Consider the following 72,089-nt stretch of genomic DNA (forward strand, 5'->3'; position numbering starts at 1 on the left):
CATATCTTTTTTTAAATCCATTTTGATTTTTTAATATCACTTAACATTTTCCAAAAGACAAGTGTAGGTTTTTGGAAAAATGTGTTCATAGTGCTGAATGAAAAGTCTGATGTGTATAGTGAATTACCCCTGGGAAGGCATTTGATGGCGATGGTAGAAGAATGTCCATTTTCCCTTTTAAATCTCTTATCACTCTACTGAGATGGCTGTTTCATCTGAGGAACACTGTGAAGATGGAACTATAGTGTAAGCAGGCCCTACAGTGTCTGGAGCCCCAAGCAGCTTCTCCCAGCCAAGCAGGGTCTTATGCAGTTGGTGTGGTGCATTATGGAACCTTTCACCACTATCACTTGGAGGGTGGGGTGAGGCCTGCCCTAGCTCAGATGCTGATTCCACACCAGAGCATGCTTATTCTGTATGGGGGACCACAGAACCACCCTAAAACCCCTCGGACCTCATGTGGCAGTGAGGCTCAGTGTGGTAGCAAGTGTGGACAGCTACAGTTGCCATACCAGATCCTGAATCATGGGGTAGTTTACTATAGGGACCACAGGGTATATAGGATGCAGGGCATTAAAGCTGCTGGGGTATTCGTGTCCTAGGATCAAAAGGCAGAGGGCTCTGTCAGGGGTCCGCAGGGTCTGCTGCTCTGCTCTCCTGTTCTGTACATTGCTGTCAGGTGACAGGGGGCCCTTTTGAAACCTTCCTTTTTCTTTTTACCTTCAGGATAATCATTGGAACTGGCTTTCATTCGCAATGCTTGGGAAACAGGAGAAGCGAGGTCTGAAGGCACTGAGGGAGGAGCATGGATCTGTGTTCTGTGGGAGGCCCAGGCCCACTCTGCCCTGGAGCAGGGGGACCCTTTGTGCTATCATCAAAAGAGCGCTGCCAGACACAAAGCAGGTGTGGGGAGAGGTGAACCTATCTCTCAGCTCCTAGCAGGAGGCCTCCCTGTGGCAGAGGATGAGAAAGGGCTCGGGGAAGACCAGCTCCTGTCTTCATTGGTCACTTTGTGTCCTTGGAAACAGGATTGGAAGAGACTTCATTCATTCATACACATGACTTTATCTTTGGTGTATTTTAAGAACATTCCCAAGCTTTTCTTTCTGGGTATATATACAGATATATTTTAAATTTTATTAAAAATTTTAAATTATATTTTAGTTAACATAGTGTTATATCAGTTGCAGGTGTACAGTATAATGATTCAACAGTGCTGTGCCTTACTCAGTGCTCATCGTGGCAACTGTACTCTTTAGTTACCATACGCTGTTTCATCCATTCTCCTGCTCCCACGCCCCAACCCCACCTGCATCTCCTCTGGTGACTGTCAGTCTGGGCATATTCTTTTATCTTGGTTCCTGGTTTAATAATGCTGCTTCAAATGAGACAAACATTCCTCAAGGGAAATGATCAGGTCAGTTACAGTACAGATCCGAGGGGACCCTCCCTTGTGGAAATGTAGCCCAGAAAAATCAGGGCAGTCTGGTCATAACATTTTAATTTCAAGCTTCTGATAGGTATCACAAAGTGATTAAAAGGAATTTAAAAAAATAATGAAAACTTCCTTGAGGGTCTGTCCTGGAATTGAAAACCCAAATTGAGAATTACATTGATGATTTAAGGTAAATTAGAATATGGAATGCATGACCCTACAGAGCAATGACTCTGGTGGTGGATGGAGGATGAGGGATAGACTCATCCTGTTCTGTTGACATGCCTGTTGGTGAAGTTTTGGTTCTTGGCTGGATTTCCCTTCCATGTATCTTAATTCAGGCATTCACTATGCATTCAGTGCCTATTTGGGGTCATAATTGAGTTAGGCACTAGGAATCTAAAAAGAGAGGAGGACACAGGTCAGACTCCTTCTCCCATGCCCTGCATCCTGATGTGGACACATGATGAGCAGGGTAACCAGACAGTTGTACACATTCTCAGGAATCTAAGTTGAAGGAAGGATCAATTTCCATGGGAATGGGATTTTCTTTTCTTTTATATTTTTAAAAGATTTTATTTGAGAGAGAGAGAGAGAGAGAGCACGAGATGGGGGAGGGACACACGTCAGGGGAGAGGGATGAGTGTGGAGGAGGAGCATGAGGGGGGAAAGGGCAAAGGGAGAGAGAGAAGCAGAGTCTCAGTTGAGCAGGGAGCCTTATGTGAGGCTCGATTCCAGGACCCTAGGATCCTGACTGTAACCAAAGGCAGATGCTTAATCGACTGAGCCACCCAGGTGCCCTCAAGGGGATGGGATTTTAGAGAAGAGCATGTAGTGGACCCTTATAGGCCCTTACAAGGTGGAGATGGATATATCATTTATAGAGAGTTTGGATGCTTAGAAGAATATTTAGAAAGTGGTTTGCTTTCTGCTGTGGCTGAATCAAAGGTATGTAGGGGGAGGCATCCATGGCAGGTGAGGCATGGAAATGTAGAGATGGGCTATATTGCCAGTGGTTTGGGATTTCAGACCAGAAATGTGGACTCGGTACAGCAAGCCCTGTTACTGTAGAGCATCTGCTGACATCACCTACGGAGAAGGCATTTATCAGAATATTAGTGAGAAAGAATATGGCATTTTGGGATATATGTCTATCAACCTTATGACCCTATGAGAAATTCACTTGGGAGTAGATTTGACTTTTATAGCCTAAGTATACTCATACCTTACAACCTCCAGCCTCCAACATAGCCACATTCCTAACAGCCTGTATAAAAACCTTTGCAGAGACATCCACTCATTGAGCTTCTGGGTGAAGTCAAGGACACTCTCTATTAAATGAAGTTTATTTCTACCTCAAAGTTGAAGGGGAAAAGTATTTTAAGGATTTTTGCATTTCAGACAATTGACCAGAATTTTAAAGGTATTCTAATAAAAGTCTTCAAAACCAGCCCTTCAGAAACATAACAGACCAGCAGTGAATATCATACAGCATGTTGAGCCATGATAAAATACAGATCTATTACTCTGCTAGTGAGATATAATATGTAATCAAGATCATTTCAAGCTCTTTCTTAATTTAGCAGGACAGCAAGGTGGAAATGGCCTGGGCTTTGGAGTAGTTACTAACTCTGTCCAAATCTCAGGCACCTTAGCTATACAATGGGGTAACAATAGCGAGCATATAGAGTCACTTAAGAACTAGCTGTTCTTGTTTCATCCCATCTGTTATGCCTTAGAACAGAGATCACATACTCCATGAAGACCAATGCCATGCTCAATTTTGCTTACCTCATTGTCACAAAGGGCTGTCAGTAAGTAATCATTGCAGGGAGGAAGAGAAGGAAGGAAGAAAAGAAGGAGGGAATCTTAAAGATCATGTACTGAAGCAGTTCCCAGATGTTTCTTGCCACAACCATAAGGTCTAAGAGGAAAGTCAGTGAGCAGTAGCTATTTAAGAGAGAGACACACAGGCACAGGGGCAGGGGTTAAGGGGTTGGGGTGATGGGAAATGAATATATAATCTAGATTTTCCCAATCCATTCTGTCCTCAGTGATGCATGCCTGCATTTCTAGTAGGCTCACCCCTTGCTCTTCTGAGTTTCATAGGTTAGAATTTACCTATTTTGTGAAGAGAACACCTAGCAGGAAGGAGCCCCAGTGGATTCACATTCAGTTGCTGCTATTGGGAGAGATAGTCTATCAGCCACTAGGAGCATCTTTCCCAAAGACCTGGGTCTGGGGAGATCTGTGTGGGGAAGGTTTTTATTCAATTTTATTATATTATTCAGTTTCTTTAATAGACATGAAACTGTGTAGACTCTTAATTTCTTTTGTAAGTTTTGAGTCTTTGGTGGAATTTGCTTATTTCATCTATTTTGACAAATGTATTCATAAGACATTATTTGTATTATAGTTCCTTATTATCTGTATGATTCTGTAGGATCCTTAGTGGTGTCTCCTCTTTTGTTGTTGATCAGCCTATCTAGAGGTTTATCTTTTGAAAAAAGTTTGATTTCATTGATTTTTAAAATTATTTATTTATTTAATTTTTCTTGTTCTTTATTATATTTCCTTTCTACTTATTTTGTGTTTAATTAGCCCTTCCAGCTTCTTATGATAAAAGCTTAGATCATTGATTTCAGACAATTTTTTCTTTCTTGAATAAGGGTTTGAAGCTATAGATTTCCCTCTGAGCACTGCTTTGGCTGAATCTTACAAATTTTGAAGTTGGTGTCTTTATTTTCATTCAGTTCAGAATATTTTCTAATTTCTCTTATTTTCTGGCCATTTTTTAATTGGGTTGTTTTTTGTGTGTGCAGTAATCATTGAGTTTTAAAAGTGTTTGTATATTTTAGATACAGGTCCTTTATCAGATATGTGTTTTTCAAATATTTTCTCCTTGTCATTGCCTTTGCCTTGTCTTTTCATTCTGTTAATAGTGTCATTCACAGAGTAGAAATTGTTAACTTCAATGATGTCGTATTAACATTTTTTTTTCAATTTTGCATCAAACTTGTGGTATTTATCTAAAAGTCACCAAACCCAAGCTCACCTAGGTGTTCTCTTATGTTACCTCTTAGGAATATTATAATTTTTTATTTCACATACAGGTTTATGATCTATTTTGCATTCATTTTCTGAAAGATATGAATTTATGTCTAGATTAATTATTTTTGTGTGTGGATATCGAACTGTTCTAGCATCATTTGTTAAAGATTATTTTTTGTCTATTGAATTACCTTTGCTCCTTTGTTAACAATTAGTTAACTTTGAATCAATTTCTGGGCTCTCTCTCTTGTTCCATTGATAAATGTATCTATTCTTTAGCCAGTACCATGCAGTCTTGATTACGGTAGTTTTATATTAAGCATTGAAGTTGGGTTATGTCTCATCTCCAACTTTGTTCTTTTTCTGCATTATTGTGTTGGCTAATCTGGGTCTTTTGCCTTTGCATGGAGACTTTATTTTTTTAATTTTAATTTTATTTTTTTAAAGATTTTGTTTATTTATTCATGACACACACACACAGAGAGAGAGAGAGAGAGAGAGAGAGAGGCAGAGACACAGGCAGAGGGAGAAGCAGGCTCCATGCAGGGAGCCCGACGTGAGACTCGATCCGGGGTCTCCAGGATCAGGCCCTGGGCTGAAGGCAGCGCTGAACCGCTGAGCCACCCGGGCTGCCCTGCATGGAGACTTTAGAATCATTTTGTTGATTCACAAATATATTGCTGAGATTTTGATTGGAATTTTGTTTATAGGTCAAATGGGGGAATTACTGACATCTTAACAATATTGATTTTTCTAATCCATGCACACAGAATATCTCTTCCTTTATTTAGATTTCATTAATTGCTTTATTTGGAGTTAGGTAGTTTTCTTCATAGAGATTATGGACATATTATGTGAGATGTAAGTATTCACTTTTGGGTACTGTTGTAAATGAGATTGTTTTTAATTGCAAATTCCAATTGTTCATTGCTGGTGTAGAGGAATGCAATTGACTTTTGTGTTTTAATCCTGTCTCCTGAAATTTTACTGGAATCTCAGATTTTAGAAAATGGGTTTTAGTTAAATTCTGTCATGTAGGACAGCCCGGATGGCTCAGTGGTTTAGCGCCGCCTTCCGCCCAGGGTGTGATCCTGGAGTCCCGGGATCGAGTCCCATGTCAGGCTCCCTGCATGGAACCTGCTTCTCCCTCTGCCTGTGTCTCTGCTTCTCTCTCTCTCTGTGTCTCTCATGAATAAATAAAAATCTTAAAAAAAAATTCTGTCATGTAGGAGAACATACTCTGTAAAATTTCAATCCTTTTAAATTTATTGAGACATATTTTATAATCCAGAATATGATCAAACTTGGTAAATGCTCCAAGTGCACTTGAAAATGATATTATTTTGCATTTCTTGAGAAGATGATTCTGTAAATGTCACTTAGGTCCATTGGCTAATAGTATTTTTTTCTTAAGTCCTCTTTATTGTTCTGATTTGTATACTTTATCCCATCAATTGCTGAAAAAGGATTATGGAAACCTATAACAATAATTATTGAGAATTAGCTTGTGTTTACATAATTACATAATGTGCATTAAACCAATGTCTTAGATAATAAGAGTAGTAGAAGAACTTAAGTTGGAGAAACTTCCAGAATTTGTCAGTTCTCCTTTCATATACTTTAAATATAAATCAGGGATTTGAATATGTTACTTGCTTAAAATGTTTCTTAATACCTTTGTGGTATTAAATCTAAAACCTCTCAATATTCTTTGTCTTTATATCATATTCGGTATATCTTTACAGTTTTTGTTTTACAGTATTTGTGTGTGTGTGTGTGTGTGTGTGTGTGTGTGTGTGTGAGGTTCCAGGTTGAAAGGATATTTATTCTCATGGTTGTATCTCAGAAAAAACTGACAGGCTTGAATCAGTAGACATCCCTTAATTAAATGGGAAAAGCTGAATTTTAGAATGTGACCTATCCTATGTTGTCACTCCTCATATCTTTTCATGTATTTAGAGGAAAGGCAATTCCATAGATTTTTATGGTCAAAGATTAAATAAATGGTCTGTCTTGTAGCACTCTATACGTTGTTAGGTAAGGATTCAAGAAAATCTTGATAGTTTTACAGTGGTCCAGAAACCCTAAATGTGAGGAGAAAAAAATAGGATCTTTTGATTCTCTTAAGTTTCTTCTGTGGCACACCTACCTATCATAACAGTGAACTAAAATTTCCAGAAAAAGAAAGTACGTCAATATCTTTATAACCTAAAGAGAAATAGTTTTGTTGCTTTGCAGAGAATGGATATGGATCTTTATCTCAAATTGAGAGGTTGGATAAAACCTTCAGAAGTTTATGTGTCCTACAGGAAAGACTGCATGGTAATCATTCCTGTATATTTGGGACTCTTGATAAATTTCCTTGGTGAACAAAGTCTATAATTAATCACCTTCTATTTCAACCGTCTCTCAGAAGGAATTCTTCTCTCAGTTAGACCTGAACAAACTGTGATACTGTGGACTCCCAAGTCTTGAGATTTACTGAGAACCCAAAGCCCTATCACCAGAGTTGGGCACAGAGAAAAAAATCTAAAACCTCTCATAATATTCTTTGTCTTTATATCATATTCGGTATATCTTTATAGTTTTTGAATGAGATTAAACTGCATATTAAATCAAACAAGGAACATTTGAATAAAGTTCTATGGTTTGCAAAATAGTTTTTGCATTATTTTAATCCTCCTATGAGCATCCTGAGAGAGATACTGTAGAGATCTGTGATAACTATAGTTTTCTCTCCTTAGCACATATTCCTCATTGCCTTCCTTGGATACTGATGCGAACCTTCCAATTTTCCTGAGGGAAATCTCCACCCTGCTCACAGGGTTCTAGTAAGACTGAATCTCAGTCCCCTGGCTATGGAGTCTGGTTGGTCAGAATAACCAGTACCATTTCCTGTTTGCGGGAACTGGTTAAGAGATTGCATGTGATTCTCCTGGGCCTTGTAAGCACTCTCCTTGGCAATTTCCTGCTGAAATAGATAGAGAAGGAATAACCTCTTGCCTTTAGGATTGTGTTGCCAGATGGACATAGATCCATCTGGAGCTGCTTTGAAAATCTAGGTTGCTTAGAGTGGGCTAGAATGAGTTGAAGATGTTGAGGCAAGCCTAGATGGAATAAAAAGGTAGGAATTACTCAACAGGCTGCACACTGGGATCTAGCCACATTTGATCTGTGTTTCATGAGCTGATACATTCCTTTTCTCTTAAGGTGGTTTAAGACCGGGGATCTTAATTCGTTCACTAACAAGAGCACAATAGTACCTTGTTACAAAGTACCATAGGATGAATGGCTTCTGAACAACAAAATTATTTCTCATGGTTCTGGAGGCTGGAGGCTGGAGATCAGGATGCCACTATGGTCAGTTGCTGATGTCAACCCTCCTCCGGGCTACAGACTGCTGACTTTTCCTTATCCTCCTGTGTGGCAGTGAGCAGAGAGAGGCAGCCAATTCTGGTGACTCTGATAGGGCACTAATCCCATCCATGAGGACTCTACCCCCATGATGTCATTGAATCCTAAATGATCTCCTGGAGATCCCACCTCCTAGCACCATCTTGTTGGAGAGTAGTGTTTTAGCGTATGTGTTTTGGGGGTATAGAAACATGGAGTCTATAACAGGGGAAATTTTTTTTCCACTGGGAACCTAAAGAGTTGTCCCCATTACAGATATATTTGTTTCTTTTCACAGATGAAAAACTGAGCTTCTGTAAGATTAAGTAACCAATTTAGACCTATATATAGTAGGGAAGACTTGAATAAAGCCTGTTCTCTTTACACCTAACCATTCTGTCTGCCAGTTACCAGACTGCTCGAGGAGAAACATCTGGGGTGTTATTTTGGGTTGTTTTTGTTGTTTTTTCTTTTTGTGGCTGACTGAGACATGATTGTATAAGCTCTTCTACTCACACTCCAGTAGGTGGATGGCAGACATGTGGCTCCCTGGCTCTGTTGTGACACTGCCTATACTGCCTCTTAAGACCTTGATTCCCACACTTCACATCTTCCTCTCAGAATAGACTACCCATTGAACCACATCCAGCAGACCTGAGTCATTTGAAATCTGATTTAGGAGATGCTCAGGATGGACCCAGGCTGACCATTTTATCTTAAAAGGGGTCTCCAATATTTCAGAAGACACCTTTAGTGGGCAGGTGACAGAGGAAGAAAGGATTCTCCCTATTTGTTTCAACTCCTGTTGGCTTGTCTTCATGCCCCTAGATGGTCCCTGCCATCCTGAGAACCCATATAACAGTGAAGTGGATTGAGAATTATGAGTTGAGGAGGGGATACCACATGTGGTGAACAATAAGAAAAGAAAAGGAACAAGTAATGTGATTTTTTAAAAAAAGATTTTATTTTTAAGTAATCTCTATGTCCAGTCTTGGGGCTCGAACTCATGACCCTGAGATCAAGGTCATATGCTCTCCTGACTGAGCCAGCCAGGCTCCTCAAGGAATCTGATTCTGAAAGGTTAAATACATTAGCACTCCCAGTGCAACTTTGCTGAACAAAAAGCCTGCTCTAAGAGTGAGAGAGTTAGAGAAACACTTGAAGCCCCCCAGACTTCATAAAAACCTATTTTGACCATTATAAGGTAGAAATGTTTCTAAGATCTATTGTCCACTCTCCTACTTTGCTTTCTGATTTGGAGCTCTCCTGACATAAATCATTTCCTTAGAGACTCGTTGTTGATTGTTTGTAGATGTAAAAAAAAAATGCACAGTTTATTCTTTTAGGTATTAATCTGCTTGTATATTTTTAAACGCTATTTTTTCTCTGCCAACTGCTCCTTCTCATGGCTATTAGAATGTTCTTTGCTTTGAATCTTCTGTCTTGTTTTATAGGTAGTCTGCCAGAGACTTGCTTCAGCCCTCTCTTGGTGAGTAGAAGGGAAGCATTTGTGACAGCTTTTTCTAACTGTAGAGATGCCTCTTCCATTTACCTCTGTTGTCTCAAGGCAGGCTTAAATACAAAGCCTCACTGGTCCCAGGTGGAGAGAGGACCAAAGACCCCCACTCAAAAGCAGGCATTACGCTGTCCATTTGTGCGGTTCCCAGCTCTGTGTTACCTCATTTAAACCTCACAACAAGGCTTTGGGTGAGATTTGCCAAATGCTTCATACATATTTCACATCGTGTGCAGAACATCCCTGTGCATCTCCTAGAGGGATGGTAACTTGGAGGTGAAACAGAGCACCAGCTTTGACCTTAGTGCATTGGATCCTGGGGCAGATTTGGCAACATGAAGGAATGACAGATTCTGTCCTGAAAGGCTCTATGGGACACGTTCTATTTCCCAGGGTCACAAAACAAGTGGCAGAATTGAGATTCAATTCAGATTATGTCAGAGGTTCTTCACCATCATCTGTGTGTTTGTAAATTCCTCACCAACATTTTCTACCTTGTGTTTCTGCTTGGTTGGCATTCTCTAGGATTTGGTCTGCCAAATGCCTTTTAGCTCTTCTTCCTCGAGGTGGAATTCTTCTCCTTATATATTCTACTCACCTGTAGACATATCTGCGCATGTCCCAGTGTTTCCTATCTGACTTCCAGATTGGGCCCAGTGTATGTACCTGCTGTATCATTTCAGCATGGTACCTAAAATAGTTCAGTTGTTCAGATCATTTACATTTCTTTAAGGGAGTCTGTATTTTATCAAGCATATCACCACTACATATGTATTTTTTTTTCTTTTTTTCAAGGGGAGAGGGGCAGAGGGTGAAGGAGAGAGAATCCCCAAAGCAGGCTTAGCATGGAGCCCAACATAGGGCTTAGTCCCATGACTCTGAGATCATGACCTGAGCTGATATCAAGCTCAGGTCAGTTGCTTAACCAACTGAGCCACCCAGGTGCCCCTACCAATTCGTATATTTAAAGACAGGCTGTGTTCTGTATTGGCCTAAAGAAAGTGCCCATTCGGATTTGCAGACACCTTGCCATCACTTGGTGGTCCCCTGGAGCACAGGCTGAGACCACTGCCCAGGAGAAGCATAATTTAATGGCAGAGTGCCAGGCTCAGCAGTCAAACAGACACAGGCTAAAAACCATGACTTTGCATCTCCCCAGGCCCCAGGATCCTACGCATGGATCTCAGACATCCCCCAACAAAGACTACCTTTCTCTAAGGCTCACTGCCACATTTTGGTGGAATCAGGCATTGAACGTGCTCAATGTGATCTATTTCTGTGTGGCTGTCCAAGGTTGGAAGTTTAAGGGATGTAAAACAGTGAACTGTGTACCAACTTTGGCTATGGGGCACTGGGTCCCAGGCTGATTTGGTAACACAATCTGAAATTAAAAGTTGTATTACATAGTACAATCAAAATAGGGACTTGCTATGGTAAGGAGACCTGTAACCAAGTTATATGATGCTAGCACATACCTCCCAGAGGCATTGCATGGGGTATCATTCTCTAACCTCTCTGTATGAGGCTGTCGTAGAGTGGCAGACCTTTCTAATCTTCCTCAGGTGTGGGCAGGATCTCTGTAGCCTCAGGACGGTCCCTTTCATCATCTTGTTATTGCCAAGCTCTGCTCCACCCCCCCACCCCACCCCCATCCCCAACATTCTTTCACTCCCTGGATATCCCCATCCCACTCCCAGGGCCAGGGCTCAGGTTTCTATCCAAAGACAAGGAAGCCCTTGCAGGCTCTTTTTGGGAGTCCCTACAAACCTACACCAGGAATGGGGAGCAGATGATGTGCCATGTGTTTGATAGGGAAGAGGACATGGACATGGCAGAGAGCAAAAAATTCTCCCTGACTTAGTATATAGAACTATTATCAAGCTTCTTTATTGGACTAAAGTTTTACATCTTCTGCAGGTGGCAGCTCTAGTGGCCAGTGGTGTGGAGGATCCAGAGCCCCGTGGGGTTCATTCTTCCTCAGCAGGAAGTCTCTGAAACTCTGCCAGACACTCTGGGGATCCACCAAGCAGATTGAAAACCATGATAGAGAGGTGAAAAAGCTCAGAGACTGCATTCATTTTTAATCCTTTTACAGCATTCATTTTTTAATCCTTTTATAGCACCTGAATGAAGCATGCTTTCTCTACCCTGTCCCATTTAATCTTTCCCTGACCCTCATGAAGCAGACTCTACTCTTACCTGCATTCTATAGAGGATGAAGCCATCTGACAGGGATTACCCAGCTAGTAAGTGGGGTAGCTTTGAACTTAGGTCAGTCTGACTCTCTGCTCTGGCAATTACATCTCTGGCTGTAAAGGGACCCTGAATATATTAAGTCTAAAGGGCAAACCTAGTTTAATGGTTAGGCCTGATAACAGATTATTTTGGATATAAACCTTTAAAAAAATTCTTCTGCCCCAGGTGACATGATAAGTTAAATATTAATCTTAAGTTAGTTTTCACATAGTTGGAAGTAGCTGTGGTTGGCTGGGTGGCTCTTAGAGTGTCCAGTCAATTTTAGTGTGGTCAGATTATAAATTGACCTGAAAACGAGTAACAGCATTTAAAAGGGCAGTGAAAGCAAAGAGCAAATCCATTAGCATTGCCAGGAAACTCACTGTGTCCTGTAGTTGGTGAATTACAAGTGTCCTCTGTGTATGTTGAACACTCATTCGTGCCTTGTGGATAAAGCAAAGTTCTCTATTCATTTAAAGTATTAGAGTTCAAACTCTTTTTTTGGGGGGGTGGAGGGGGAGTTCAAACTCTTTAATTAGACTTCTGTTCTGCCTTAAGCTTTGAGACTGGCCACTTGCTGCTCCCAGAGTCACCAAGTGAGTCACCTTTGTTAAGCACCTCGTCAGTCTCCTCTTTGGTTCCTCCTCTCTGTTTGCTGCTGATTGGTCTCCAGTTCCCTAGATCTCTTATGACTCCCTATACTAGTTTCTGTTTTGCTGCTGTAAGAAATGACCATAAAGAGAGTCGCTTAAAGCAACACAGATTTATTATCGTGTAATCTGGAGTTCAGAAATCCAAAATAAGTTTCATAGGGATAAAGGCAAGCAGTGGCTGGGCTGGTTGTTTCTGGATGCTTTGGGAGACAATCTGCTTCCTTGCCTTTCCCAGCTTCTGGGAGCTGCCTTTGTTCCTTGGCTCTTCACCTTTTCTCCTTCTGCTTCATTAATTGACTGTCTCTGTTTGATCCTTTTTTAAGGACCATTGTGATTATATTGGACTTACTTGGATAATCTTTCCATCCCGAGGTCCTTATTCACCAGTTCAAAGCTTTTAAAATTTTTTTTTCTTAACCATGTCAGGTAACATTCACCGGTTCCAGGAATCAGGACATGTCCAGGTACCTTTTCCTTTTTTATTCTGAAGGATTTCTCAAAGAAAGGTTCTGTGATTACATGAACGTGACATGAAATGTGGAGCAAAGACGTTTGACTCCAGTCCTGAACCTGATGTGACCCTCATTGTTAGACAGTGAACAAAGCATGTTGGTTCTCAGAATTTTATGATCGGGGCTTTGGTTTAATTCACCAATACCTTCCCAGCTATCAGACTGCATAGCTTGACAAATTTATTTATATTAAAATATGAATGACTTGAAGGAATTTTACTGTAGATGATACTTTCCTCCAAAGGGTTGACTTTATTCTACAAATAATACTTAATCTAATTTGATGTGAGAAGTATTTTCTTTAAGCAAAGAAACATGCTCAGAATTGTTGAAATGAGAGCATGTAGGCAACCAAGTTCCTTCTTTAAGATTAAAGACTGTTCAGCTTGGGGCCAGTCACATACATGAGTATGTGGGCCAAGCTTCTTCAAAGGGCCTGTTCACCTGCAGTTCTATCACCTGGAACACTTGTGTAAAATGGACATTTCTGAGCCTCAGCCCAGGCCAATATTATAAGGGCTCACAATTGGCATATAGCAAGTGGCCCAAAGTGAATCATTTGAACAATAAAGATTGAGAAGCCCTAAAAAGTAATTACTGGTTATGGGTTACGAGTTATGGGTTATGGGAGGCAGACTGAAAAAAGTTACGGTACTCTCCTTTCCCAGCTCATACCCATTTTGCAGATAGGAAAATTGAGGCATGGGGGCAATGTCTTACCCAAGTCCCAACAACTACCTTGGGCAGAGTCAAGACTGCAAGGGGAGTCTTCTAATTTCACGTTTGGAATTCATTGACAGTGGGGCTATATAAGTTTTTCTTCTGGGAAAAAACATTAATTTTTTTTTGCCCAGATAATTTTTCTTTCAACATAATAGCCCCTACTTTTCAAAAGCCACTTAGTCAAAAAGATGGTCTATAGAATGACTGAATATCGTATTTTTCTCTAATTAAGTTCCATTATTGATGCTAGAATAGTCATCACATAGAAAAGATTGCTTTTAAATGACCTTTTAAAGCAATAATTTGACTTACAGCACATTAAAAAAATATTCAATAAAGTCATTAAAATATATGTGCTTTAAATAGGAAAATACAGTTTGAAATGTGCTCCTTTGATATTAATGTCATAGGAGTAGGAGATGCCCTGTGTACTCCCAAATTACCATCTATCATTTTATCTTCATTACCAACTTAAACATCCCTATAGACCTCAATCTTAGAGATTCATATGCAATAAGTGAAATGAAATGAATTACCTACGAATAGTGAATGAAAGTAGGGAAGACAAGAATGAGGCAGATGCCTAACCTGAGTGTAATCTTAATGTAGACTTGCCTTTTGAATCATGTTAATGTTTTACATCTTCAAAAAGGAAAAATGAATTGCAGAGAATGGAGAAAATCTCTAAAATCAGGGGATTTTAAATACACATCATATTTATAACCACAAAGAAAAAGAAAATAGTCCAAGTCACTTTTATGTAGGGTTCTCTGATTTTATCCCATTAGTGGGATATATTCTCTCTCTTTTTAAAAAGATTTCATTTACTTGATAGAGGGAGAGGGGGAGGGAGAGAGAGCACAAGCTGGGGGAGTGGTAGAGGCAGAGGGAGAAGCTGGCTCCCCTGGCTGAGCAGGGAGCCCGATGTGGGCCTCAATCCCAGGACCCTGAGATCATGACCTGAGCCAAAGGCAGATGCTCAACCAACTGAGCCATTCCAGTGCCCCCAGTGGAATATATTCTAAGAGCAAAATGAATTCTGAAGAAAGATTAATTTGGTAAATTTGTTGGAAGTGGTATGGATGTAGTATTGCTGAATTTTGTGTATTAGAGGTTTAATCAAAGAAGTGCATATATTGTTCTTGGAAGCCAGGATTCTTATTGTGGATAAAGGAAAATAAATATATGGAATGAAAATAGGAGAGGGGGGGATTCTTGCCTCGGATGTATCAGTACGAACATATCATATATGTAGGCATATATATAGTGTGTGTGTGCCGTGTACCTAAAAGGTCTAGAAGCAATGAGTCCCCCATATCCCAGTGTCATTGAGATACCTAGATCCCAAGCCTTGGTTTCTAAATAGAAGAGACTGGGACACTTGGGTGGCTCAGTGGTTGAATGTCTACCTTTGGCTTGGGGTGTGATTCTGGTCAGGGGATTAAGTCCTGAATCAAGCTCCCTGCAAGGAGTCTGCTTCTCCCTCTGTCTGTCTCTCTGCCTCTCTCTCTGTGCATCTCTCATGAATAAATAAGTAAATAAAGTCTTTAAAAAAATAAATAGAAGAGACTAAGGCTTCTTACAGAAATTAAAGATTCTGAGTTAGGGGAAGATATAAAACTAGGCATAAAGTATTGTGCTCTACTAAACAGTAAGAATATGGAGATGTCAAAAGGTTTAGGAAAGGACCCCCACTGGCCAAATTTGGGCAATTTGAACATAGAAAGAATAGTGATAATAATAAATTAAACATATAGGGACATAGTGATACAAAATTTTATGTCTTTACATAAAATCTTATAGATCTTTTAAAAATATTTGTATAATTTTTACATATACAAGCATATGTATCTACTTCTATTAAGTGCTTCAATACATTTCACTATTACTGTTATTTCATATGATTGTATATAAATTCTAAGCTGAATATTTTTTCATATTTATTAAAGTGTAATTAACTTTGTATCATATTAGTTTCAGTTGTACAATATAGTTCAACAATTCTCCACATCACCCAGTGCTTATTACAATAAGTGTATCTTTTTTTTTTTTAAGATTTTATTTATTTATTTGAGAGAGAGTGCAAGAGAAAGAGAGAATGAGCATGGGGAGAGGCAGAGAAGGAGAGGCAGACTTCCTGTTGAGCAAGGAGCCTGATGTGGGGCTCAGTCCCAGGATGCTGGGATCATGACCTGAGCCAAAGGCAGATGCTTAACCCACTGAGCCACCCAGGTGCCCCTATAATAAGTATACTCTTGGGGGGAGGGGCAAGACGGCGGAAGAGCAGGGTCTCCAAGTCACCTGTCCCCACCAAATTACCTAGATAACCTTCAAATCATCCTGAAAATCTATGAATTCGGCCTGAGATTTAAAGAGAGACCAGCTGGAACGCTACAGTGAGAAGAGTTCGCGCTTCTATCAGGTAGGAAGACGGAGAAAAAGAAATAAAGAAACAAAAGGCCTCCAAGGGGGAGGGGCCCGCGAGGAGCCGGGCTGAGGCCGGGGCGAGTGTCCCCAGGACAGGAGAGCCCCGTCCCGGAGACGCAGGAGCTGCACCGACCTTCCCGGGCGGAGAGGGGCTCGCGGGGAGGTGGAGCAGGACCCAGGAGGGCGGGGATGCCCTCGGGCTCCCGGGGACACTAACAGACACCTGCGCCCCGGGAGAGTGCGCCGAGCTCCCTAAGGGCTGCAGCGCGGACGGCGGGACCCGGAGCAGCTGGAGGGGCTCGGGGGCGGCTCCGCGGAGGGGGCTGCGGGGCGGGAGCGCGAATCCAACAGTGCAGACCCGGGCACAGGCGCCGGGACACAGCCCAGGATCCGGCCTCCCCCGGGACAGGCAGAGGCCGGGAGGGCCCAGGACAGCGAGGACGCTCCTGCCCCAGCTGAGCAGATCAGCGGCCCCGCCCCGGAGCCTCCAGGCCCTGCAGACGGAGAGCTCGGAGTTCCTGCTGGGGCTGAATCCAGGTTTCCAGAGCTGCCCCGCCACTGGGGCTGTTCCTCCTGCGGCCTCACGGGGTAAACAACCCCCACTGAGCCCTGCACCAGGCAGGGGCACAGCAGCTCCCCCAACTGCTAACACCTGAAAATCAGCACAACAGGCCCCTCCCCCAGAAGACCAGCTGGACGGACCTGTTCCAGGGGAAGTCAAGGGACTTAAAGTATACAGAATCAGAAGATACTCCCCCGTGGTTTTTTTTGTTTGTTTGTTTGTTTGTTTTGTTTTGTTTCATTTTGTTTTGCTTTTTAATTTGTATCCTTCCCCTCCTTCTTTTTTCTTTCATTTTCTTTCTCTTTTTCTTCTTCTTTTTTTTTCTTCCTTTTTTCTTTTTTCTCTTTCTCTTTTCTTTCCTTCTTTCTCTCCTCTCTTTTTCTCCTTTTCCTAATACAACTCGCTTTTGGCCACTCTGCACTGAGCAAAATGACTAGAAGGAAAACCTCACCTCAAAAGAAAGAATCAGAAACAGTCCTCTCTCCCAAAGAGTTACAAAATCTGGATTACAATTCAATGTCAGAAAGCCAATTCAGAAGCACTATTATACAGCTACTGGTGGCTATAGAAAAAAGCATAAAGGACTCAAGACACTTCATGACTGCAGAATTTAGAGCTAATCAGGCAGAAATTAAAAATCAATTGAATGAGATGCAATCCAAACTAGAAGTCCTAACGACGAGGGTTAACGAGGTGGAAGAACGAGTGAGTGACATAGAAGACAAGTTGACGGCAAAAAGGGAAACAGAGGAAAAAAGAGACAAACAATTAAAAGACCTAAACGACAGCCTGAGGAAGAAAAACCTACCTTTAATTGGTGTTCCCGAGGGCGCCGAAAGGGCCAGAGGGCCAGAATATGTATTTGAACAAATTCTATCTGAAAACTTGCCTAATCTGGGAAGGGAAACAGGCATTCAGATCCAGGAAATAGAGAGATCCCCCCCTAAAATCAATAAAAACCATTCAACACCTGGACATTTAATCGTGAAGCTTGCAAATTCCAAAGATAAAGAGAAGATCCTTAAAGCAGCAAGAGACAAGAAATCCCTGACTTTTATGGGGAGGAGTACTAGGGTAACAGCAGACCTCTCCACAGAGACCTGGCAGGCCAGAAAGGGCTGGCAGGATATATTCAGGATCCTAAATGAGAAGAACATGCAACCAAGAATACTTTATCCAGCAAGGCTCTCATTCAAAATGGAAGGAGAGATAAAGAGCTTCCAAGACAGGCAGGAACTGAAAGAATATGTGACCTCCAAACCAGCTCTGCAAGAAATTTTAAGGGGGACTCTTAAAATTCCCCTTTAAGAAGAAGTTCAGTGTAACAATCCACAAAAACAAGGACTGAATAGATATCATGGTGACACTAAACTCATATCTCTCAATAGTAACTCTGAACGTGAACGGGCTTAATGACCCCATCAAAAGGCGCAGGGTTTCAGACTGGATAAAAAAGCAGGACCCATCTATTTGCTGTCTACAAGAGACTCATTTTAGACAGAAGGACACCTGCAGCCTGAAAATAAAAGGTTGGAGAACCATTTACCATTCGAATGGTCCTCAAAAGAAAGCAGGGGTAGCCATCCTCATATCAGATAAACTAAAATTTACCCCGAAGACTGTAGTGAGAGATGAAGAGGGACACTATATCATACTTAAAGGATCTATCCCACAAGAGGACTTAACAATCCTCAATATATATGCCCCAAATGTGGGAGCTGCCAAATATATCAATCAATTAATAACCAAAGTGAAGAAATACTTAGATAACAATACACTTATACTTGGTGACTTCAATCTAGCTCTTTCTATACTCGATAGGTCTTCTAAGCACAACATCTCCAAAGAAACGAGAACTTTAAATGATACACTGGACCAGATGGATTTCACAGATATCTACAGAACTTTGCATCCAAACTCAACTGAATACACATTCTTCTCAAGTGCACATGGAACTTTCTCCAGAATAGACCACATACTGGGTCACAAATCGGGTCTGAACTGATACCAAAAGATTGGGATCGTCTCCTGCATATTCTCAGACCACAATGCCTTGAAATTAGAACTAATTCACAACAAGAAGTTTGGAAGGACTTCGAACACGTGGAGGTTAAGGACCATCCTGCTAAAAGATGAAAGGGTCAACCAAGAAATTAAGGAAGAATTAAAAAGATTCATGGAAACTAATGAGAATGAAGATACAACCGTTCAAAATCTTTGGGATGCAGCAAAAGCAGTCCTAAGGGGGAAATACATCGCAATACAAGCATCCATTCAAAAACTGGAAAGAACTCAAATATAAAAGCTAACCTTGGGATCCCTGGGTGGCGCAGCGGTTTGGCACCTGCCTTTGGCCCAGGGCGTGATCCTGGAGACCCGGGATCGAATCCCACGTCGGGCTCCCGGTGCTTGGAGTCTGCTTCTCCCTCTGCCTATGTCTCTGCCTCTCTCTCTCTCTCTCTCTCTGTGACTATCATAAAAAATAAAAAAAAATTAAAAAAATTTAAAAGCTAACCTTACACATAAAGGAGCTAGAGAAAAAACAGCAAATAGATTCTACACCCAGGAGAAGAAGAGAGTTAATAAAGATTCGATCAGAACTCAACGAAATTGAGACCAGAACTGTGGAACAGATCAACAGAACCAGGAGTTGGTTCTTTGAAAGAATTAATAAGATAGATAAGCCATTAGCCAGCCTTATTAAAAAGAAGAGAGAGAAGACTCAAATTAATAAAATTATGAATGAGAAAGGAGAGATCACTACCAACACCAAGGAAATACAAACGATTTTAAAAACATATTATGAACAGCTATATGCCAATAAATTAGGCAATCTAGAAGAAATGGATGCATTCCTGGAAAGCCACAAACTACCAAAACTGGAACAGGAAGAAATAGAAAACCTGAACAGGCCAATAACCAGGGAGGAAATTGAAGCAGTCATCAAAAACCTCCCAAGACACAAGAGTCCAGGGCCAGATGGCTTCCCAGGGGAATTTTATCAAACGTTTAAAGAAGAAACCATACCTATTCTCCTAAAGCTGTTTGGAAAGATAGAAAGAGATGGAGTACTTCCAAATTCGTTCTATGAGGCCAGCATCACCTTAATTCCAAAACCAGACAAAGACCCCACCAAAAAGAATTACAGACCAATATCCCTGATGAACATGGATGCAAAAATTCTCAACAAGATACTGGCCAATAGGATCCAACGGTCCATTAAGAAAATTATTCACCATGACCAAGTAGGATTTATCCCTGGGACACAAGGCTGGTTCAACACCCGTAAAACAATCAATGTGATTCATCATATCAGCAAGAGAAAAACCAAGAACCATATGACCCTCTCATTAGATGCAGAGAAAGCATTTGACAAAATACAGCATCCATTCCTGATCAAAACTCTTCAGAGTGTAGGGATAGAGGGAACATTCCTCAACATCTTAAAAGCCATCTACGAAAAGCCCACAGCAAATATCATTCTCAATGGGGAAGCACTGGGAGCCTTTCCCCTAAGATCAGGAACACGACAGGGATGTCCACTCTCACCCTGCTATTCAACATAGTACTGGAAGTCCTAGCCTCAGCAATCAGACAACAAAAAGACATTAAAGGCATTCAAATTGGCAAAGAAGAAGTCAAACTCTCCCTCTTCGCCCATGACATGATACTCTACATAGAAAACCCAAAAGCCTCCACCCCAAGATTGGTAGAACTCATACAGCAATTTGGTAGCGTGGCAGGATACAAAATCAATGCCCAGAAATCAGTGGCATTTGTATACACTAACAATGAGACTGAAGAAAGAGAAATTAAGGAGTCAATCCCATTTACAATTGCACCCAAAAGCATAAGATACCTAGGAATAAACCTAAGCAAAGAGGTAAAGGATCTATACCCTCAAAACTATAGAACACTTCTGAAAGAAATTGAGGAAGACACAAAGAGATGGAAAAATATTCCATGCTCATGGATTGGCAGAATTAATATTGTGAAAATATCAATGTTACCCAGGGCAATTTACACGTTTAATGCAATCCCTATCAAAATACCATGGACTTTCTTCAGAGAGTTAGAACAAATTATTTTAAGATTTGTGTGGAATCAGAAAAGACCCCAAATAGCCAGGGGAATTTTAAATAGAAAACCATATCTGGGGGCATCACAATGCCAGATTTCAGGTTGTACTACGAAGCTGTGGTCATCAAGACAGTGTGGTACTGGCACAAAAACAGACACATAGATCAATGGAACAGAATAGAGAACCCAGAAGTGGACCCTGAACTTTATGGTCAACTAATATTTGATAAAGGAGGAAAGACTATCCATTGGAAGAAAGACAGTCTCTTCAATAAATGGTGCTGGGAAAATTGGACATCCACATGCAGAAGAATGAAACTAGACCACTCTCTTGCACCATACACAAAGATAAACTCAAAATGGATGAAAGATCTAAATATGAGACAAGATTCCATGAAAATCCTAGAGGAGAACACAGGCAACACCCTTTTTGAACTCAGCCAGAGTAACTTCTTGCAAGATACATCCACGAAGGCAAAAGAAACAAAAGCAAAAATGAACTATTGGGACTTCATCAAGATAAGAAGCTTTTGCACAGCAAAGGATACAGTCAACAAAAGTCAAAGACAACCTACAGAATGGGAGAAGATATTTGCAAATGACGTATCAGATCAAGGGCTAGTTTCCAAGATCTATAAAGAACTTATTAAACTCAACACCAAAGAAACAAACAATCCAATCATGAAATGGGAAAAGACATGAAGAGAAATCTCACAGAGGAAGACATAGACATGGCCAACAAGCACATGAGAAAATGCTCCGCATCACTGGCCATCAGGAAAATACAAATCAAAACCACAATGAGATCCCACCTCACAGCAGTGAGAATGGGGAAAATTAGCAAGGCAGGAAACCACAAATGTTGGAGAGGATGTGGAGAAAAGGGAACCCTCTTACACTGTTGGTGGGAATGTGAACTGGTGCAGCCACTCTGGAAAACTGTGTGGAGGTTCCTCAAACAGTTAAAAATATACCTGCCCTACGACCCAGCAATTGCACTGCTGGGGATTTACCCCAAAGATACAGATGCAGTGAAACGCCGGGACACCTGCACCCCGATGTTTATAGCAGCAATGGCCACGATAGCCAAACTGTGGAAGGAGCCTTGGTGTCCAACGAAAGATGAAAGGATAAAGAAGATGTGGTTTATGTATACAATGGAATATTACTCAGCTATTAGAAATGACAAATACCCACCATTTGCTTCCACGTGGATGGAACTGGAGGGTATTATGCTGAGTGAAGTAAGCCAGTCGGAGAAGGACAAACAGTGTATGTTCTCATTCATTTGGGGAATATAAATAATAGTGAAAGGGAATATAAGGGAAGGGGGAAGAAATGTGTGGGAAATATCAGAAAGGGAGACAGAACGTAAAGACTGCTAACTCTGGGAAACAAACTAGGGGTGGTAGAAGGGGAGGAGGGCGGGGGGTGGGAGTGAATGGGTGAGGGGCACTGGGGGTTATTCTGTATGTTGGTAAATTGAACAATAAAAAATAAATTAAAAAAAGAAATAAAAATTGAAAAAAAAATAAGTATACTCTTAATCCCCATCATCTATTTCACCATCCCCCCAACCCCCTCCCCTTTGCTAGCCATCAGTTTTTTTCTCTGCATTTGAGAGTATGTTTTTTTGTTTGTCTCTTTTTTCTTTGTTCGTTTTTCTTAAATTCCATACATGAGTGAAATGATGTGGTATTTGTCTTTCTTTTTTCTGACTTATTTCACTTGCATTATACCATCTAGGTCCGATCTTCTTGTTGCAGATGACATCTCATTCTTTTTTATGGCTGAGTAACATTCCATTATATATATTTTATACACACACACATACGCACACACCCCACATATTCTTTATCTATTCATCTATGGATAGACATTTAGCTTGCTTCCTTATCTTGGCTATTGTAAATATTGCTGCAGGAACCATAGGGGTGCATATATCCATCCTTTGAGATTATAAAGTGAGTATTATTTGATATGTGTGTAAATTTTATGCATGTAGTTTGGCCATTTTATAATTTATACCCAATGGTATTCATTTTATAAATTTGTGAATAGTTACAGAATTTTAGAAATAGGAAGGAGTTCAGGGAATATTTGGTTTAATATTCTTTCATGCCACAGGTATTTAAGACATATATGACAGGACTGTCTCTAGGGGGCGCCCTTCACCTAATGGTTTATACCAATGGCACCTGCTGTGGTTTGCAAAACAAGAAGTGCAATGCATTTGTTTGCATCACCCTAGTTCCTGGAGATAAAATAGTGAAAAAAATAAAACAGCTCCAGACCTTGGAAACCAGTCAGTCTAGAGAAGAAAATACAACCACGAACAGGTAAACATACAAGTGATAAAAATCAACATGACTGGTTTCTATGGGAGCTCATAGTAGGGGCACTTACTTCAAAACTAGGAGATTGAGAGGAGACATCCAGAGAAACAAGTTACATCTCTGAGATGAAAAAGAGGCTGAGGGGACACCTGAGTGGCTCAGTGGTTGAGTGTCTGCCTTCAGCTCAGGTCGTGATCCTGAGGTCCTGGGATGAGTCCCGCATCGGGCTCCCCTGCAGGGAGCCTGCTCCTCCCTCTGCCTATGTCTCTGCCTCTCTCTCTGCGTCTGTCATGAATAAATAAAATCTTTAAAAAAATAGATTTGGATAAGTGTTTAAAAAAAAGAAAAAGAGGCTAAGGAAAGCACAGAAAGGGGAGAGAGAGGGAGGAAGAATGCTCAGACCAATACTTGAAAGTGAGCAAGAGGACCATGCTCAGGGAGTGGAAATCACCCTGTTGCAAAGAAACACTAAGAAAAGCTAGAGGTGGAGCACCTGGGTGGCTTAGCGGTTCAGCATCTGCCTTCAGCTCAGTTCATGATCCCGGGGTCCTGGGGCGGAGTCCCATATCAAGCTCCCCGCCAGGACCCTGCTTCTCCCTCTGCCTATGTCTCTGTCTCTCTCTCTGTGTCTCTCACGAATAAATAAATAAAATCTTTAGAAAAAGAGAAAAAAGCTAGAGGCTGCAAGAGATAAGGTGACTTGTCCTGTGTCACCTCTTCAATTGCCTCCTGTGATTCATTAATGAATATGTTAAATTGCAATAGATTCATTCATCATAAGTGCAATGATCCCCTCTGGGAAACGTCCTGCGGGCAACTCTGCTATGGTGTAAACTCCAATAATTTCTCACCCTAGACTGGAGTTTGTCAATTGCAGAGGGCAGCAATTATTTCCTGCCCATCTTTGCCCACCCACAGAGCCTGCCCTTTCATTGCTGGCAGTGTGTCTTCAGGGATATTTTGGTTGTTGAGCTCTTGAGGTTTCCAATACAAATAACTGAAATGTAAAGAATTATTACAGAAATATGTTTGACCTGGACATGAGGTATCTACATATTCAAAAGCTATAAGCTAAAAGCAAAAGCAAAGAGGCTCAGAGCAAAAATATATCAGCTTCTTGGACAGCATCCTATTTGCTGGGCCTCTTTGCTCTCACTGTTCTTCCTGTTCAGAGTCAATACAACTCATCTGTAAGTCAAAATTGAATTGATAAAATGACAAGTCAATCCTGAGAGAGTCTTAAAAACTCAAGATATGTTGTATTTCCATTTATAGCAATGTTTAAGTAATAATGCTTTTGTTTAATCAGATTATATTGTAATTTTATTTAAAAAATCAAATATATTTCACATAATTTTTGCTGTCAGAATACTAGGGTAATTTGTTGCTAATGGATTATCATATTTGCTTTCTTCTTTTATTAGGTTTATGAAATTTTCAGAAATTCAAATTAGCCTGAAGGAAGTTCATGAAAGTCTAAGTAAGTCCTCAGACCTTAGCTGGTTTTGGTTGGCAAAATATATTTGGCTCCTTTGTCCAAGTTAGTTAAAACAGAACTTGTAATTTTCATCCATGTTACCCTTTTTTTATAGTTATTCTAAGATACTCTGTCTTGTACAGTTATTCTGAGATATATTCTATATTCGAAGATGTTCTGTATTCTATATTTTATTTCTGTCTGTCAAATATGACAATTCACCTGTTGTTTTTCCAAAGTTGTTATTGTGGTCACTGTAGTTGTTTAATCTGTGTTTGTTGAACTGACCAGGCTGCTGAAATAGTGTATTAATTCTCGTCTTTCCCCAATATTTTACTCTGAAAAATTTCAAGCAAGGGTGCAAGTTGAAAGCATTTTTTTTTAAAATATTTTATTTATTTATTCATGAGAGACACAGAGAGAAAGGCAGAGACATAGGCAGAGGGAGAAGCAGGCTCCCTCTTGGGAGCTTGAGGTGGAACTTGATCCCAGGACCCCGGGATCACGACCTGAGCCAAAGGCAGACACTCAATCACTGAGTCACCCAGGTGTCCCAAGTGTTGCGCGCTCTGGGGCAACACGATTAGGGTCCTGAGGGTAAGGGGATGAGGAAAATAAAAGAAAAGTAAAGAGATGGGGACAGGAGGGACACGGTGGATGATGTCCAAGCAGTGCCAGCTTTATTCAAGGTTCTACAACATTTTATAGCATGAGCAAAACAAAGCTAAGAAGGTATCTATTTTTAGCATGTTTGTGAAACCCTCTAAAATTCCCCTTTCTCAGCATGCAAGACAGACCCACTGGTGCCAGAAGACCTTGGTAAATAGATAAGCTTGTTGCTCCAGATGTGCATACTTGAAAGGAATATTAGATATGGTTAACAGACCAGCAAGGACAGCACAGACCCTTATTTACATTTATGACCAGACCAGAATAAATTGTATCTATTGTGTTATGTGGGCGATCACATACAAGCGAGCTCTGAGAACCATTGCTCAAGCCCTTTCTCAAGCGTCAACCAACTATTCACCCTTTACGCTCCTCAGCCTTTTGAGTGAATGAGGGACGCAAGTCCGGCCCTGGTTTGGTTCAGTTACTCCAGCTAGTCCGTGGCTGCCCACACCCAAGGTGAAAGCATTTTTCAGTGAATGGCCATGTACCAACATCTAATTTCTACTGTTAATGGTTCACCCTACCTGCCAATCCTTTTCAGTTGATTTTTTGAAAGCTTAATTCTCTTGGATTTCCTGAGTAAACGATTGAATATTGTGCAAATAATAATTTTTCCTTATTAATATTACCACTCTTATTTCTTGGCCTAATTCTAGAAATGTTTTTTTCAAAATTATGGCCACTGTTGACTTTGAATTAGAAGAATATGTCCAATAATTTATTCAGCATGATATTGGTGGCAATTTGGCTTAGATGTTCTTTCTTGTATCAGGGAAGTCTTAATATTCATAGTGTAAGATTTCTTCAACAGGGGTAGATGTTGAATCTCTTCAAATAACTTTGGACATTTATTAATACTCAAAGCTTTTCTCCTTTGATTTTTCTCATTGACTTATTGATTTCTTTGGTAACTTAAGAAATGTTTATGAAAATTTTGTTCCAGGCATCTGTGCTTGGTACTGAACTTACAGTGATAAAGAACTCCAAAGGTCCTGATTCCTGCCTTCTAGGTATTATAGTGTGGTAGTTTGCATGATAAATTGTAAAAATAGATGTCCTGTTAAGACATCCTGTCGTTAATTGAATGAAACCTATTTGGTCTTAGTATTTTATTTTTTCACATTTTTAATTTACAAATAAGATTTATCCATGCCTTTGGTTTTGATTTGTTTTTTGGGGGAGGCTGAATTTGCCAAATTTGCAGATGTGGGTTATGCTTCTTTTGCAATTTTTCTTTCTTTTTCTGCAACCTGGAAATTTGCATGGCATAGAGGACATGGCATGAAAATTACTTCATGGCACAAGAACAATCTCTTCCTTGAATATCAGAAACAATTTGTCCAGGCAAACTTCTAGGTTACTTCTATTTAATTCCAAATGATTTGTTTTCCCAGAAATTAATGATTTTTACTTAATTTTGGGTTTTTTTCACATTGAGTTGCACAGGAAGGTCTCTAAAATTTTAAAGTATTAATGATTCTGTTTCCTTTTTAATTTGTAATACTTTGGAAATTGAAGCTGTCTCTACTTCTATGCTACATAAATGCAATATCCTTACAGTGGAACTGGTGATAGGTTTTAAATAACCTAAGACTATACATAATATGATTATCTTTGTATAAACAAAAAGATACACATTATTTATTCTGAAATTTTATGAATCTGTTAACAATAGCTAACTTTGTAGAGAGAGAATAAGGGCTGGGAAGAGTCTTTTAATTTTATACTTTCTTGTACTGTTTTAGTTTTTCTAAACTAAAACGCATGCATTCATCCCTATTTTATTTTTAAAATTTTATTTATTTAATTCTTTTTATTTATTAGAGAGAGAGCATGTGTGTGGGCGCACAAGCAGGAGGAATAGCAGACTCCCCGCTGAGCAGGAAGCCCAATGCAGGGCTCCATCCCAAGACTCTGCAATCATGACCTAAGCTGAAGGCAGATGCTCAACTGACTGAGCCACCCAGGTGCTCCCCTATTTCTGTTCTTTTGAAAAAGTTAACAGAAGTTCTCTGAATAACAGGATGATGATTGGTAATGACTATGGGCCATGGTACTTTCTTTTTATATACTTTTATGTATTTTAATAAATCTAACGAATTTTATTTAAAATTGTAAACTTGTTATTTTAAAATTACCTGTGAATCTCTCTTCAAATTCAGAAAGAAATGGAAAACCATAATAAATTGGGACAGTAGCCAGCAGAAGCACCTCCACTTATGAGTGCATACCTCTGTGTTCTTATAGTGATAATATTTCCTTGAGGATCCAGGAAAAGAATGGACGTAGAAGGATGGTTGCCAAAAGATTCTTCTGATGAGTGAAGGAAAAGTGTCACAGATATTGGCAGTTTCCAGAGATCATTCCATTCCCTCTGTTTCTTTTTCTTCTGAAAATGAAGGAATGCGTACGTGGGGTCCTGTAGTTTAGGTCCAATACAGACTTTATTTTTAGAATGAGGAAATAATTTCTTCCTGGAATAAAATGAAGATTTCCCTTAGGAGAATGAGCCCTGAAGTCTTGGGGAAGCAATTGCATTTACTTTATAATAAATTATACGCAGGTAATTAATGTCAAGGTGCAGTTTCCCTGTCAATCTCTACAGTGCTAGAGGCAAAATGTCCAGACATTTGGAAGCAGCACCATAAAACTTTTGATCTTAAACATCATTTCTGGGTCACTTTGCTAATTTATGCCTGTGCTCTTCCTTTTAAAAATTCAATTATGTTCTCTGGCAAGGGCAACATATGAATATAGTAGTGATATAGCTCATTAGTAAGTGGAGACTGAGGAATCCGTAGCCTTTTTTCTTGGTTGGAGGGTGGTTGGGCAATGGCTTGTAAGCCTTAGTATGTGTCAAAATAACCTAGAGGGTTTGTGAAAGCACAGATTTTTGGGCCTCATTTTCAGGGTTTCTGATTCAATGAGTCTGGGTGGGCCTTACAAGGCCTTTTGTGATGCTCATGCTAGTGATCTGGAGACCACACTGGGAGCATTAGTAGTTTATGGCCTTTGTGAAATTCAGCAGGACCATGATGAATAGACTATAGTATTTGACCTTCCTTTCTCTGGTATGTAATTTCAAGCCTTTAAAGATTTATTTATTTATTTGAGAGAGAGAGAGTGTGTAGTGGGGAGGGGTAGAAGAAGAGGGAGAGAGAATCCCAAGCAGATTCCCTCCTGAGTGCAGAGCCCAACATGGGACTTGACCTCATGACCCTGAGATCATGACTCTGAGATCCCAACCTGAGCAGAAACCAAGAGTGAGATATTTAACTGACTGTCCCATCCGGGTGCCCCAATTACAAGCCTTCAATAGGACCTAGTCTACTGATTCTCAGACGTTAGTTACAGTAAGCATAAGTATCACTCAAGGAATTGTTGGGCTTGGGGTTCCCAGGGCTCACCTCTGTGGCCCTGTGAGGAACCTCACTCAGCCTTTGAACTTTTTTCTTTTTTTTAAAGATTTTATGTATTTACTCATGAGAGAGAAAGAGACAGAGACAGAGAGAGACAGATAGACAGAGGGAGAAGCAGGCTCCATGCAGGGAGCCCAATGTGGGACTCGATCCCAGGACCCCGGGATCATGACCTGAGCCAAAGGCAGACGCTCAACCACAGAGCCACCAGGGCATCCCGAGCCTTTGAACTTTTAATAAGCATCACAGATATTTTCAATGCAATGATCTAAGAACCATGGCCTGATTCAAAATGATTTTGTTGTCATTTTAGAGGTTGCTGTTTCTTCATATTTTGCTCTTAGCTTTACTATTCCCTAATGCCAAAACCATGTAACCAAATACTGATGCTTTTTTATAAATAAAAGAATAACAATTTTATTCAGGAAAAGCAGAGTTGAAGAGAGTGATAGTGCCTACCATCCTCACTGGGCAAAGTCTAGTCAATCATTCTCTATATCCCTGTCCCAGAATGTCACTGAGCAATTGGTAGCCTTGCCAGAATTAAAACTGCAGTGTCTCAGAAGACATAAAATTCACACAGCAAGCCTTGTAAGACCAAATTTATATGGCAAAATAACAGCTTGGAAGATGTGGGCGGGTAGTGGAAACCAAAGCAGAGAAAAGTAAATGATCACCTTATTTTTTCTTTAAAGATTTTATTTATTCTGGAGAGATGCAGAGAGAGGCAGAGACATAGCAGAGGGAGAAGCAAGCTCCCTGCAGGGAGCCTGATGCAGGACTCCATCCTAGGACCCCAGGATCATGACCTCAGCTGAAGGCAGATGCTCATCCACTGAGCCACCCAGGCGTCCCAGTGATCACCTTATATACATGTATAGATGCAGATGTTGAGAATCAATATACAAATCAGAAAGAGAATTCATTTCCTAGGCCAAGGTGGAGATATTGTTTTATGAATAAATGTTGAGAAAGCTTGGGTTGAAAATAGTTTAACTTTATTCCTTTCAATACAACGAGTCTTCAAAATCATGGTATTTGAGGCCCTTACCTTAGAACATCAGTGTCTGATGGCCAAGATTCAAAATTAGAAGCTATTTTAAGTTTACCCCCCCCCCAAAAAAAAGAAACCAATAGTAAAGAAAATAATAAAATAAATTGCACTAGTCACCTTTTTTTTGGTGAAAAATGAATTTAACCATTTTCTAAGCTGCTAGTGCAAATGGCAAGGATGGGAGTAAGTTGTTTGGGCCATGTAGTATTGAGGTACTCCACAGCAGTTTAACTCAGCATAAACTCCCTGAGACAAGGTGGTACATTGATCATTTTGTGTCTGGTCTCTGGGATGATTTTTACTTTTTTTTTTCTGGCATACATTTAATTGAAGTAAAATAAAGTTATATACAAAAGATGAGTTCTTACATATGGATACAGTCACCATTCCTATCAAGAAAGGGAGTATCACCAACTCTCTAGAGGGCTCCCTCGAGGTCCTTCCAGTCAACAATCCCCACAAAAGGAACCACTGTTCTGACTTACAGTAACACAGGTTAATTTGTTTGAACTTAACATAAATGGAATTACAGCCAGTAGACTCCATTGTATTTAGTCTCTTTAAGTCAAGTTTACATCTGTGAGATATATGATGTGTTGTTTCATGTTGCAGTACTTTGTTCTGTATCATTGCCATATAATATTCCATTGTTTGGATTTTACAGTTTATCTATTCTACAGTTCATGAACATTTGGGTGGTTTTCCACTATTTGTGTATTAGGAAGAATACTGTAATAAATGTTCTTGGACATATCTTTTATTGTACATGTATCATTCCTTGAGGTAGGGTATGTATCTAGGAGTGGAATTGCTGGCTCCTAGAATTAATGCACAGCTTTCTGAGTTTTCCAAAGTGGTTATAGTAATTTCAAAGTGGTTGTATTAGTTTTAAATAATAGCAGTAGTATATGAGAGTTGTTGCTTCTCATCCGCATAAACACCTAATATTATTATGTTTGTTTTATTTTTAGCTATTTTGGCAGGTATATATCATATTTTTATTGCTTTAATTTATATTTCCCTAATAACTAATGAAATTAAGCATTTTTGTAATGGTTTATTGGCCATCTGAATGTTCTTTTTTGTGAAATTCCTGCTCCATCCTTTTACACATTAAAAAATAGCTTGTTGCTTTCTCTTACTGATTTATACAGTATTTTTTTATATTGTGAGTCTTCTATCAGGAACATATATTGAGAACATGTTCCACTTGGTGGTTTATCTTCTTACTCTCTTTTTTGTTTCTTCTCTCAACCGGAACTTCAGATGGACATAAATTTTACATTTTAATGAGGTCTGACTTACTTTTTTGGTTTATGCTTGATACTATTTCTTGTTTAAGAAGTCTGGTAATTGCAAGGTCCTGAAGGTCGAGTAGTCTTACACAGGCTTTCTAGTTTTACCTTTTAGACTGAAGTCTTTCATCCAGCTAAAACTGATTTTTTTCAAATATTTTTATTTATTTATTCATGAGAGACATACACAGAAAGAGGCAGAGACGCAGGCAGAGGGAGAAGCAGGCTCCCCACGGGGAGCCCGATGTAGGACTCAATTCCAGGACCCCAGGATTATGACCTGAGCCAAGGGCAGGTGCTGAACCACTGAGCCACCCAGGTGCCCCTGGAACTGATTTTTTATGTATGAAGTCTAAGGGTCAAGTTTTTTCCCTTTTTTATGAATATCCAGTTTATCTGGTACAGTTTGTTGAGAAAACCATTATTTGCTCTTGGCCTGTAGTGGCATCTTTGTTATAAAGTAGGTAGCCATACAGAGGTGGGTTAGCTTCAAAACTCCCTGTTTTTCCTCAATGGTATATTTGTCTATTCTTGTGCCAGCACTACCAAGTTTTTGCTCTTGTATCTTTACAATAAACTTGATTATCTCTTAGTGTAACTCCTCCAAGTCTGTTCTCCTTTATGATTTCCTTTCTTAGTGTTTATCCTTCAGGTTATCTTTGGCATTTTGCAATGAGCTTGCCAATTTATACCCAAAATAAAACTGCTGGAATTTTGATTGGGATTGCATTGACTACATTGATTGCATTGACTACATTGATTTGAGGTCCTTTGAAAACTTTACAATATTAAGTGTTATAATCCTTGCATATAACATAATACAGATCTCTCTTTATGTCGGTCTTTGATTTCTCCATGTTTTGCAGTATTTTTTATTACATTTCTTTGATTAGATTTACTACAAAGTGTTCAGTGATACTTAAAACCATTAGATATGCATTTGTTTTGAAGTTTTCTTTTCTAATTTTGGCATATAGGGTATCCAGTGACCTTACTCAAGGTGAATTTGTATCTTAACATGTCATTTACAAATAATGATAGATTTAGGTCTTGGTTTCTCAATTTTTATAACTTGTATTTCTTTTTTCTAGTTAGGCTCTCCACAGCAGTCAACATGGAATAGAACTGATGTTTTTGTTGTGAATACAAGTGCAGGGGAAATCTCAGAGGGAAAGATTTCTGTTATTCTGTCAGTAAGAAGTTTTCTGTAATGAGAGTGTGTGTGTGTTTTGTTAGATTCATGGTTTACATATATTTGTAGTTGGCTGAGGGTTTCTTTTCCCAGATGGAAGAATTGTTAATTTCACTTAAATAGTTGAATTTATATCCATAAAATTAATCACTGTGTCTCTTGTGTGTTTTTTTAATTGTGGCAAAATTTATGCACAGCAAGCTGTACATATCCTAAGCTTTATAATTGTGTAAGTTATGACCATATAGTCAACAATATTAGATTTATGATATTTTCATCACACTAAAAAAAAAAATCCCTTGTACTCTCTTCCAGTTAATCTCCAATGCATTTTTGATGTCCTTCACAGATTAGCTTTTCCTTCTGTTGAACTTTAAAGAAAAAGAGTAATTGTATTATTTTGAAGAAAATTCTGGTTTTTGGTCCCAACATAATGGTTCTGAGATTGATCCATATCATTGTATCAGTTTATTCTTTTTTGATTTTTGAGTAATATGTTATTGAATGAATAAGTCAAAATGTATCAATTCTCTCAGTTGACAGTTGGGTTATTTTCCATTTGGCATGTCTATACTTAAAATATAGATGTGATATATGTGTGGCAACTATGTGATAACATAGTCATATACAATCTTAAATCTTGAAGATGTCATTTTGTGAACATACATGTTCATTGTTTTTGGGTGAGCAGGAGTGGAAATAATGGATTATAAAGTGGATGTACCTTTAAAATTAGAAGAAATTGCCACATAGTTTTCCAAAGTGGTTTATATATTTTATAGTCCCAGGATATGGAGGTGCACTGGCTTCACGTTCTTATCAATATTTGTTTTTGTTAGTCTTCTTAATTTTATCTGGTTAAGGTTGTAAAGTACTTTACCCCTATAGTTTTCATTTGTACTAGTGATGTTTGGCTCCATTTCTTATGCTTATTGACTGCTTGAATATTTTATTTAAAGACTTTTAAAATTCATTTGAGAGAGAGAGCACGAGAAGAGGGGAGAGGGAGAAGGAGAGAGGGAAGCAGATTCTCTGCTGAGCAGGGAGCCCAAAGTGGCACTTGATCCCAGGACCCTGGGATCATGACTTGACCCGAAGGCAGATGCTTAACTGACCAAGCCACCCAGGCGCCCTGACCACTTGCATATCTTCTTTTTTGTAGTATTCCAGTTTTTTTCCCATTTAAAAAATTGAGTTGTTGGGGTATCCCTGGGTGGTTCAGTGGTTTAGCTCCTGCCTTTGGCCCAGGGTGTGATCCTGGAGTCCCGGGATCAAGTCCCACATCAGGCTCCCTGCATGGAGCCTGCTTCTCCCTCTGCCTGTGTCTCTGCCTCTCTCATTCTCTCTCTCTCTCTCTCTCTCTGTGTCTCTCATGAATAAATAAATAAAATCTTTTTAAAAAATTGAGTTGTTTTTCATTTCCTTGTTGACTTGCAGGAGTTCTTAATAATATGTTTTGGTTAAGTTCTTTGTCATATATATACTGTGAATATATCTTCTAGTTTCTATCTTGCCTTCTTTTGAAATACACTTCTTACTTGAAAATAGATTTAGAAAAACAAAAAATTTTCTTACAGAAAAATTGCAAAGATAGTAAAGTTCCCATATATGCCCCATACAGTTTTCCTTCTATTAATATTTTACATTAGTGTGGTACGTTTAGCTTAATGAATGAACCAATAGTGATGCATTATCATTGACTGAAGCCTATTATTTTACTCATAGTTCATTTTTACCTACTGTTTTTTTTTTTTTGTTCTAGATACCATCCAGAATATCATACTACATTTAGTTGTCTTATTTCCTTAGTCTTCTCTTGGCTGTGATGGTTTCTCAGTCTTCTTGATTTTGATGCCTTTGGCAGTTTATAAGAGTATGGGTCAGGTATTTTGTATTCTGCTCTTGTATTGTAATTTGTCTGCTGTGGGTTTTTATTTAATTAAAGATATTTTTTTTAAGTAATATAGACTCTGATGATAGGCTTTTGGGAGGCAGACCACAGAGGTAAAGGGCCATTCTGATCACATACCAAAGGTGCAGGCTATTAACATGACTTTGCATGCTTAATATCATCCCTGATAACCTGGATTGAGGTAGTTTGTCAGGTTTCTCCACTCTTAAGTTATTCTTTTTTCCATACTATACTCATTAGAGGGAAGTTACTCTGTGCAATACACATTTCAAGGGCTGTAAACTGATGTTCTACTTCCTTAAGGGTATCTATGTGATTTTCTGCAAAGGTGCTTAGTTGATTATCATTTACTATGTTCATTCAACAATGCTTACATTAACACAGCTTACTAGGTGGTTATTGTATGCACTGGGTAATAATCCTATGGGATTATAAAGTACTATGGTACTTTATGTTTTTTTTGTGCATATTATTTCAACTTTAGACATTGGACACTTTTTCAGTTGCCTTCTATGTTCCTTTGACATACTTCCATCATGTGCTATTCTTTGTTGCTCTTGTTAATGATTTTTTTTTTTTTTTAGCAATTCTTTATTCTTTCTGTGCTACCAGATGCTCCAGGCTCATCTGGTATGTTTCTAGCTCCATCCCTGGAATCTGCCATTTCTCCAAGGAGCCCTGGTTTCTTTTATTGGAGAATGTAATTGCAAATTAAAATATGGGATTTAAAAAAATAATAATAAATTTTAAAAAATAATAAAAAAGATAAAAATAAATTAAATCTAGGATTTAGTTAATTCATGGCTATGGGGGTAGCATTGGTTCCAGGTTTCCTTAGCTGATAAAGCAATGAAATACATGTATCTGAACCCCTAAATATACCACATCTAGATCTAGATATCTCTCTGTATCTGTATGAAGCTAAACGTGTTCTTACAGATGTGTCCAACTCTAATCCAGTAGCATGTGGATCATTCCAGGCTTTTCTGTAACCTCCCACTCCAGCGGTAGAAACCCTGGTTCCCATCACCAGCCATCCATTTACTCAATTTTAGGATTCCATGATGTATGAATAGTGTTTTCAGCATTGTTTCTCTCTACCGCTAGACTGGAGGACGATGCTTACATGTGATGCTTTTTTAGTCTTACAACTTCCACTCATTTCCAAAGTTACTTAGATCTTTGCCTTCTTCCTTAACCTCCTCAGTTTTATACCTTTGTAAAACAGATTCTTTTATCAAAATCTGCATTCCGTTCTGGTATTCCCTGAATACCTAAAGGATTTTTTAAAGTTTGTGTACGTTAAAATTCCTTGTAAGTTTTATGGGTTTTGAAAAATGCATAATAATACGTACACACCATTATGATATGACACAGAATAGTTTTGTCACACTAAAAATCCCTCATGTTTCATTTATACCCTTCCCTGGATCTCCAGTGGTCATTGATGTATTTACTGACTCGTACTTCTGTATTTATGACAATGTCATATAAATGAAATTTTAAAGTATGTAGCCTTTTAAGACTGACTTCTTATCAATATGCATTTAAGACTCATTCATGTTTTTGGAGCACCTGACTGGCTTAGTTGGTAGAGCATGAGTCTCTTGATCTTGGTTTTAAGTTCAAGCCCCAGGTTGAGTATAGAGATTACTTTAAAAAAATCTTTAAAAAAAGAATCATCCATGTTTTTGAATAACTTGGTGTCCTTCCCCTTTTTAAAACAGATTTTATTTATTTATTTTAGAGAGAGAGTATGAACAGGGGAAGGGGTAGAAGGAGAGGGTGAGAGAATCCCAAGTAGACTCCATGCTGAGTGCATGGAGAGGCTCAATCCCACAACCCTGAGATCATGACCTGAGCCAAAATCAAGAGTCAGATGCTTAACTGACTGAGCCACCCAGGTGCCCCTTGGTATCTCCTTTTTATATGTCATTCAGTATTGTGTGTCCATGAATAGTATGCCATTACATGGATATATCACAACTATTTATTCACCTACTGAAAAACATCTTAGTTGCTTCTAGTTTTGCACAATTATGAATAAAGCTTCTATGAACATAAGCATAAAAGCATTGGGTGGACAGAAGTTTTCAGATCATTTGGGTAAATATTTAGGAGTGCAATTGCTGGATCATATGGTAAGACTATGTTTATCTTTGTAAGAAACTGCCAAACTGTCTTCCATAGTGGTCGTACCATTTTGCATTTCCACCACTGATGAAGGAATTCCTGCTGCTCTGCATACACTTCTTGTTGCCAGCATTTAGTATTATCAGTATTTTGGATTTTAAACATTTTAATAGGTAGTTGCATCTTGTTTTCACTTGCATATTTCCTAATGACAAATGCTGTGAAGCAGCTTTTTTCATGCGTCTTTATCTTCTGTATATGTTCTTTACTGAGTTCTCCCTTTATTTTTCTGTTTTTCAGTTGGATTGTTAGCATTCTCATGGTTGAGTTTTGAGAGTCTTTGTGTATTTTGGATAGAGACCCTTTATCAGATAGGTGTTTTGCAAATATTTTGCCTCAGCCCATGGCTTATCTCTTCATTCTCTTTACATGGTCTTTTTCAGAGCAGAGGCTTTTATTTTAATAGGAACTAACATTAGCTTTTTTCTTTTTGGATCAATCACCAAATCCAAGATCATGTAGATTTTCTTCTGTGTTTATTCTGTGAGTTTGATATTTTGCCTTTTTATATTTAGGTCTGTGACTCACTTGGAGTTATTTTTATGTAAAGTGGAAAGTACTTAAGTTCAATCTTTTGTATATGGGAGTCCAATTATTTCAGCACCATCTGTTGGAAGCACTTTCCTTTCTCCACTGGATTGCCTTTGTGCCTTTGTTGAGAAATAAGTTGACAATATTTGTGTGTGTCATTTCTGGGCTCTTTATTCTGCCCCATTGGTCTGTACTCCATTGGTCAATACCAAGCTGTCTTGACTACTGTAGCTTTATAGTGGAACTTGAACTAGGATAATAGTCATCCAACTTTGTTCTTCGGTGTTATGTTGGATGCTCTAGGTCTTTGCCTTTCCACATAAATTCTAGAATCAATTTGTCGACAGCTATAAAACAGCTTGCTGTGGTTTTGGGTGATATCCTGTCAAATCCATTGATCAATTTTGGAGGAATTAATATTGTAATGATACTGAGTCTTCCAGCATGACTGTGAAATAGTTTTCCATTTATTTTCCTTCTGCTTTGTTTTCTCTCATCAGTGTTTTGCATTTTCTTCCTATACATCGTATATACACTTGGTTAATCTAAGAATTATAACTCAGACGTCTCCAGGAGTCAAACAGAAAGGGATTAGGGATTAACCTGAACCTGCTTTCCTTTGTATCCAGTGTTCTTTGTCCCACTTTTGAAAGACATATTTGCATTTGAAATATTTCATGTTTTAATGCTACTTAGAAAATACTTTGTGTACATAGTAAGGAGAAGCAATACTTATTCAGGGGATTCAAGATTGGTGGAATTCAAGATTGGTGGAAACAATGCTGAGAGTGGGGGCCCCCAGAAATAGGCTGCAGCCATTCACCTGCAAATTAGGGATGTCTGACAAGGCAGAATTATGTAGTTTTTTTCAAGAAGAACTAAAAACTTCTCATTTTTAAAAAAATGTGAGATATCCTTATTTTAAAATTTTGGTGATTAGATGAAAAAATAAGCACTGTGAGTCTCACCCAGGGGCACAATGAATTTGGTGACTGTATGAATTCCATAGGCCACCAGTTTGTGTCTCATAATCTTTATTAAATAGGGAAACAGAGGCCCCAATTGGGTGGGCTAAACATTTGCTCAGGGTTTCCCAGATAATTAAATTAGACATATTCCTGATTTCCAGATTGCAGCCCTCCCCCCCCCCATTATCCTAGTCTTTTACCCAGGTAAGTGTGCCGATTATCTTCTGTGTAGTGGGAAAGAATCTGAGCTTTAAAATCACCAGGTAAAGTGTAATTTTAATAACCAGTATATTAGTCATTTATTGTTTCATAACATATTGCCACAAATTCAGCACCTTCAAACCATCTACGTTTATTATCTCACTTTCTCTGGGTTGGTACTCTGGGGACAGATGAGCTAGCTCTGAGCGTCTCTCACTGGGCTAAGTCAAGGTGTCAGCGAGGTCTGGGGTCTCATGGGATCCCTGACTGGGGAGGGCTCTGTTTCAAAGGTCATGTGGTCCTTGGCAGGATTCAGTTCCTTGTGGGCTCTTGGATTGAGGGTCTTATTGGCTCAGCTGCAGGCCACTCTCAGTTCTCTATCATGGAGACCACTCTAGAGGGCAGCAAAATTAGAGCCAGGAATGGAGAGAATCAATGGAGAAACTCTTCCAGGAGGAAGAGTTAAAATTTTAAGTAACATAATTGAGGAAGTGGCTTTTTATCAATCTGGCCTTATCCTTTTGCTTAGCAACGAATTATGGGCCCTGCCAACACTCGGGGAAACGGGGGGCGGGTATTATACAAAGATATGGATATCAGGGCGTGAGGGATAATTGGGGCCATCTTAGAGTATGTCCACCATATCTAGTTTCAAAAATGATTACATCCCCTCTCCCGATATGCACAACTTTTCTATCTTAGCCATAACACCCTAGAGAGCCATGGCACAAATGCATATGATCAAAGAAATGCAATGGGGTGGGACAAATAGGGAGGAACCAGAGTTTGTAATTTGATTTGTACATTTATGTAGAGCACAGACTCTTAAGGAGAAGGGTTTGCATAATAAACAATCAACTGATGCCCATCCAGGGCATCCAAAAATGAGTCTCCGAAATGCCCCAATAGGAATAGAGGACAGAGATAGAGAATCCAGGCAAACAAAACAGATGTTCACCATCTGGGGTTTTGTCAGCAGTTGCAGGTCCCTGTCAAGGCTTGGGGGATTTCTAGAGGTGCTTCAGTTTCCAGGAGGGACTTGCAAGAACACAAATAAGGAGACAGTATGAGACAGGATAGCACAATAAAAACGTGGATCTAAGGAATAACAACATTGCATAGAATATTAGAACTGGAGGAAGCGTTTTAGGAGAGAGCAACTAAGGTTTTTATTTCTCTTGCCATCAGACAGAAAGGAATCTAGGGACCAGGATGTAGGGAAACTTGCAGCTCTGAGGAGAGCCAGCCCTTGCAATAAAAAATGTGGCAGAATCTGTTGTCAGGTGATTCCTCCAAGGCCTCAGGGAACATGGCAACAAAAGCAGCCTCCCTTCAGGGTTGCTTTTTTCTCTCTGACACACCATCTCTAGAGCTCCAGGAAATGCATTTCCCTCCAGCTCCCAAGGGCATTTCTATTTTAAGCTTCATTTCAAATGGTGGCATAAAAGAGCTCCTGTCTTAGTATTGGAATTTCAAATATCCAAGGGAGAGGTAGAAGTTACTTAGGAAAGTGATGTTCTGTATCTCTTTCTTAAATCATACCTAGTTACTTATCCTTCAATGAAAGGTCATCTCTCCATCTGAACCATTGTTTGTGGAGCATCTATGGTGCTTTGAACTCTATTAGTGCTGGAATGGCCTAGTGACAGGTCAGACAAATCAATTATTCACCAACACTCGGTAAATATTGGACTCTAGGTACAGCACAGAAAAGGGGAGTCATGACTTCCTAGTCATGGGTCCTTACAGAGGAAAGGACATGGTCACAAGCATTATTTTATTCCATGTTCAGGAGTTCATTGTTTTTCCTAAAACATTATCAGGATCAAGGGACATATTTGGGTTTCAAAGACCACTTTGTCTATATAGGCAAGAATGGGTTGAAAAGGGAGCAAAGGAAGGTTCAGGGAGATCAGTAGGATGGATGTTGCCGTAAAAGGTAATGTAGCCTGAGCTAGGGTGGTGCTACTGGAAATATAGAAAGTGAATTTTAATAATACTTGAGGCGGTGTAAATCAGCAGGCCTGAGGCAGGCAGTGCTTTCTGGCTTGTACAACTGAGTAGATGGTAGTTCCAGTCCTTGAAACAAACAATGCTGGAAGAGACCCATGTTTTAGGGAAGGAGAATTTAGGAGCAGATCAGGAGTTAAAATTTAGATTTGTGCATTTGAAGAGGTATTGGAAATGTCCAAGGAAAATGTCAGGTGAGCAATTGCTAGATAGTTCTAGAATGCAGAGTAAATGAGCTATTGGTAATTCTGATAATGTTTGGTTGGGATCACCCAGAGAAAAGCATAGAATGAGAGTAAAGTAAATAACAAAGAGAAATAAACTGACCAGAATGTTACATATGCTTTAAAAAGTCTTCGGGTCATGGTGCCTGGGTGACTCAGTTGGTTAAGTTGGCTACCTTTGGCTCAGGTCCTGACCTCAGGGTCCTGGGATTGAACCCCGCATCAGGCTCCCTGTTTAGGGGGGAGTCTGCTTCTACCTACCTTATCCTCTGTTCTTTTTTTCTCTCTCTCTCTTGAATAAATAAATAAAATATTACTAAAAAAAAAAAAAGAAAAAAAGTCTCCTGGATCCCCAGGACTTTGGCAAAAACAACGGATGTAATTTAATTATTCTTATTACTTTTTGGCAATTTTTTTTTAATGATGACTTTGGGCCTTGAACATTTCTCTGGGGCTAATCTAGTAAGTATATAAAGTGAGTAAAAACAATCTCAAAGGACTGTAGATGTAAAGAGCATTTTTTACATTACAAGCCCAATTAAAAGATGAAAATTTAAATCAGCTTGTGGGTGGAGAAACAGGAAATGTCTATATTGTGTTTTATTTTATTTTTCAGACTAAATTAAAATAACTTCTGTAGAATTGAACATCAGTTTTGCACATGGGAGGGAGCACCTATTACTTCACAATGTGTAGGTCTGCACATGATAAGGGCATTTCTTTCCAACTCCTCAGTTCAAAGAAAGTAATTCTTCCTATTGGATAATTTTTTTATATCTAGAAACTTGAAAGGCAGAGATTAATCAGTTAGCTTAAGTCTCAGTTGTTTTATGTTTTGATTCAAAATCGGATAGGGACATACTAAGGATAGAGAGGGAATCAGGATGCAGAGAGCAGACATGGTTATGAAACCATAGAAGGCAGTTCTCCTTGGCGTATATTTTGTTGTCTTTTATTATTTTAATTTTTTATTGAAGTATAGTTGATCTACAGTATTATATAAATTTCAGCTGTACAACAAGGTGATTCAGCAAGTCTATATGTTATGCTGTGCTCAGTAGTCATTAACTATATTCTCTATGCTGGACCTCAGATCCTGGTGACATATCTGTTCCATAACTGGAAGCTGTTATCTCCCACTCCCCTTCACCCATTTTGCCTATCCCTACCATCCTCCCCTTGGCAACCACCACCAGTTTGTTCTCTATATTTGTGGGTCTGTTTCTTCTTTGTTTTGTTTTTTGTTTTGTTTTGTTTTTTAGATTGCAAGTGAAAATCAAGTGGTATGCAAGTGAAATCATATGGTATTTGTCTTTCTCTGGTTTATTTCACCTAGCGTATACCCTCTAGGTCCATCTATGTTATGCAAATGCAAAATATCTTTCCTTTTTAATGGCTGAGTAATATTCCATTGTATATGTACACCACATCTTCTTTATCCATTCATCTATTGATGGACACTTGGGCTGCTTCCATATCTTGGCTCTTGTAAATAAGGCTACAGTAAACATAGGGGTGTATATATCTTTCTGAATTACTATTTTTGTTTTCTTTGGATAAATACCTAGTAGTGGAGTTACTAGATTCAATGGTACTTCTCTTTTTAATTTTTTGAGGAATTTCTTAAAGGATTTTTTAAAACTTGAAAAAAGTTTTGCTTTCTCTCCTTTAAAGATCTCCACATAGGACTATTTATTACGCTTATTCAGGAGATTTTCAATATCTAATCAGTCTGAAGTACTTAGGTCTAGTCACATTCTTTCTGGCTACATACTAAGACAATTCTTATTCAGAACGACTAGCAGATGCCTAGAATCTTTCATATAATAATTATTCATGTATGTGAGGATATTAATGTAGTCAGGCCTCCACCTCATCATCCAAGTTAAAATCACCAATGAAGGGAGCAGTTGCAATTACATACAATGTACAGGAGAAAAAAAAATAAAAGGTGCTGTGGACAACTGATTAGTGCTAATCACAGTGAACCAAAAAGTCCCTTTTCCAAAGCTTTAATAAATATTTTTATTTTTCTGGTTTCTCTATTAACTATTTATTTATTTTTAAGATTTTATTTATTTATTCATGAGAGACATGGAGAGAGAGAGAGGCAGAGACACAGGCAAAGGGGGAAGCGGGCTCCATGCTGGGAGCCCGATATGGGACTCGATCCCAGGACTGCAGGATCACCCCCTGAGTCAAAGGCAGATGCTCAACCGCTGAGCCACCCAGGCATCCTTAACTATTTAGATTAGAAATAGGAATTCAGGAGAATGGCTCTGTATGTGAAACATTAAATCAATGCAGACTGTATCTGTTGTCCTGGACTACATTGATAGAATTCACTTGCTTACTTAACAAATGCTTACTCAGTCCCTCATCTGTGCCAGGCACTGTTACAAGCTCTAAGGATATAGCTGAGAATATAGAAAAAACAGTTGACTGGAGGCATCATAATTCCAAACTTCATGTTATATTACAAAGCTGAAATAATTAAGACAGTATGGTACTGGCACATAAATAGACACATAGATCAATAGAGCAGAATAGAAAACTCAGAAATAAACCCACAACTATATGGTCAATTAACCTTTAATAAAGCAGGAAAGAATATCCAGTGAGAAAAGGATAGTCTCTTCAATACATAGTGTTGGGAAAACTGGACAGCTACATGCAAAAGAATGAAACAACTAGACCACTTTCTTACACCATACACAAAAATAAACTCAACATGGATTAAAGACCTAAATGTGACACCTGAAACCATAAAAATCCTACAAGAAAATACAAACAATAACCTCTTTGACATCAGTGATAGCAACTTTTTTTCTAGGCATGACTCCTGAGGCAAGGGAAACAAAAGCAAAAATAAACTATTGGGACTCCATCAAAATAAAAAGCTGCTGTGCAGTGAAGGAGACAACCAGCAAGACTAAAAGGCAACCTACTGACTGGGAGAAGATATTTGCAAATAACCTGTCTGATAAAGGCTTAGTATCCAAAATATAAAAAGAACTTCTATAACTCAACACCAAAAAAAGATCCAATTAAAGAATGGGCAGAAGACATGAGCAGATACATTTCTCCAAAGAAGACATCCAGATGGCCAATAGGCACATGAAAAGATGTTCATCATTACTCATCATCAGGGAAATGCAAATCAAAACTACAATGAGAGATCACCTCATATCTGTCAGAATGGCTGAAATAAAAAACAAACAAACAAACAAACACCTCAACAAACAAGTATTGACAAGGATGTAGAGAAGAAGGAACCCTTGGGTACTGTTTGTGGGAAAGCAAACTGGTGCAGCCACTGTGGAAAACAGTAGAAAGATTCCTCAAAAAGTTAAAAATAGAAGTATCCTATAATGCAGTAATCACAGTACTGGATAGTCACTCAAGGAATATGAAAACACAAATTTGAAAGGATAAATGCACCCCTCTGTTTATGGCAGCATTATTGCAATAGCCAAATTAAAGAAGAAGCCTAAATGTTCATCAATAGATGAATGGATAAAGATGATTTGGTATATTTATACAATAGAATATTACTCAGCCATAAAAAAGAATGAAATCTTGCCATTTGCAGTGACATAGATGGATCTAGATGTATAATGCTAAGTGAAAGAAGCCAGCCAGAGAAAGAAACACCATTGATTTCATTCATGTAGAATTTAAGAAACAAAACAAATAAAGGAAAAACAGAGAGAAACCAAAAAATACTCTTAACCTTAGAGAACAAACTTAGAAGGAATCGAGATGTCCTTCAGTGGGTGAATGAATAAATGAACATTGGTGCATCCAGACAGTGGAATATCATTCAGTGCTAAAAAGGAATATGCTATTAAGCCATGTAGAAACATGGAGGAACATTAGATGCATGCTGTATGATTCCAATTATATGGCGTTCTAGAAAAGGCACAGTTAAGAAGACACTAAAAAGATTGATGGTTGCCAGGGATTATGCATTTCATTATACATTTGTCAAAACCATTGAATATACCCCAGACTTTCATATTATGTATAATGACATATATGAGAAATCTGCACGTCAATTCTGCTGTGACCTTAAAAGTTCTCTGAAAAGTAAGTCTATATAAGGGAAAAAGTAAGTCTTGGAGAGACTGGACATGGCTTGTTGTTTGGTCAGAATGTTATGGGTGGAAAAGAGAGAGAAATTTACATTGTCCGAATTTCTGTCTTGGATGGTCGCAGTAGATGGGGGGGGGGGGGCATTCACTCACTGCAATGGGACTAACAGTAAGAGAGAAGAAATAGAGGACAATGAGGTAAAAGAGAAATTGAGAAGGAAATTAGATTGCTGGTGTAAATTTAGACTACCTCAGAAAAGAAATTTGCAAAGCAGCACAGGATTAAGCTGAATAAATGGCTGGGATTCATGGGGGATGAGTGGAGCTGTTTGCTAAATTATGTCATAAAGTATATTTTTTCTCCTTTACAGTGTCAATTGGCGGAATATATATAAATAAAAATAGAATGATACCTGTCTACCTTTCTATCAACTAATGGAATCTCTGTCATAGCATGGTGTGGAGAAGTTTGAATTCTCCTTCATTCTGGGAATCTCTGCTCTAAATCAGTTGAATAATATGTCAGGGTTTCATTAAATTCACTAAACCTATGATTATTCCATATGGTTAGGTTTGTAAAATATATGCTTCCAAGCAGCAAAATCTGGACAATAATTTAGATGTTCCAGGAAACTTTGAACTTCTCTAATTGACACAAGTCACCTTTTTCTTGGTTAACCTGCCTTGTAAACATCATTTCAAATACCAGGCATTTATCTCTTGTAAAGTGGTTTTATAATTCTTCAGATTGTGGCTAGTATTGTGCAAATTATAAATACAACAAATTCATGTTCTCTCCTGTGAATTAGCTGTTGGAGGAGACTTTGCATGAGGCATTGAGAAGATGAGGTTGATGATAAAGCCTTGTGAAAATCCTATACAATCACTTACTTGGATGATCCTTTATAGAAGATGACATCAGTGTTAGTGTTGGCTATGGATACATCGATTTAACACATCTTGGTACCTAGACTTTCCAAGTTTTGCCAACTTGTTAGAATCACAGCCAATCTGTGGAGGTTGTAGTAGGTAGCCTTTGGGCTATCACCCAGCAAAAGGACCCACCCTCTCTTTTGGTGTTTGATCCCAGATTGATAAGGAATGGACCACCCAACTTTGTACTACTGTAAGCTTACCCATACACTCTTGGTGATAGCTGCTTGGTCCAGTGGTAGATAAATATGTGCTCATTAGAGTCTTTTTCTTGGTCTTTTGGATTTGGGTCATAATGGGAAACCTGGGTAGCTCAGTGGTTGAGCACCTGCCTTCAGCTCAGGTCGTGACCCTAGGGTCCCAGGATCAAGTCCCACATCGGGCTCCCAGCAGGGAGCCTGCTTCTCCCTCTGTCTGTGTCTCTGCCTCTCTCTGTGTGTCTCTCATGAATAAATAAGTAAAATATTAAAAAAAGGAATTGGTTCGTAAAGATATCTGGTAGGTGTTGGCATGAGATTGAGGTGGAAACTACAAAATTTGGAGTTATGGGGCATGGCATTCTGACATGTGCATGAAAAAGTGGGGAGTGCAGCTCTGTAGAGATGGAGCAGAAAGCAGCCAAAGGTAGAGAATAGAAGACATGAGCTAAGGGAGAGTCTGGTTGGTTTCAGCTCCATCCAGATGAAGTGGCTGTGAAATGCTCACCAGGAGCCACGGTGGGAAATCCATCCCCTTCCTCTCTGCTTTTCCCACCAGGGGAAAAGAGCAAAGTGGGAGACAGAGGAATCCTTATGGGGAAACCAGGGTCATTGTCAGGGAGGGGGGAATGAGTACTGGGAAAAGAAAACAATGGGTATTCTCCATAGTCAGAGGCAAATGTTTTCAACATTTGGAAGTGTTTTTTTGTTTGTTTGTTTCAGTGTTTGAGTTTTAGTTAGTTAACATAACATAGTATTAGTTTCAGGAAAAGAATGGAAGTTTTTTTCATTACCTAATGAAAGTGACTCACAAATTACATTGAGGAGACATTGTAGAATTTGGATTTCTTTTGAATTTCTCATATGTAGAGGATAAAGTAAATTGTTATTTTAAAAAAATCTTCATTAGTATTGATTCTGTGATCATTTGACTGGGATTAGTTTCATATAGAAAAAAAGGGTTCGCTGGAAAATTGTCAGAAAAGAGTTGCTGTTTACTCTCTTAACCAAAGGGTCTAGGAGGTGATTTAGCAACATCCATTACTTCCTGCACATGATTACAAATGCATTATTTAGGCCCGTTTTGAAACTTAAAACAATATTTAGTTGTTCACACTTACAGGTGGCGTTTCCCACTGTTATTTGACTTTGGTAAATTTCTTGGACTCTATCTTTTTTTTTGTCTGGCAAATTATAGGAGACTCGGGTTGGAACAACCATCAATTTATTTTTGCTGTTGAAAGAATTTTTCTTGGATTATAGGGATGAGGACATGTCCTCATCTTTTGCTTCCCTGGACAATTACTCACCCGTTCAGTCGATTCATCTTAAAATTACCATCTGCTTCTATGAATATGAGAAGTCACGCAGGGATAGAGGCAGACAGCTCTTGTTTGATAATGGTCTTTGGTCACTGTCTCTGCTTGGAAGAAGGATAAGAGGGCTCTGTGACCTTGACAGTGGTAGATATTCAGCTATGGACACAGTAGAACTCGGAAGCATTAACGCATAGAGCCAAGAGGGGAATTTAATTTCTGGCTTTATTTTTATAGAAGAGATTGGGCATGACTAAGTATAAAAGAAAAGCTTGCTTAAAATTAGCTGAACAGTGGCTGATCTAGGGCACCACTAGACGCTTTCTAACCTCTTTAACTATTGTCCCTGCACTGGTGACTACTCTGGGCTATTACCGGCAAGGCTTAGGGAGGACAGCCTCTATGTTACCCAGTCTTCTACATGACCGGCTCTGCTTGCTTCAACAACTCTCTGAGTGCCTTGACCTTTTTTTTTTTCCCCAGTAAACATTAGTGGATATCATAGCATAGTCCTCACCCTGGGAGTAGCCAGCACCAGTGCCTAGGGTACTCTTTCTTTAGTAGTGGCAACATGCTTTTGGGTGATGGTAGTCTGCCTATGAAATGAATGGAGAATGCTGAAGTGCTTAGGTGCCTGGGACTGTCTGGAAATATGTGTGGACCTAGGTGTCCTTAAAAGAGATGAGCCGAGCCTGGAGGAAAGAAGATGTCACCTGTCCTGAAAGGAGGGGGGAAGGGTGAAGGAAGGTCATTGAGAAGAGGAGGGGAAGCTTTTCTGGTGGGATGAAGCACATGAACCAATACAGAATAATGGCTAGTAACATCATTGCTCTTCACTGAGCCTTCATATGGTACAGGGCGCTGTGCCATGGTGTGACATGCATTCTCTGACTAATCTCCACAGATAGGTACTGTGCTGAAGATGGAAGCTCCGGGATGCCAGTTGGCTTGCCCAAAGTCACAAAGCCAGTATGGGGCAATGGGTGGATAGTATGGGGCAATGGGTGGATAGTATGAGGCTGATATATCTGCAAAGAGGGCAGAGAGGCTGGCTTTGCTGTAGGCAAAGGTTTGTGTCATACAGAATGGTTCTGCACTGGTACAGTCTTTAGCTGGACCAACTTATAGCTCTGCAGCTGGAGTACTCTAAAAGGGAAAGGTTTGCTCCATAGAGTTCCCCAGCTTGATGGAAAGGCAGATCATCAAGCAGATGATCCCTCTCATCATTTTTAGGGACCCTAGTGCTATGGTGAGCTATTTGGAATTCATTCTTTGCCACCTTTCCCAGACAGTCACAGCACGTCAACATATCAACAGTAATACTCAAATTTATACACAAACACACACGACCGGAAACATGGATAGGGTGGAAAGTCATCCCTACATACCTCCTACTGGATAATCTTGGCCTGTTAAGCAAAATCAAACACCACACATTCCCAGGTTCTGGATGCTGGCATCCTTCTCACTCTGCCAAACTCAGGAAGGTCTGGAGGAAGTGTCACATCCAGAGACAACATGAAGGCAGGATGGGGCAGGGGTTAAGTATATTAGGCCTCGGAGGCTGACAGAACTGAACTCGGATCCCAGAGCCTCAGTTTCTTCATATGTAAGGTAAGGATAATAATTGTGACTTTACAGGTGGTTGTGATGAATAACATCCAAAAAATCCCCCAAAGGTGTTGATTCCTTAACATGGAGACATTGAGTGCTCTGTAAATACTACTAAAAAACATATTGGCAGCAGAATCCATTTATTCCTAAATTGGTTACAGTAGTTTTCTAGATGTAGCCAAAGCTTTGCAGTGGGTTGGCTAAGGAGCCAGTCCTAGAGCTCGGTATTCAGACTTGCAGATCACTGGCTGTTCTTACTGTCTGATGCTATGTATATTAAAGAGTACCATGGGGGTGTAAAATGCTGTGTTCAGACAATTAAATCATATATAAAAGTGATCAGTTATATAAAAATATATAATTGGGGGAAATTGCGTATCATAGAATTTTCTTTTAGAATTTCATGTTATAGAATTTCATTCTCTTTTGGCCACTTTTTAAAAAGTTTTAAATTCCAGTGAGTTAACACAGTGTTGTATTATTTTCAGGTGTACAACGTAGTGATTCAACACTTCTATACATCACCAGGTGCTCATGACAAGTGCCCTCCTTAATCCCCATCACCTATTTCACCCATCTCCCCCACCAACCTCCCCTCTGTTGACCATCAGATTGTGCTCTGTAGTTAAGAGTCTGCTTCTTGGTTTCTCTTTTTTTGCTCCTTTGCTTATTTGTTCTGTTTCTTAAATTCCACCTATGAGTGAAATCACATGGCATTTGTCTTTCTCTAACTGGATTATTTAGCTTAGTATAATACACTCTAGCTCCATCCATGTCATTGCAAATGGTAAGATTTCATTGTTTTTTATCACTGAAGAATATTCCATTGTATATATACATCACATTTTCTTTATCCATTCATTAGTCAGTAGACACTTGGGTGTTTCCATATCTTGACTATTGTAAATACTTCTACTATAAACATAGGGGTGGATGTATCCCTTTGAATTAGTGTTCTTGTATTCTTTGAGTAAATATCCAGTAGTGTGATTTCTAAATCATAGGTAGTTCTACTTTTAACTTTTTGAGGAAACTCTATACTGTTTCCTACAATGGCTGTTGCAGTTTGTGTTCTCACCAACATTGCAAGAAGGTTCCTTATCTACAACCTCAACAATACCTACTGCTTCTTGTGTTGTTGATTTTAGCCACAAGTGTGAGGTAATATCTCATTGTAGTTTTGATTTGCATTTCCCTGGTGATGAGTGATGATGAATATCTTTTCATGTGTCTGTTGGCCATCTGGATGTCTTCTTTGGACAAATATATCTGTTCATGTCTTCTGCCCATTCCTCTTTTTTTTAAAAAAGATTTTATGTATTTATTTATTTGTTTGTTTGTTTATTTATTTATTTGTTTGTTTATTTATGAGAGACACAGAGAGATGCAGAGACACAGGCAGAGGAAAAATCAGGGTCTGCATGGGGAGTCCGATGGGGGAATCCCGGACCCTGGGATCATGACCTAAGCCAAAGGCAGATGCTCAACCATTGAACCATTCAGGTGCCCCTCTGCCCATTCTTTATTGGATTATTTGTTTCCTAGGTGTTGAGTTTTAGAAGTTCATATATTTTGGATACTAAGCCCTTATCAGACAAGTCATTTGCAAGTATCTTCTCCCAGTCAGTGGGTTACCTTTTAGTCTTGTTGGTTGTCTCCTTCACTGTACAGCAACTTTTTATTTTGATGGAGTCCCAATGGTTTATTTTTGCTTTTGTTTCCCTTGCCTCAGGAGATATGCCTAGAAAAAAGTTGCTATTGCTGATGTCAAAGAGGTTACTGTTTGTGTTTTCTTGTAGGACTTTTATGGTTTTGGGTGTCACATTTAGGTCTTTAATCCATGTTGAGTCTATTTTTGTGTATGGTGTAAGAAAGTCGTCCAGTTCCATTCTTTTGCATGTAGCTGTCTAGTTTTCCCATGTGATCATGGTGAATATTTTTAAAAATGTGTTGTTGAATTTGGTTTGCTAGTATTTTACTGAGGATTTTTACATCCATATTGGCCTATAGTTCTCTTTGTTAGTGGTATCTTTACCTGGTTTTGATATCAGGGCAACACTGGACTCATAGAATGAATTTGGAGGTTTTCTGTCCTCTTCTATTTTTTTTTTGAATAATTTGAGAAGAATAGGTATTAATTCTTCTTTAAATGTTTGATAGAATTCACCTGTGAAGCCATCTGGTCCCAGACTTGTTTGTTGGGAGTTTTTTGATTACTGATTCAATTTCTTAGCTGGTTATGGTTATGTTCAAATTTTCTATTTCTTCCTATTTCAGTTTTGGTAGTGTATATATTTCTAGGAATTTATCTGTTTCTTCTAGGTTGTCCAGCTTGTTGGCATATAGCTTTTCATAATATTCTCCTATAATTGTATTTCCTTTTTTAAAAAATATTTTATTTATTCATCAGAGACACAGAGAGAGGCAGAGACATAGGCAGAGGGAGAAGCATGGTTCCCATGGGGAGCCTGATGCAGGACTCAATCCCAGGACCCCAGGATCATGACCTGAGCTGAAGGCAGATGCTCAACCACTGAGCCACCCAGGTGTCCCAATTGTTTGTATTCTGTGATGTTGGTTGTTATTCCTCCTTTCTCATTTGTGATTTTATTTATGTGATCCTTTTTTCTTTTTTTCCTTGATCAGTCTGGCTAGAGGTTTATCAATTTTATTGATTTTTTTTTTAAAGAGCCGGCCCTGGTTTCATTGATCTCTTCCGTTTCTGGTTTCTATATCATTTATTTCTGCTCTGATATTTATTGTTTCCTTCCTTCAGGCTTTAGGATTCACTTTTTTTTTTTCTAGCTCCTTTACGTATAAGGTTATATTGTTTATTTAAGACTTTTCTTGCTTCTTGAGGTAGGTCTGTATTGCTATATACTTCTCTTAGAACTGCTTTTGCTGCATTCCAAAGGTTTTGGACTGTTGTGTTTTCATTTTCATTTGTTTCCATGTACTTTTTATTTTCTTCTTTTATTTCCTGGTTGACCCATTTATTGTTTAGTAGCATGTAATTTAGCCTTCATGTGTTTGTGGTTTTTTCAGATTTTTCTTGTGGTTGATTTCTGTTTTATAGCATTCTGTTCAGAAAGATGCATAATATGACTTCAGACTTCTTGAAGTTTGTTTTGTGGGCTAATATGTGATCTGTTCTGGAGAATGTTCCATGTATACTTGAATGTCTATTCTGTTGCTTTAGGATGGAATGCTCAGGATATATCTGTTAAGCCCATTTGGTCCAGAGTGTTATTCAAAGCCATTGTTTCCTTGTTGATTTTCAGTTTAGATGACCTGTCCATTAGTGTAAATGGAATGTTAAAGTTTCCTCCTATTATTGTATTATGATTGATTAGTTTTTTTATGTTTGTTATTATTTTTTTATATCTGGATGTTCCTATGTTGGATACATAAATATTTATGATTATTACATCTTCTTGTTGGATTGTTCTTATTATTATATAGTGTACTTCTTTGTCTCTTTTTACAGTCTTGCTTTAAAATCTAGTTTGTCCAATATAAGTATTGCTACTCTGGCTTTCTTTTTGATAATCATTTGTGTGATAGATGTTTCTTAATCCCCTCACTTTCAATCTGCAAGTGTCCTTTATTTTTTTTTTATTTTTTATTTTTTTTTTGCAAATGTCCTTTAGTCTAAAATAAATTTCTTGGGATGCCTGGGTGGCTCAGTCAGTTAAGTGTCTGCCTTTGGCTCAGGTCATAATTGAAGTGTCCTGGGATCGAGCCCCGCATCAGGCTCCCTGCTAAGCTAAGAGTCTGCTTTTCCCTCTCCCTCTGCCCCTTCTCCACTCATGTTCTCTTTCTCTCTCAAATAATAAATAACATCTTTAAAAAAAAATGAATCTCTTATAGGTAGCATATAGATGGGTCTTATTTTTTTAATCCATTCTAACACCCTATGTCTTTTGTTTGGAGCATTTAGTCCATTTACATTCAAAGTATTTATTGATAGATGTGTATTTATTTGTAGTTATTGCCATTTTTATTATTTGTTTTGTGGGTATTTCTGAAGATTTTCTCTGATCCTTTCTTATCTTTCTCTCTTTCTTGTTTTGCTGATTTTCTTTAGTGATATATTTGGATTTATTTCTCTTTATTCGTTGCATGCTTATTGGTGGTTTTGATATATGGTTACTGTTATATTTGTATATAACCTCTTCTGCATATAGCAGTCTATAGTAAGTTGATGGTTATTTAAGTTTGAACCTGTTCTTTTCTTGTCTCTTTTCCACATTTTAGATGTATGCTACTATATTTTATATCCTTGTATTTTGTGAGTTTCTTGACTTACTTTTTAAAGAAATATTCATTGTTACTGCTTTTGTGTTTCCTACCTTTACGCTGTCACTTTTGGTCTCTCTTTTCTACTCAAAAAGTCTCCTTTAGTATTTCTTACAAGGCTGATTTAGTGGTCATAGACTCCTTTAGTTTTTGTTTGTCTGAGAACTCCTTCTCTCTTTCTTTTCTGTATGATAGCCTTGCTGGATAGAGTATTCTTAGCTGCAGATTTTTCCCATCCAGCACTCTGAATATATCATGTCATCATGCCACTCTTTTCTGGCTTGCAGTTTCTGTTGAAAAATCTCCTGCTAATGTTATGGGTTTTCCCTTGTCAGTGTCTTCTTTAGTCTTGCTGCTTTAAAATTTTTTTATTTATCACTGTATTTTTCCAGTTTAATTAAAATGTGTCTTGGTGTGGGTCTGCTTTTGTTGATTTTGATGGGAGTTCTCTGTGCCACCTGCATCTAGATGTCTGTTGTCAGCTATTATTTCTTCAAATAAATTTTCTACCCCCTTTTCTGTCTCTTCTTCTGGGACTCCTGTAATATGAATGTTATTATGTTTGATGGAGTCACCGAGTTCCCTAGGTCTATCCTTATTTTGCATAATTCTTTTCTCTCTGTTTTGTTCAGTCTGGCTAATTTCCTTTATTTTATCTTCTAGGTCATTAATTCATTCCTCTGCTTTTTCCAGCCTGGTGTTTATCCCAACAAATGTGTTTCTCATTCATTTATCGTGCCTTTTGTCTCTGCTGTGTCATTCCTTATCTCTTTTAAGAATCTAAGTTACATCTTTCACTCTTTTCTCAAGTCCATTGAATCATTATGATCATTGCTTTAAATTCTCTATCAGATATGTTACTTATATCTGTTTTGTTTAGATCTCTGGCCCTGGCCTTGTCTGGTTCTTTCATTTGGGGTAAATTTCTCTCTCTCTGCATTTTCTCTGCCTCTCTGTGTCTGTTTCTCTGTGTTAAGAAAGTCAGCTCTGTTTTCTGCTTTTGAAATAGTGACTTTATGAAGAGGTCCTGGAGTGCCCTGCAAGAAGTGTAGTATCTTCTGTTCACTAGAACCTGGCACCTGAGGAGATTATCCTGTGTGTGTTGTTTACATACTCTGTTGTGTCTGAGTCACTTTTCCTTTTAGTGCAGTTGTCTGCACTGACTCTGCCTATTTTGGGCTATTCTTGGTCTTGGTGTTATTGGGATGCAGGCAGACCAGCTCTGAGGCGACATACCTGTTGGGGAACTTAAGAGCAGGGAGCTAGTGTTAGCAAAATTTGTACTGAGCCACAGGTCTAATACTGGACCCCCGGGTGCTGTGGGGCCTAGGGTCAACGTGCTGGGTTGGCACAGAGTATAAGGCTGGGCATGGCATGTGACATTGACTGAGCATGACTGGGCCCAGTGTTCAGTAGTGGTTGGGAACATGTGGCTGAGTGCAGCACAAAATGGCGGCTGGGGGTGCATTGAGGTGGATGTGTCAGGGTGCGGGGCAGTTTCACACTCATTGGCTGGGGAGGGGTGGGGCATAGGAGGCTTTAACAAAATCTGCCCTGAGCTGAGACTAGTGGACTTGGAGTGAGAGAGTGAGAGAGTCCTCTGGAGAACTCAGTGTGGTGCACTGCTAGAAGGTTAGGTACAAGTGTCTGCGCAGCACCCTCCTCCCCCCAAACCCCCCCACAACCAATTGGCTACTTTTAAACTAAAAGCCTTCTTCATGCTTTAATTTCATTTAAAAATTTTTTCAACCCCAAAACATGAATTTATGTACACCAGTTTTTAATCTGCCTTTGATATATCTAGCAGATAGTATTTTTAATCACTATTATTTAGCCAACAAATGCAGATAACTTTAGGTTCCCTCTAATTTCTATGAAGTATATACTTTATGTTTTGAGCATTCTAATCCCATCTCTTGGAGCACCCTACTTCCACCTCTGTGTCTGGTAACATGCTCTGTTCCCTTCAAGACCCAACTTAAGATCTGCATGTCCTAAATGGCTCTCATTGTGGACCCAGAACAACACTCATAGCTCCCGAGAAGGGAGCTTGTCTCTGCTTGTCTGTGGTCTTTGAGAAGAGCCTAAAATGTCCTTAAAATTCATGGAGCTCCCAAAATCCTTCATCACTTAGCAAAATGACTGTAGCATCAACACTCTATTTGGGTGGCCATGCTGAGCAAGAAAGACAGACAGGTTTACTATATCTTGGTGTCTAGATTAGGTGTTGAGAGTTGAGATGCTGGAGATTATCATCATTATGCTACTAGGAGATGGAAAGTCACCAAGAACAAAAAGAAACACAGACATACACACAGGTGCAATTGTTTATTTACTCAATAAAAAATGTAAAAGAAATCTGTGCCAGGAAAGGTCAACCATAGCTCTTTAAAAATGAATTAAAAAAAAAAAAAGAATTTCAGTTTGGGCCATACTGTAGTCTTTGATCATTTTTCAGCCAGGAAGCTCTTAATTTTTTAAAAATATATATAAATCCCCAAACATTATGGAAAGGTACCTGTTTTCTGAGGTTCATTAAATTATACTTAAGTTCATTTTTCATGTGGAAAATGAGCTTCAGGCCTGAAAATGATGAATCGTTTCCTCTGTGTGGCAGAGTTGGAGGAAGTTAATTTAGTGCTGGTACAGTAAGCTTGGTTTGTTTCCTATTTTATTCTGGTGCCGTGGTGATTAATAGGATTACACTGGAGTGATCACAGCTGCCTGTTTGTTTATCCCATCACAAGGTCAATGCTGAGGCTCTGATTTCCTGGATTTTCTGGATTTTGAAACCTAGTTTCTCATGTTCCTAATGTAGTAAAATTTCTGTATCAGAACGGAGCTAAGGGAACTCTCAGCACTGTCCATGTTATGGGGATTTGGGTCATTTCTTGGGAAGATGTTGATTGGGTACTGATGGTGAACAATATCTTGTTCTAAGCAGAAGGAATCAAGGCCTCAGCACTGGATGTGGTGGGCAGGCAGCTTTGTACTTTGCAACCTGATTAGTGTCAGAGAGTGAGCAGTAGGATGCAGAGGTGGAGAGGAAATGCCACATGACTGATAACCTTGGCTTCAGTATTGTCAGGAAGAAAATAAAGAGACTAAATTAGTCTATTGGAAATTAGACTAAATAATAATTATCTTTCATATTTGTTCAAATGGTGAAACACCTTGCCACTTTGTGGAGTACCAAGAAATACCTATTTAATTAAATATAGTTTAATGTGAAGTAGGAGGTATATGTAGGTGTACACCACATGGCTCTGGCATGGCATACAAGTATGAGCTGCTGTGTTTGGGAAGAGTGCTGTCTTTAGACTCGGGCAAGATCTGCCCCAGACATCATGCTTTCAGGTGCCATGTACCTTAAACTGTGCATTGCTTGCAATATTCTAAATCCCCCTCTGATGACTCCAATTGTCCAGGGGGCTTTTAGTGCCAACTAGTCAGGATGTCCTAGGCCTGGGTTGGGATATGAGTGGGCCCCAGTCTCATTTTCTCCCTTGGAGTATCGCAGTTCTCCATCCCATGTAACAGGTTGACCAGACACCCTGAGGCCTATGGGAATATCCCAGGACTCCAGGACTCATATGGCTGGGCTCTGGTTTCAAAGAGTAGCCTGGTGAGCTGATAACTCCTATGGCTAGTACTGTATTTGTGAGCTCCCATAAGATTGGGCTGTTAGAAGGTGCTGACCTAATCATCTTGGGTAATTTTTACACATATTGGATGCAGGATGAGCTTATGACCTATACCTGTGGTCTGCCACCATTCCTTGGACTTGAGTCATTTATCTGGACCCATGCTTTGGATGTGTTGGCTCTTGCCTACCCATGTTGTGAATGCAGGGTCACCTCCAGTCTGCAACACCTAAGAGTAGCAGAATTGGAGGCAGGGATCTTGTACTCATGATCCCTTGCTGCTAGAGTCCAGAGCAGTTGCCCCATCCCCTCTATAGGTTTCATACCATGTGTTGGGCTGTCCTTAGGGGTGGCTGTATCTATCTCCCTTCAAGTATTTGCAGTGCCAGTGGACCCTTGCAACTGATGTCCTCTCTTGCCTATGATCTGTATGGTGATTTCATGCTGTCCCAGGTTGCTGGACAAGGGGAAGACCTTTCTTGCCCTAATGAGAATTCTCCTTCTTTTATCTCCCCATAGTGGCAGTGTGTGGAACACAAAGGTGAGGTCAACACTGAGAAGGATCACATTTTTAAGAATGTTGTGATTGTGTCTTAAAGGGCTCAAAGACAACATGTGTTGTGCTATATACATATACCATACAATTTCGAAAGTAAATTAAACATGATTATAATACAAGTTAATTATTTGCATTTTCCCACATCCTCTGAGTAAGATTAAGGCTTGAGTCAGTGGAGCACACTAAATACTTTTGTGAGAGTCAGTGGAAGCCCATGTTCCTGGCATGGCAGATGATAATAGTATCAGGAGTAATGATGTAACCAGCATTTCATAAATTTCATTTCATAAAAAGGCAAAAAGTCTTACTTTTGTTTCAATGGTGGCATTGTGAGTAATAATGGCGCGGCTACCTTTTTCTCATGGGGGTTGATAGATATTAGCCGGGAATGATGTGTATGGCAGTGGAGAATGTGAATTGATGATACCTGGTCCTGGACAGGAAGAGATGGTACCTAGATACTAAAAAGATATTTTACATGCACCGATTAGAAAATAAACCAATGCTTATCTCCACTCTACTCATTTTTTTTTTTTTGTCTCTTTGTCCACAAATCACCATACCCCATGAATTCTGTACTTCAAAAAAAAAAAAAATCAAACAGGGGCCTCACAAAATTATTTCCTAAGGGCCCGTCACACCCTAGGGATGGCTCTGTAAGGAAGGGCATTTATTAGTGGTATTCAGGAAATAGGTGAGCTTTGTACTGCTCTTCAGAGGATTTGTCTTGAGCTTGGACTCAAAGCTGGAATTTATTCTCCCCAATGAAAAGGAGAGGAATGTGAACGACCCTGTCTCTTGGCATAGAGGGAAAACCAGAGGGAAGAGAAAAGGTGGGAGGGAGCCTGCTGGGCTGCAGACACTGGAAGAGGATATGTCCTGGGGTGAGAAGTTACTGGTATCAGATACTTAGTTAAGAACATTGGAGGGGTACCTGGGTGGCTCTAGGTTAATGTGTGACTTTGACTTAGGTCATGATTGAGTCCCACTTTGGGCTCCCTGCTCAGTGGGGAGTCTCCTTTTCCCTCTCCCTCTGCCCCTTACCCTACTCATACACTCTCATTCTCTCTTTCTCTCTCTTTCTCAAATAAATAATTAGATCTTTAAAAAAAAAGAACATTGGAGGAAAGCAGACTCTTAAGTAAAAGATGAACACCCTATCTTTGGAAAGGTGTGCTGCATGTATTTGGGGACGCAGAGATTTGGTATTTTCTGCAATTAGTAATTAGGGACTTTTAGAAAAGGATGTGTCCATCCATCTATCCTATGTGTGACAGAGAACAATGTGAGAGACATGGTTTAAGGATGGCATATAATGGAAAGTGCAACTGAAGGATAAATCCAGGTTTTTTTTTTTTTAAAGATTTTATTTCTTCATGAGAGACACAGAGAGAGGCAGAGACATAGGCAGAGGGTGCAGCAGGCTCCCTGCAGGGAGCCTGATGCGGAACTTGATCCTGGGACCCTGGGATCATGACCTGAGCCAAAGGCAGATGCTCAACCAATGAGCTGCACAGGTACCCCATCAAGGATAAATCCAGATTATAAGTAAACCAGGCAGCACTTTTATTGAGGCCATGTATTTTGTGTGTGTGTGTGTGTGTGTGTGTGTGTGTTTATAATTGAGGTATAGTTAACACACAATGTGACATTACTTTTAGGTGTACAACATAGTGATTCAACAACTCTATATGTTATGTTGTGCTCACCACAAGTGTAGCTGCTACCTGTCACCGTACACTGTTACAATACCACTGTGTGTTCTCTATGCTGTGCCTTTATTCTCATGACTTACTCCTTTCATAACTGGAAGACTGTATCTCCTACTTCAGTTTATCCATTTTGTTCATCTTCTCCCCTCTCCCCTCTGGTAGCCACCAGTTTGTTCTCTCTGTTTATGGGTCTGCTCCTGCTTTTTGTTTTTCTTTCTTTTTTCTTTCTTTCTTTTTTTTTAGATTTCACCTATCAGTGAAATCATACAGTATTTGTCTTTCACTGTCTGACTTATTTATTTCACTTAGCATGATACTCTCCAGGTCTACCAACATTGTGATAAATGGCAAGATCTCACTCTTTTTTAATGGCTGAATAATACTCCATTGTATGTATACACCTTATCCCTTTTATCCATTCATCTACTTATGGACATTTAGGTGCTTGCATATATTAGCTATTGCAATAATGCTGTGGTAAATATAAGGGTGGTTATATCTTTTCGAATTGGTGTTTTTGTATTTCTTGGGTAAATACCAGTAGGGGGATTACTGGATCATAGGGTAGTTCTATTTTTTATTTATTTATTTATTTATTTATTTATTTATTTATTTATTTATTTATTTATGATAGTCACACACACACAGAGAGAGAGAGAGAGAGGCAGAGACACAGGCAGAGGGAGAAGCAGGCTCCATGCACCGGGAGCCCGACGTGGGATTTGATCCCAGGTCTCCAGGATCACGCCCTGGGCCAAAGGCAGGCGCCAAACCGCTGCGCCACCCAGGGATCCCTATTTTTAATTTTTTGAGGAAACTTCATACTCTTTTCCACAGTGGCTGCACCAGTTTGCCTTCCCACCAACAGTGCATAAAAGTGCCTTTTTCTCCACATCCTCACCTGCTATTTGTCTCTTTAGTTCTATCCATTCTGATGCATGTGAGGTGATCTCTCATTGTGATTTTGATTTGAATTTCCCTGGTAATTAGTGATATTGAGCATCTTTTTGTGTGTCTGTTGACCATCAGTATGTTTTCTTTGGACAAAGGTCTGTTCAGATGTCCTGGCCATTTTTAAATGAGATCATTTATTTTTACAAAGATCTGTTACATCTCTAATTCACTGGAATTTTCGACAGATTCTTTAATCACTCCATGAGGTACATTTTCGTAATGCTTTTTGTCAGGTTGTCTTCAGCCTTTTCCTTAAGCCTCAGACCATTCTTGACTTTGATCTTCAGGCTACTTTAAAAGATTCATGCTCCTTCTGGGGTGTCTGGTTGGCTCAGTTGTTCAAGTGACCAACTCTTGATTTTGGCTTAGGTCCTGGTCTCAGGGTCCTGAGATAAAGCCTCTTTTGGGCTCTGTGCTGGGCATGAAGCCTGCTTGAGATTCTCTCTCTCCTTCTGCCCTCTGACTCTCCCCTTATCACTCCAAGGAGAGGAAGGAAGGAAGGAAGGAAGGAAGGAAGGAAGGAAGGAAGGAAGGAAGGAAGGCATAAAATGGACAGTGCAACTGAAGGATAAATCCATTTTTTTAAGGTTTTATTTATTCTTAAGAGACACAGAGAGAGGCAGAGACATAGGCAGAGGGAGAAGCAGGATCCCTGCAGAGGAGGAAGGAAGATTGATTCATGTTCCTCTGTTGTATTTCTACTACACTGTATGCTCCTAGTTCCACTTTAAAATAGATGCCTGTAATATACTTCCCTGTCAGGGATGCCTATGTAGCCACTCTGGCTTCCTGATGCTTACTACTTGTTCTTCCTAATGGGCATTTTCGGCATTGCCAAGTCTTGTCATTTCCACAGCTGCTGGTTCAACCCAACTTATCCTTACCCATTTTCTCTCCTACTCAAGATTTTGCAGTAGAAATGCTCTTAGGCTGAAAAGTCAATATCTCAGTAATCAAGATATCACAAACATCTTGTCATTATTAAGCTTTATAAAAAATATATTTCATTGACTTCCCTTATTTTCTTTCCCTTTGATCAGCTAAGAGGTTCTCCATAAAAAAGATGGTATTGAGGCAGGGATGGTAAATAGATTGAAATTACCAGAGAGGTAACATCAGAAACTTATTGGACATTCAAATAACAGAAAAAAAGAAAAAAGAAAAAGGATTTCTAATGACTTCATAAAATAAGTTCTCCCCCAGTGTCACATGTAATTCTTGAATATTGTTAACTTTTCTTTAGAGACCCAGAAAAACAAAATTATAGAACATGATTTGCAAAACTGGAATTCACTGTGGGCAATGAGGGAAGGGACAGTGTGCCTTTGGAGGACCTTATTGCATGTAGAAACCACAGTTCGGTAACATGATTTGCCCCCTGCACATTCACTGTGGGTGGGGATGTAAGGGATGTCGTGTATGTGCCTTTGGAAAATAGGAGTTATTTCAGGGGAAATGATAAGCTCAAATAACTGTTTTTCCCCACCCCAGCCACAGTTACCTATCTGGCCTCACCTCTCACCATTCTCCACCTGGCAATCACAGTGACCTTGTATCTGGTCTTTGGGAAGCAGGCTTGCCTTAGGAAGGTGTGATCACTGTTTCCTCTGTTCTGAATGCCTTTTCAGAAACCTGAGTGGCTTGCCTTATTACTTCCTTTTGGTCTTATATCTCTAGCTCCACGTGGCCTTTCTTCCCTGGTTACATTATGTAAATTTGGCCCACACCTTCAACACACACACACATACATGCACACGCATGCACACATGCATGCATCCATGCATGCACTTTCTATTTTTCTTCTCAGCATTATCACCTCTATCAGTATAAACATAGGCATACCTCAGAAAATTGAGGGTTCAGTACCAGACCACGGTAATAAAAGGGGTTCAGCGAATTTTTTGGTTTCCCAGTGCATATACAAGTTGTGTGTACACTCTACTATAGTCTGTTATGTGTGCAATGGCATTTTTAGATATATCTTTTAAAAAAAGTATATCCTTGGAGAATTCTTCATGGACAAAAAAAATGCTAACTATCATCTGAACTTTCAGCCAGTCATAGTCACGGATCACCATAACCAATGTAATAATAAGGAAAAAGTTTGAAATATTGCGAGAATTACCAAGCATAAGGGGGACACAAAGTGAGCAAATACTTTTGGAAAGATGGTGCCAATAGACTTGCCCAAGGCAGGGTTGCCACACACCTTCAATTTAAAAAAAAATGCGATAAAGTGAAGCACAATAGAGTGTGGTATGTCTGTATGTTATTTATCTACCTTGTTTATCTTTCCCCATCACCAGATGTAACCTTGGGGGAGGAGGACTTTTTCTGTTGGGATCACTGCTGTATCCCCAGTACGAGATGAGATTTATAGGCTCTCAACAAATACTTGTTGAATGAATATTTTAGTATATGTGCTGCCGAAGTGAGCACTTGTTGAATGAATAAATGAGACTTGCACTGAGCACACAGACTATGTATAAGAGAAGGATCATGAGACACAGGAGGGCGTGAGGAGAGCAGAACCCTGAACCTTACTCTCCTTGTTTTCTACTGACTCCTGCTGTGGCTTTTCATTGGCCAAACCTCACTGGAATCTAGGGTAAAGAGAGATGGTTGATGAAATTTGTGCATGACAAGCTTGTAAGACAGAAGGTGCATTGGAAGATAAGCAGTGGAAGTTCCTTTTGCTGTTCAGTATCCACTCTTTTTCCTTCCTCTGGTTGAAACCCAACACAGGAGATGCCTGAAGTCACATCAGCTGCATTAGAAACAAATGCCAGTGTGTCATACCCCCACCTAAAACATTAGATCTTTCATATAAGCTGGCTAGAAGGTCTAAAGGGTAGGAAGGTTAGAGAAACTAGAGAAACAATTCAGTGACATAAAATATATCTGCTAAGATCTCTGATTCTGTAGTTGGTCATGTGGCCTTCTTCCTTCCCCATTATACTGGTCTTCCTCTACCACCCATCCTATGTTCCCTGCCCCTCTGTTACAGTTTTAGCTGGATGGTGTTCTTTATCTAGCTGGTGACCCACTCTTTCATTCCAGTAGGATCTGAGTTTTGGATGGTCATCTTTTTGTCATATGGCTAGAGTTTCCCATTGACCACTACGGTTGGACAGGGCGGGACTCCGAGGGGACCCAGGGCATCCCTGGTTTCACTGCTGGTTCTTCATCACATAGCAGCAACCCACTTTCCTCCCTCTCAGCACATATAATCTTGGCCAGCATGGAGACCTGCTTTTTAGACCATTGTATTTTGGGCATGAGGAACCAACCCAAAGTGATCTGGAAGTGTTTTTGCTTGCATTCTATTCTACACATTTCTGTGTTCTGATAGAATTGCTCTTCCTGCGGATCTCAGGATCTCCCAGCACATCAAACCCAAAGTTCTTCAAGAGTGTTATTAGATGTGATTGGGAGAGCCTTCCCTCCTCCCAGCCCCATGCATTCTGGCATTGGAGGAAACAGCACTAAATATTCCCTGTTAAGGCATGTATTCACCGTGTGGCCCGTCACCCTGACCTTGCTCTCTACAATCTTTAAGACTGCAAAGAAGTTGCTGTTTACAATTTTGTCATTTTTTTGGATATAAAGCTTAATAAATGTGTTCTTTAAATCTATCATGCTACACATATTTTTTCCCCTGTTTTAGAGTTCTGCAAATAGTTTTTCTTTTCTCTCTTCTTTTCTGTTTCTTCATCCTTGATTGGGTATATGTTTCCTCAAGTCTATAGTCTCTCTAAGAATGAGGAGGGGATACTTACTTACCTTTCTTTCTTTTTTAAAGATTTTATTTATTTATTCATGAGAGACACAGAGAGAGAGGCAGAGACATAGGCAGAGCGAGAAGCGGGCTCTCTGAGGGGAGCCCCATGTGGGACTCAATCCCAGATTCTGGGATCATCATGCCCTGAGCCGAAGGCAGACGCTCAACCGCTGAGCCACCCAGGAGTCTCTTGCCTTAGCTTTCTTTCCTGATTAGTTAGGCAATAGTAGAACTTAAGCAGGATGGGAAAATGTGGGTTTACACCATTATTGCATTCATTCAGGAAGGTGAGGATCAGGGGAGGAGGTAGAGGCCTTGCATCTTCTTGTTGGAGCTGCTCAAACAGGATCTAGCTTTCTTTTTCTTGCCTACCACAATTTTAGTCTTCTCCCAGCTCTGGTGGGTTAACATCCTGTAGTTCTGCTTCTTTGACTATATGCCAAGCTATTTTGCCATCTCAGCTTTGTAGATTTGCTGCCAGCTCTGACTTGCAGAGTTGAGTTAGATTTAGTCTGTCTTGTGCCTATGGTCCATCTGGATATCCTTATCCAGCTTTGCTTCTCTTTGTCTCTACTTACTGGATAAGGAAGCTTATATGCTTTGCAGTGTCCTTATGGCTCAGTGCTAATACAACCCATGCAGCATATAACAAGGGTAAATTCAGAGAACCTCAATTCCAGGCATGTATGACAAACACTGCATGTCTGTAGAGGCACAGGTATTCCTGTAAGTCTATGTACACTAGTCACTAGAAAAAAAAAAACCCTCAGCTATTTGATCTGATTACTCTTGCTGCACCCAGTAGCTCAGAGAGTTTGACCTCAGTCTGGGACAAGCTTCAAACTGTGGCAAATGAGTGATCTTAATTTTCTGGATCAAAAATAAAACTGTGTAGGGGCATCTGGGTGGCTCAGTCAGTTAAGCATCTGACTCTTGATCTCAGCTCAGGTCTTGATCTCAGGGTTGAGTTCAAGCCCCATGTTCAGTTCCATGCTGGGTGTTGAGCCTATTTAAAAACAAAATAAACAACAAAAAACTGTGAACATCCAGAAGTAAATGGAAAACCTGTATGGTTTCCTAGGTAGCACTCTTAAAACGACATGTTCAAATTTTATCCAATATACTAAGGCTACATCTGTACAGGTCTTTCTCCCTACATATTAGACTCTCTACTTTATGTACGTCTTGACTTTTGGTTTGTATTCTTTTTATTGTAAAAGTTTATCAAAAACAGTTTTCTGTTTTGGAAAATATTCACATGGCAAATGTGGTCTCCAGGCTGTACTTAGCTCTCTATCTCCAGTTTCCTGTTATTTTGGCCACATATGCCTCACTCCCTTTTCAGCTTTTCAGTTGAATAAAGAAGGTATTGTTTAAGTTTTATCTGGGTTTGTAAAAGTTTTTTTCGGAGGAAGGATTGGTATGAATAATTTAGCCTATCTTTACAAAAATCTGGGAGCCTGCCATGAATTCTTGGGAGAGTGGCCTCAGATATTGGCAGAAAGGGAGATGCTAATGATGCTGCTCAACCTGGTCCCATCCTATCTTCTCAGTCTTATATTTGTACACCCTTTTTGTGGTGGGCCTTGTACTTTTTAAAAAAAATTTCTTTTTAATAGAAATATAGTTGACATACAATATTATATTCATTTCAGGTGTACACCATAGTGATTCAATGATTCTATATATATTATTCAGTGTTCACCAAGGTAAGTGTTGTCACCATCTTTCATCATACAACATTATTACAATATTGTTGACCATATTCCCTATACTGTACTTCTCATCCTCATGAGTTATTGATTTTTAAAACTGGAAGTTTGTACCTCATAATCCCCTTTCCTGTTTTGCACATTCTTTCATCCCCCTACCCACCTCCCCTCTGGAAACCATCAATGTGTTCTGTATAGTTAAGAGTCTGTTTCTTGGTTTGTCTCTATTTTTACTTTTGCTCATTTGTTTTGTTTCTTAAATTCCACATTTGAATGAAATCGTATGGTATTTATCTTTCTCCAATTGACTTATTTCACTTAGCATCGTACTCTCTAGCTCCATCCACATTGTTGCAAATGGCAACATTTCATTCTTTTATGGCTAAATTATATTCCAGTGTGTGTGTGTGTGTGTGTGTGTGTGTGTGTATGTACATATATACACACAGACATATATATATATATATATATATATACACACACATATTGGGCTATTTGCATAATGTGAACATTATAGATAATGCTGCTATATGTTTTTTATTTGTTTTTATCTCTGTCATCCTTAATGTGTTATCCTTTGGGTTTTAGAGAAGCATATATTCTGATATTCCATTGTGATTTCAAATCATCTTGATGGAGCCTGGCAATATGGATTGACCATAATGATAAATAACAAAGCATCAGATTAAGTGCCACAGAAATTAGTCTTCAGTAAGGTCTTGTTTAATGTCTTTGTTTTTAATAATATAGACAAGAGAAATGGCTTGCTAGAGAAATTAACACAAATGCGTTTTGTGTCATGAACAAGTATAAGAATTAACCATAACCGTAGAAGGTCATGTTGAGTTCATTTATGATCAGACTGTTCTAAAAGACAAATGAACACTCATGCTCTATTGAAAAGGACCTTTTACACACCCTGGTCTAACTGGGAAGAGAAAACAAGAAAGAGAGAAAGATTGCTGTACTCATACTCCCTTAGTTTCCAGTACTGATTAGGATTATTCCAAAACCAAAAATATCAAAGTACATTTTTTTCGTGGTTTTATTGCCTTTGCCTAAATTTAAGAAACATAATTAATGAGCTTCCATCTCATTAAGGCATTATTTGGGGTTTGATAATTTTGTGAATCTGTTATTTATAATTGTTTCTGATTCCAGTTATATTTATTTATTATTTCTGGAGTAGATCACTCTGTAATCATTCTAAAGCCACTACTAGCATAACATGCCCTAGAGAATAGACTAATAGAAACCAGGGAATTTTGTTTTTATGATTCGTTTTGTGCCATAAGATTTATCTGCAGTTTTATTTTAAAAATACCTACTTGACTTCACTGCAGATTTTCTTAAGGGGTAAAGGCCTTTTACCAAAGCTAACCCTTCCCCACATTTGGTAGAATGTGCTGTTCTGTATCTACTCCTCAATAAAACATGTTTTCTGCTCAAAAACAAACATACAAACAAACTTCTTGAAAATTACAATAGCAATGTTGACCCTTGAATGATGCAGGGGTTAGGAGTGCCAACCCCCTTGTGTAGTGGAAAATCCATATATAATTTTTGAATCTCCCAAAATCTGATAACCTACTGGTGACCAGAAGCTGTTGACCCCCCAATCTCAAGGCATAATTAAAGATATCGTGTTTGAGGACAAGTAGACCACTTCGACACCTTTGGTGTTGAACTCATGGGGTTCTGGGTGGCCAGAGGCATTGTCTAATATCAAAAGAGTTTGATATTAGATTTTTGATATTTGAAACACTGTTCCTTACTGGCAAGGTACTTCCTGGCTTCAGGAACAAAGCATTGATGGAACCCATCTAGAAGAAGGGTTCTTATTGTCCGGGCTTTCTTGTTGTACAACCAAAAGACTAGCAGTTGGTGCTTATATATTTCTTTCAGGTCTCAGAAGTTAGCGGCAGTCCTGTAGACTGCCGCTATAGACAAGGGCAGTCCTGTTCATAAACCCAACTGCTTTTGCACCAAACAGTAGAGTCGGCCTTTCCCTTCCTGCCTTAAATCCTGATGCATGCTTCTCTTCCTTCCTCATACATGTCTTTTGTGTAATCTTTTTCCAGAACAGGGTACTTTTGTCTGCATTAAAAACCTAGTCAGGCAGATATCCTTTCTACTCATCGATTCTCTTAAGGGTATCAGGGAACTCATCTGAGGCTTCTTGGTCAGCATAAGTTGCTTCTCCTCTTATCTTGATATTTCTTTTTTAAAAAAAAGATTGATTGATTCATGAAAGATGAGAGAGAGAGAGAGAGAGAAAGAGAAAGAGAAAGAGAGAGAGAGAGAGAGAGAGGCAGAGACATAGGCAGAAAGAGAAGCAGGCTCCATGCAGGGAGCCTGATGTGGGACTCGATCCCAGAACTCCAGGATCATGCTCTGGCCAAAAGGCAGGCACTCAACCACTAAGCCACCCAGGTGTCCCTATCTTGACATTTCTTAAACCGAAGCTCTTTCTGATATTATCAAACCATCCTTTGCTGGCACTAAATTTACCAGCTTTAGATCCTTCACCCTCCTTTTCTTTTCATAGTTACAAACAATTTTTTTTAAATTTTGGGTATAGTTGACACACAATATTACATAAGCTTTAGGCATGCAAAATAATGATTTGATATCTCTATAAATTATGCTGTGTTCACCACAAGTGTCACTACCATCTGTCACCATACAATGCCATTCCAATATCATTTACCATATTCCCTATGTTGTGTCCTTTTCCCCATGACTTATTTGTTCCATAACTGGAACTCTGTATCTCTCACTCCCCTTAACCCATTTTATCTATCTTGCACAACCCCCTCCCCTCTGGCAACCATCAATCTGTTCTCTCTACTTATAGGTCTGATTCTACTTTTTGTTTATTCACTTGTTTTAAGTGAAATGACATGAGATTTGTCTTTTTCTCTCTGACTTATTTCACATAGCATAATACCCTCTAGGTCCACCCATGTTGTGATAAATGGCAAGATCTCAAGATCTCACTCTTTTTTTTGTCTTATCCTTTTTATAGCTGTATAATATTTCTCATCTCTCTGTCTCTATCTCTGTCTCTCACACACACATCCCTTTTATCCTTTTATCTCTTGATGGACAATTAGGTTGCTTTCATATCGTGGCTCTTATAAATAATGCTGCAGTAAACATAGGGGTGTGTATTATCTTTTTGAGTTTCTGTTTTTGTTTTCTTTGGGTAAATACCTAGATGTGAAATTACTAGCTCATATGGTTGTTCTATTCTCCATACTACTTTCCACAGTGGCTGCACCAGTTTTCATTTCTACCAACAGTGCATGAAAATTCCTTTTTTTCCACATCCTCCTCAATACTTGTTATTTCTTGTTTTTTTTTTTGTTTGTTTTGTTTTGTTTTGTTTATTTTTATTTATTTATTTTTATTTTAGCCCTTCTGACAGGTGTAAGGTGAAGTCTCATTCTGGTTTTGGTTTTCATTTCCCTCACAATTAGTGATGCTGAGCATCTTTTCATGTGTCTGTTGGCCATCTGTAGTAGTTCTTTGGAAAAATGTCTATTCAGATCATCTGCTCATTTTTAAATGAGATTGTTTTTTGGTGTTGAGCTGTATAAATTCTTTATATACTTTGGGCATTAATCCCTTTGGGGTAATATCATTTGCAAATATCTTCTCCCATTTAGTAGGTTGCTTTTTTGTTTTGTTAGTGGTTTCTTTTGCTGTGTAAAAGCTTTAGTTTATTTTTTAAAATTTTATTTATTTATTCATGAGAGATGCAGAGAGAGGGAGAGAGAGAGGCAGAGACATGGGCAGAGGAAGAAGCAGACTCCATGCAGGGAGTCCAGTGGGGGACTTGATCTCCGGTCTCCAAGATCACAACCTGGGCTGAAGGCGGCGCTAAACCGCTGAGCCACACAGGCTGCCCTAAAAGCTTTTATTTTTGGTGTAGTCCTAGTTTATTTCTGCCTTTGTTTTACTTGCCTCAGGAGACATATCTAGAAAAATGTTGATTCACTTTCCTTTTTCTTTAAGTCATCATATAATGACTTAGCTTTTTCTCAAATCATATTAGAATCTATAGGTAGGCCTTTTTTATAGCAATCCTGCACTCCTATAAAAGCTGAATTTTCTACAGAAGATAAAAAATTATTTTGCAAAAAGTGCAGGATTTTCACACCTGCTGGTGTATGAGCAGCTTCACAAATTTCCTTTCTTTTTTTTTAAATGGTTCTTACACTGGGCTCGTTTATCATGAAATGGTGGGCAACTGCTGCAGCAGATCTCAATCTACAGCAGATATCAAGCAATTTGACTTTTTCTTGTAATGTTGTGGTTTTCCTTTGCTTCTTGGGAGCACTTCCAAGCATCACAAGTGACACTTTGTATGGGTCCCATGCTGTTAGTCAAGGTTTATGGTATTGCTCTAAGCATGATGAAACATATGTGAGAGCGACGAGAGATCGCTTTTTACCATAACAAACAATTTCCTGGAGAGATGAACTGTTCAGGCAGAGATAATTAGTGTTACATGGCATTTTAAGTAGATACTTGCAACACTTGAGCTCACCACAATAGCAACAGGAGGTTGCTACAAAATTATTACAGTAGGACAGTGTGTACTACAGTTAATTTTATGCAGTTATGATTTAATATTGCATCTTTAAGCTTGTTTATATTTCCCTCGACTATGAATGGTGCCATGTATGATGTCATGTGCCTGCATAATTTTTGACAAATCTTCAGTACTTCTAATAGATTTGTGCATATTTTATGGTAGTAAATGATAAATTAGACTAGTATCTACATGCATTTTATGCATTTTGAGATACTTAACTTTTTCTTATATTTTGGTATTTCTAGGCTATAACATTTGTTTATGAGTTTTTTCAAATTGATGTACATCTCCAAAATATTTACTTATTGAAAAATACTTATAATTATTGAATATACTTATTAAATAAATATACTTATTGAAAAATATACTTATTGAAATATACTTATTGAACATACTTATTGAAAAAATCTTCATATACATGGGCCTATGCCATTCAAACCTGTGTTGTTCAAGGATCAGCTGTAATAGAACTTCTATTTGGCATAGGCACTGACTACTTTTGATTTGCTATTTCAGTTGTGTTTATTGCTGTTCCTTAAAATTACTTGTTTAGAGAACAAAAAGTGGGGGAGCTCAACTTTATGTGGTCTGTTAACTTCCCTTGTACTTAGAGAAACCCAGAGAAGCAAGTGCTACACTGTCTACTTCTCTGTGATCCTTGGTCACAGAGGACCCCTGTGGTCACAGCCTCACTGGGATCTTAATAGCTTCATCCTTTTGGTGACTTCTCTGGTGTCACTTTGTGGTCTGTGAAAGCTGCTCTGGATTTATCGAAAAGAAATTCAGATCTTCATATGGGGAATATAATTATAAATAAGTGAAGATCCTAACAGTTGAAGGAAAATAGATGTTTAATACTAATACCATATTTCTACAGGTTATCAATGCTTACCAACATTGTGGGCATCCTGACCTTTTAAGGAGCCTGTTGGTAGTTTACTGATGGTTTAAAATGCATATAGATTGATTTTCTTCTTTTTTTTTTTCAAAAAAAAGATTGTGTGTATGTATTTATTTATTTATGAGAGAGTGAGCACAATTAGGGGGAAAAGCAGAGGGAGAGAGACAAGCAGACTCTGCTAATTGTGGAGCCTGTTGTGGGGCTTGATCCCATGATGCTGAGATCATGACCTGAGCCAAAATCAAGAGTCAAGTGCTTAACCAATTGAGCTACCCAGGCACATGTGTGATTTTTTTTCTTATATCACAAGGAGATAACCAGTATATTTCTAGTTTGTTATTGTACAGAGTCAGTTCTCTACTTATTTTCATTCCATTTAAAGATGACATTTATCTAGTTATACAATTTCATTGAGCCTGAATCCTGTTGGCTGATGTAATCTCCAAGGAGAATTCTGCTCAGATTTCCATGTGGCAACTGACTCTTCTGTACCCTGCTCAGAGATTCCCAATTCATCTTGAGATGCTCTTTTTTTTCCTAAAGACTTATTTATTTATTTGAGGGAGAGAGAGTGAGAATGAGAGAGATCGACAGAGTGCATAGAAGCATATGGAGGCATAGAGGGAGAGAGAAAGTCCCATGCAAACTCCCTGCTTAGCACAGACCCTGACCCGGAGCTTGATCCCAGGACTCTGGGATCATGACCTGAACTGAAACCAAGAGCCAGATGCTTAACTGACTGAGCCACAGAGGTGACCCTTGAGGTGTTCTTTTACCAGTTTCTTTCTCTACCCAGTCCTGAGAGGCTCAGGGCTAAGCCCTCTTACTTCCCTCCCCTCTCTCCAGGCTAGTAACTCTATCCTAGCAAGGAATTATTATTACCATCTGTAGAGCAGGAGTTTTTTACTCCACGGTTTATGGTAAGAGCCATATGTTGAGTCCTTTTAGCTTTGATTCTTGAAACTTATTGGGAAATTTTTAATTTAGAAAACTTCTTCTCTCTCTTAACTCTATGTCTCTTGTAATTGAAAGCTTGACATTTTTGCTTTTCTTCCTGAAAGAGCCTCTTTTGCAGTACTTTTCCTTGGCATTCCACCTATAATAATTCTAATTTTCCTTGAGTGTCTCTCACTGAACAGAAGGAAAGCCAAAAACAGGGAAATGCAATGAAGTGAAGTACATTGTGTGATGTTTCTCTATGCTGGAATAGTGGTAAATGCATGGAATTCCAGGGGCTTCTGGTTAAAGGCAGGACAGAAACACATATATCTATCACAGATGCATATCCTTCCTGAATCATTTTCTGAAATCACACTTAAAAAAAAAATGTAGTAAGGCATAAAATAGAGGTGGAGAGGCAAGTCAGCAACATCAGGAATATTTTAGAAATAAGGAAAAAGTTTAGTTGGTCTGAGATTGTTGAATCTTAAGCCAATCACAGAGAAATACAGGAAGCACCCTTTTTCACAGCATACCTCAAATATGCCCTAAATATGGTAGCCTCGGATACCTCAGAAAGTGAGGGTAAGATGGTGCTAAAACCAAAATGACTGACTGAAAGACTCTTAATGGAGCAGTTTCCCCTCTATTGAATACTGTGCTTACTCCAAGTCAACAGTAAATTAAAGACTCTTCTCTGTAGATAATAAACCAGGTGTTGACAAATGTGGTGCATATGAGGGAAGACAACCAAACTGAA

Source organism: Canis aureus, chromosome 10 (genome assembly GCF_053574225.1).
Source record: "Canis aureus isolate CA01 chromosome 10, VMU_Caureus_v.1.0, whole genome shotgun sequence".
Classification (NCBI taxonomy): domain Eukaryota; kingdom Metazoa; phylum Chordata; class Mammalia; order Carnivora; family Canidae; genus Canis; species Canis aureus.